Below are 72089 nucleotides of genomic sequence, written 5' to 3' on the forward strand. Positions count from 1 at the left end.
CTCTCGAACCAGTTCTCCAACTTGGGGTAGCCAGCCAACTACCGGGATCTGCAACGCATCATCCGATGTGGAGGGCAAATGTTCCCTTGCAAGAGTGTCTCTCGTCTTTTGTAGATTCTGTAAAACATTGCAATGTTCATCTGCGTCAAAGGAAGTGGCGCGAACCACCGAGTCTAGACCGTCAAGGTCAGGGACGAACATCTTGATGCCAAAGAGCATTTCGTATGGGGTCCGCCCACCCAGAGACCTTCTAGGGAGATTATTAAGAGCACGCTGCACGCCATAGAGGTGAGCCAGCCAGTTTCTGCCAGTGCCTATAACTCGGGCTGTCAAAGATTGCTTTAAATCACGGTTCATTCGTTCAACTACACTATTACCCTCAGGTCTGTAGGGTGACGAAAACTTGACTTGGACCCCCATCGAAGTCATGGCATCCTTATACGCCTTAGAGGCGAAAGCCGGACCCTGATCCGAATGGAAGGTACCACAGGCAAAAATCCCTATAAAGATACGCAAATCTCTGATGACAGTCCGGGAATCAGCGCTGCGATGTGGCCATACCCACACAAAGCGTGTGCATGAGTCAACTGCTACTAAGATGTATTTATACGCAGTATCAGATGAAAATGGACCGCAGTGATCTAAATAAACACAGCCTAGTGGTTTATTAGAAATGTACAACTGAGTCTGAGGCGGACGCGTAGCAGTTGAAGGTTTAATCTGCTGGCATATGTCACAAAGAAGGACATAATCACGCGTCTGTTTGTACAGTCCCCGCCACCAGAAACGTTGTTGTAGTTGCGTTACAGTGGCTGAGACGCCCGCATGCGCAGACGCCACACCTTCATGAGCCGCTGTAATCAAGTCTGTTCTGCGATCCGTGTTGGGAATCAGCCGTTCCCCAACATCAGGAATTGTCACAAAAGGAACCTTTTCGGGACTTAAGTGGTATTTATACTTCGAAGGGAATCCCGAAGGATGTTTACTTCCCTTCTCAGAGGCAGCAACCGCTGCCAAGATGTCGCTATCAATCTTGGTTTTAGACCTAGTAACTGCTGCAACTAAGTATGTAGATACTGCTGATTTCGCCGCTTCATCAGCAAGCGAGTTGCCAACAGCGTGAACTCCCACGCGCTGATGACCGAGAGTATGAATCACATAAACGAGTGGCAACATAGCCTTAAGCTCTGCCACTCGAACCCAGATCATTTTATGTTTTATTGTGCTACCCTTGGAATCATGAAAATCATTTTGAATCCAAAAGAACAAGTTTTCATTGTAAGACTGGACACAGTAGTAAGAATCACTTACAATTAGAGTAGTAACACTTGGATCTGCGTACTCCAAAGCTAGTAAGAGAGCACGAAGCTCTGCCAATTGTGCGGTGCAATCGCCCAGGGGCAACGTGTGTACCTCCCTGGAAATGAACTCATCATTCAACATAGCACCGACCACAATGGCGCATGCGGAAACGTAGGCATGTTTAGAGCCATGCGCAACCTGCGCCGACCCATCAGTGTAAATGATGCAATGGAAGTCCTCCAAAGGTCGCATCGCCAGAGGAGCAGGGTGAACGAATTCATACTGCAAGTACTCCTGCGACCGTAAGGAAGCGTCAAAAATAAACATGACATCCGTGGATGCCAATGACGCAGCCCACTGAATCCACCGAGGGTGCAAAGCCTTTGAATTTGGTACACTTGCTTTCGTGACTGCCTCCAAATGAGGACAGGGTGTTACCACTAGCATGCGTTTCCCCTGTGACAGAGCTCGTTCTTTTAGAATAGCCATCTGTACAGCAGTTAAAACCTTTTCTATGGTGGGAAACCGCATCTCAGCCGAAGTGTACAAGTGTGACTTGTAAGCAATAGGTACCGTGTCACCTTCATTAAAAGTGAGGTACGTGAAACCCACCGTCCCAGGAATTATTCTTATGACCAGGTTGGTGTGGTTATCACGAGTCAGTAAATATTTAGAAGCGAGCAGATCAGCCTGCAAGGATTGCAAAACGGCTGAATGCTCAGGCAGCCAGCATGATTTTGAGAAAGTTGGTTGTATCAAAGCATACAAAGGCTTGATACGCTGGGCATATTCCGGAATGTAAGTTCTGCCGAAATTCAAAAAGCCCAGTAAAGACTGTAATTTTTTCAGTGTCGTTGGTGCGCGCAATTGTGCGCACTTCTCTAAGAAGTGAGGAGCCAAACCTCTACCTTCATTGTTGAGCTCATAGCCCAAAAACAACACTGTGTGTTCAGCAATGTGCGATTTTGCAAAGTTGAATTTGTAACCCATGTCTGCGAAGTTGCAAACAAGAGAATTTACACGACACAGATGCTCCCAAATATCGTCGTCTGTGAGATATATGTCATCCACATACGAAAAAGCATCAGGGTCTAGTGCCTCCAGAATAGAGACAATTCGAGCGGTAAATACACCAGGACTATTCTTGTAGCCCATTGGAAGACGCCGGAATTGCTTTTGGACTCCAGCGCTTGTAAAACTGGTCCATTGGGAGCTAAAGCTGTCCAATCTGTGGGCATAAAAACCATTGGATATGTCAAGCGTTGTCTTGAAACGCTTACGCACGAGACTATCCACTAGGGCAGAGCCGTGGGTATTCTGTACAGCACAGTTACGGCAATGCGAGTTTAAATGCCGGTAATCCAAAACCAAACGATATGATCCGTCAGGTTTATTCACAGTAAAAAGGGGATTATTCATCGGTGACACACACGTTTCAATAACTCCCTGATATTCCAATTGTTCAAGGATTTCCGCGACGGAAGATTTTGCTTCACGCCGAATGGGATATTGAGGTTGAGGCTGCGGCTGAGACCGCAACGGAATTTCGTGGCAAGGCGACAATTTATCCCAACCACATTGGTTACGGTACAGAGCCGGCGCGAGAGCCCGAGCCCACTCTTCTGCAAAATGCTGCGCATGCTCTTTCGAGACAGTGTTCGCGAAACTGGGTAGGATTACCTCCTCCCCTCGCGGCGCCGCGAGCACAAAAGGTGGGGGCCAGTCAGCCTCCGAAAGTAAAATATCATATGTAGAAGACAGATTCTCCCAAAATACACCTTTAACGGTACGCTGTATGTCACCTTCAATTAACAGGACAATTTCATATAGTCTTTCAGGGGGAGCAAGTCTCGTATCCGCTGTTTCTATCACAACGTAGACATCAGTCGCTGTCACCCTCAGTAGTGGACGCAGCGCCTCTCTGACTATGGTTATCTCCGCCGCGCTGTCCAGCAAGGTCAGAGCCCACGTCAGATTCCGAAGCCGCGTTCTCACTATCTGTGGCATATCGATGCGCTGTTAAGGCTGCGACTTTCTTTTTCGCAAACTGCGGACGCCTAGGCGTAGAATCCTCCTGCTTCACTGCGCCGTCCGTCTGGCGGGACTGACCACGTCCTTGTTGGCCACCACGTCCACGTCCACCCCCTCCTCCTCCACCGGTCTTCGGGGCCGATGTGTCCTGAAAGGAACGAGGAGAGCGTTGATCAGAACCCTGAAAACGATCAGGTGATTTAATCATCGCGCGGTCGCGCAAATCATAAACTTTTTCGGATGGCGCAGGAGCTTGTATTGCAGGAAAAGTACCCTGAGTCTGCATTGTCTGCTTCCCCTGTGTCTGTTTTTTAGGCCAATTTTGTTTCTTGGACTTTGGCTGGGCATCTGTCACTGCAGATTGCCCCTGTGGTTGTTTTTTCTCCTTCACTGGAAAATATTTCAGACCTCTACTTGTGCGGCCAATCGTTTTATAAGCGGCCACCACAATCTTTGCTAACTGGCGGGGTTTGTCGGCATCGGGCAGAGCAGCCAAAGCATTCGACACCTGAAAGTTAACTGCATCTCCTTTAACATTGGAGAGAATGAGATCACTTACAATCTCAAAAGAACCACACAGGCGCATACCCAATTCAACCGCTGCCTCTGGACCGTGATCATTCTGAACACGTCTAACGATTTCAGGCAGGGCAGTCATTGACGGGGTGCCGAAGCACCTTGTATAAACTGCCGCAAATGTTTTTCCCCAGCTGTCACAGTCAGCAAGTTCAGGAGTAATATCCTTCGGGAGAGTAATCGTCAACATTCTATGTTTATCAGCAGGAGTAGAATTCGGAAAAACCGCTTCCAGTTGATCAAACTTCTCCGCTAGCCAGAATGGGAAGTCATCGTTGTCAACAGGACGCGCACCAAAAACCGAATTTACCATCACTGGATTGAGACGCATTCCGCCTCGTTCCATGGGAGCGGCCGCACCCCCCTGGGGACCACCAGGAAGATGTCGACCGATGTATTGCACTAAAGCACGAATCACGGAAATGGAAACTACATGTAGCCTGCGAATTTCTGCCAGGGTACAAGCCCCGTGATTCGGGTGCGGGGTAAAGCCACCCAACGCAGGCCAATTAGTACCTGGAATTGATAGTGGACCTAACCTCGCACGGGACAAAGAGTGGGGGAGGGCGCCATCAAACCAAACTCGATGCTGCCAATGATCAATAGGTATTTCCAATGCCCTGTATGGCGTATACTCAGCCGGGACATCCGAGGCGGTGTAGGAGTGGTACAAACCAGAATTAGCGTCCACAGCCGGAAACGTAACCCAAGAGTAAAACAACTCGTAAGGAAACGCCGGATCTGCACTCACCACGAAAATCACAGCCATCCCATCTACTGGGACCTGGTACGTCTGAAGATGGTTGCGTACCGCTACGCGACTATGCTGCGCAATAGCCACCGCTGCCGCCATTACAGAATTGGAAACAAGAAAACACAAAGAACACTTTGTAGCACAACTGGGTAGTAATTCAAAGAAACCGTTTAAGTAAGAATCAAGCTTGAATAAAGACCTATTTCAAAAAATAGGTAGGTTTCACCAACACCCCGTTTTCCGGAAACGGATGTGAAGGGGTTAAGGCATGAACGATAAACTACTCGAGTGTCATGATATAAGACCACCGAAACCGTTGGGCGCCATGTTGCAGGGTTTCTGTACTCACACAGAACTGTGCACAGAGGAGTGGAACCTCGGCAAATTAGGATGTCCCAAAACTTACCTTAGCAACCAACTCACCCCTTACCGAGCTAGCTACAGTGTCTCATTGGACATATCAAACACCCAATGTTTAGACAAACCAGAACATGAACTTACAGTACCTCAGGGTACGTGGGACTCATGAACACTCTTTCGTTATATTATCATTACAAACCAGAACATGGAGTAAAGAAGACACATGTGCATTTGAAATGTTTATTTACTAATGCCGTCTTCTCAGGCGCAGTATCTTTGATAATACAAGTATACTTATTATCAGTAGCAAAATTATCAGCATAGTTACTAAGACATAAAAAGCGAATGGTGACAGCATGTTAACATGCTGTAATGAATAAGAGTTAACAACACTTATATCTCACCCTCCCTAACACATATATTATATTATTAGCTAAGAAGGTCTCTTTGGGTTGTTTTAGGGCGGGCCCATACCTTAGTGTCCTAGCATGAAGGAATCACATCAGCATACACCAGCTCTCTCTGCATGTGCACCGCATCAAGTGTGTTAACAATTCTCGTGCAAAGCAATATCAATCCCGCCTCAAGCCCAAGTTGGCAAAGGCTGCACTTGTGTTATGACTATGAAGGCGTGGAGATCAGACCTCATAACAATTCCATATCGTGTTGCTCCTGAAACTTCAGCACTCTCCGTGCAGACATGGTTTATTAAACAAGACTGATATCAGAGCAATAACATATTATTCTCACATACACCACGGCAAACCACTAGGTTGAAAGCTAAGTCAACAATTAAGGGTCGTGTGCAGAAGTTGCAAGAAAGGAAAAATGGCGTTTAAATCTGAAATGTACCTATGCTAACTTAACACGATATAAGGATATATAGGAGCTATACAACACTACCAATTGCGGAGATGATTGGGCGTCCGGGAACAGGTATAATTTGTTTGTGGACTTTAGGGAGGAAGTACAGAATTGGGGTAATAGGATGTTCGACATTCAGGAATTTGGACTCATCTTTGGAAACTAGCCCCATCCTTTTCCAGCTAGCAATCTTTTTGTGTGTGGATTCATTACTTTGATGCATTGCAAATTGCGTTGATAGGGCATAGCAAGAAAAGTCAGACAAGTGTCTTTCCGCCTCAGCTGTATAGTCCTTCAGTGGCCACAATAGCGTATTACCTCCCTTGTCAGAGTTCTTTATTATCACATTGTGGTTGCTCTGTAATTTTTTCACCAACAGATGGTATTGGCTATTATTGTTATTTGCTTGTTTGGTCTGATATATATATATATATTGATATATACACATATGCATATATGCACGCTCTCTCTTTCTCCCATCCGGGTGTAAAGAAGCACTCACAGGGGTCTTTGACTTCTTTTCGAATATTTAATTCATACTGCCAGCAATTAACATGATTAGTTTCGGCTTCTGCCTTTGTCTAATGTTACAATGTTTAAACGCCAAAGACGACATTTAAAAAGCATCAACATCAAGTCACATGATGCAAAAAAGACCAGAAATCAACGTAGGACCATGCAGCATTATTCACAGGTGCCATATTGAAACATGTCTTGTGAAGCTTAGTCCTAAAGTCTTACTCCTAATGCATAATAAATTCAAATGCATTGTAGTGATTCCAATATCCATATCCAGAAAACGAAATATAGACATTTGATTATATAAATGGGATTATGCTAACATCAAAAATTATTCTGCCATGTATCTGCATTCACATTCAGTTGTTTATATTCCAACTTCGAATCTCAAATATGGTGCATACGTGAATTAAATCTCGTTGTATATTGGCCTACCTCTTCCTACGATTGCTTGATTTATGCATAAGTGACCAATAAAACATTAGAATCTTCAATTGTGTTGCATGTTACAGATTGTACACAGAACTAAATAATTCATAGTACTCTATTTCATTGTAAAGAGCTCCCAACAATACGAATTAATCTCCCAGATGTATTGCTAGTTCTTCTCCTATATTCATTCCCTTCGGGGTCTTAGTCTCGAGATCAATAATATATCTGGATTCAAGTCTGCGTAGCTTCCTGATCAAAAAAGCCCAGAACCATAAAGAAGTTCATCACATGCAATACCACTTATGTAGTTTACTGCCTAGTTTGTCCTTGCGGACTGAAATATATAGGTAGCACCATCAATCCTATCAAGATGCGGGTGGTAGAATATATGAGGTTGATCGCCAAAACAGATGCCACCTACCCGATAGCGTGGCATTATGCAGATAAACATCGGAGTGACAGGGAGCTGTAACAGTATTATGGGCAAGATACGATTCCTTTTTTTTATTTTTACTTTTTCTTTATTTGTTAACACATGTCATGACAAGCACAATATACAGAAATACAGCAAGAAAAGAGAAAAAAAGGAAAAAATAAAATAACCAAAAAAGCAATGATACAAAAACCTGTCCGGAATAAACAAACTATATACTTGTAAATCAGTTGTATGACCTAATAAGCTAGACGAAGACAGCAGAAACAAACAACGTATGACACGTATCTATAGAGCCATGCAACCTGCAGTTAGTCCAAATGAACTATATCCATCAAACCTTAGACCACTCCTTGATAGGGGCCCATATTCTGGTGCCCAACTCCCGCCTCTTTTTCCCCCTTAAAAGATAAACAGAGGACTCCAAATTATACAGTGTGGGCATCCTAGCTCTCAAATAAAAAAATTTAGGAGCTTCCGGGCTGATCCATTGAGACGTGCTGCACAGCCGAATCATTCCCATCGCTACAAACAGGAAGGCAGCAGTGTGTTGAGATCCACTAGCCGTCCCAATGCACTCACATCCCATTATCGCCAGCTCTGGGGAGATTGTAACCGGAATTTTTAGCACTGCATTAATAAAGTACTCAACTTCATGAAGAAATTCCCACAGACTTGGGCACAGATAGAACATGTGTACTGCATCAGCGGCTTGAAGCCCACACCTGCCACATCTATCACCCTTCCACCCCCCACTTTACAATCTTTGCAGGTGTATAGTACAAATCCAGCATGGATATATAGCATTGCGTCTGTAGACTACCGGAAACTAAAATCTGACTTGCCAGTCCTAATGCAAACCTAATATCCACCCGCGCCTTGCCAGGTTTTCCCTCCCACTTAGTATTCAGCACATCAACATCATCCGGAAAGCAGGATAAAAGATACTGATATACTGTTCCTATCCTTGCTTTCCTCTGGGCTAATTCAATTATAGTAACTTTTTCAAACATCGTGGCCATGTCATTTTGATATTTATCAAGAAAACTTCTAATCTGAAGATATTTAAAAAAATCATGAGCATGTAAAATGAAGAAAAGAAAAGGAAGCCATTTACCCCTCTGAGCACAAATCGCCAATAACCTTCAAGCCCAATATCTGCCATCTAAAGATAACCTGGTCCTGGAAAATCGATGGCAAAATTCCAGCAGGCGTAAAAGACGCGTATTTATTTATTTGTTTATTTATTTATTATAAAGTTTTGTATAGCGCGAACAAGACCCGTGGGTATCAGAGCGCTTAACATGAAATAGGAAAAGGAAAAAAGGTTAACATATGTATAAGCAGTTAACAAGCAACCGCAGTGAGGTAGATGACATATATATTCGTAACACATGTGACGTTAGCGTAAGTAAATATGCTATGATTAAATAATAACAAAACATGTATATATAACAAATATGAGGTAGCACGGTATAGGTTCATGAAAGATGCTGTTCTCCTGTTCAATCAAAATCTCCATTACTATTGGCCTTTAGGTTGTTCTCATATCAAAGGATACGTATTCCATTATAGTATTGCCTATGCCTCCCATTTTAATGGCGTACATGATCTGTACTAAGGCAGTAGTAAAGCAGATCCATGATCAGTGTTCTTCACTAAGTAATGAATCTATTCATCAGCAGGCTCTTCACTTCCCGTTTGAATGTTACCAGATTCTGGATCTTCCTGATGTTTGGAGGGAGTGAGTTCCATATTCTGGGGGCCGCTCCTGAGAACGCTCTGTCATAGGTTTTTTTCTTTCGGAAGAAGGCTGGCCGTAGTAGCAGCTCCTCAGCACTCCTAGTTGGTCGGTTGCCACCGGACAACTGAATTTTCTTTGGTAGATATCTTGGGGTGTTGTCGTGTAATGCTTTATGTGTGATACATGCTATCTTCATTTGGATTCTTGCTTCATATGGTAGCCAGTTTAATGCTTTCAGGTGCGGGGATATATGGTCATATTTCCTAGTTCCGGTGATAAGTCTTGCTGCAGCGTTAAGGCAGGCTTTCAATGGTGCTGTGGCCATTTTTGGTAATCCAGCCAAGGTGGTGCAACCATATTCAATCCTCGAGATAACTAAGGATTGGATTGCCAATTTGAGGTCTGACTCTGTGATGAATGGTTTCAATTTTCTTAGGTAGTTCAAGTGAAAGCGGGCACTTTTCGCCATTGAGTTAATGTGGGCTTTCATGTCTAGATTCTCATCTAAGGTGATTCCTAGAGATTTGGCTGAGTTGACAAGGGTTGGGGTGCAGTTTAGCGCAGTCACGACTTTCATCCATTCCTTTATTTCTGTATTGCTCCTTGGTGGAGAGATTAGTAGGAACTCTGTTTTATGTGCATTCAGCTTCAGGTGGTTTGCGGTTAACCATTGAAGTGCCATTTTTAGTGTCTCATTCATTAATTCCAATTCTTTTATGGATCCGATCTTTAAGTAAATTTGCGTGTCGTCAGCATACATGTGATAGGATATTTGAGATTTTTGGAGAATTTCTGTGAGTGGTTCGACGTATAGGTTGAACAGATCTGGGGATAGTGTCGATCCTTGAGGGACTCCAATTGAGATAGGGCAAGGAAGTGAGATTGATTGGTTAACCAGGAAGCGCTGCGTTCTGTTCTGTAAAAAGGATTCGAACCATTTCAGCACTATTCCCGATATTCCCATCCTGTCCCGTAGCCTGGTCAGTAATGCTTCATGATTTACCGTATCAAATGCCGATGACAGGTCTAGGAGAATCAGTAAGCATGCTTGATTTTGGTCAAGGGCCTGTAATGCGTCATCAATAATGTGGAGAATCGCTGTTTCAGTGCTGTGCCCTGCTCTGAATCCTGATTGGCATTCATCTAGCAAGGAGAATTTAGTGATGTGTTGGCTCAGTTGGTTCTGCACACATTTCTCAGTCAACTTGGCCAGTAAAGGGATGTTGGTCACTGGGCGAAAGTTATTTGGATCTGATGTATCTGCTGTGGGTTTTTTGATTATGGGAACGACTTGACCTGTTTTTAGGCAGTCGGGAAGGATCCCTTGTGACAGTGACGCATTTATTATTTCGGTCCATATTGGAATCAGGATGTGATTGATTTCTTTTACGCATTTTGCAGGCAGAGGGTCTTGGTAGTGGTTGTTAGGTTTGATTCCTGAGAGCGTCTTGGCAATCATGTGTTGGTCGTACAGTTCGAATGTTTCCCAGCTCGCCTTGTTTTTTGCCATAGTGCAATCCGTTGTAGAGTCGGCATCGTTAGTAGACCGAGGTTCGTTGGGAAGGTTCAACGCCGAGTTTCTAAGCTCTATTTCGAGAGCTTTGGCCTTTTCCGTGAAAAATGTGGAGAAATCATCACAGCTTAGAGGTGTTTTTGAATTTTCTTGCACTGTTTTGGCTAGTTTGTTTGATTGCTCCTTAAGGATTTCAAATAGTTTTCGTGGTCTGTTTTTGGCATTATCCAGTTCTGCTCTCATAAATTCCTTTTTTGAGTTGATGATCTTTTTATTATATTGTTTCCTTGTTTTTCTGAGGGCTTCCAGTTCAGGAGATGATGGGTGTTGCCTCCATTTTCTTTCGGCCATTCTCAATTTGCGTCTATCTTCATTTAGTGCTTCGTTGAACCACGGGTTTTTAGTCTTCTCTGAGATTCGTTTCAATTTTAATGGCATGGTGTTATTAACGATATTTTCGACAGTTGCTATGTAGTGTTCCGTCAGCTCGTTAACTTTTTCCAGGTTGTTGGGTGGCTTTAAGTCTCTTTCACAGCTTTCGACCAGTAGTTCCATATTTGCTTCTTTTGTGTCTCGAGTCCATTTTTTGGTCTTGAAAGGTTGCCTGGTCCTACCTTTTCTCGTTGTGGGTATCATGAATGTTATGGCGTGATGATCAGACCAGTCACATGGTGTTATGGAGTGGATTGTTGCAACTTTGTTTCTTGAGATTATCCAGTCTAACGTCGCTCCTTTAGAGTGTGTGGGCAGTGTGCACGCTTGAGTGAGGTTTAGTTCAGTGAGGAAACCTTTAAGCATGTTGACCAGTTTGTCATTGCAGTTCTCCCAGTGCAGGTTGAAGTCGCCTAGAAATATGTTATTGGCAGCGTTGTTAGAGTTGGCTGTTATGATCTCCATTAACTCTGTTATAAACTTTGCGTTATCTCCTGGCGGGTGGTAAAAAGTATGCAGGTTGCACCGTTGAGTGTTAGTTGATCTTATGTTAAGACCAAGATACTCACAGGATTCAAGTGGGTCGGCCTGAATTTGTTTAACCTCTATGTCAGATCGATGAATACAGGCTATCCCTCCCCCTAGCTTTCCGTGTCTATCCAGTCTCAAAACGTGGAATTGCGGTGGTATCAACAGATCCATGGTTGGGGATGAGGATTCCGTAAGCCAAGTTTCTGTAAGGATTGCCAGGTCAATGTCCTTGTTGAGGATGAGGTCCGCTATGTCCGATGCATGTTTGGTTGCTGATCGACAGTTGAGTAGTAGACAGGTTAGATGTTTTTCTTTTTTACTAGCGTTCGCATTTTCGGCTTCGTTTGGTGTTAGCTGTATGTGCTGTAAATTTTGGGGGTTGGATGTTCTATCGTTTTTTCTCGCTGTTCTGTTAACGTCTAGTGGGACTGTTTTGATTCTCTCCTCTTCCTTGTGGTCCGATAGGTCATATGTTCGGATTAAGGCCAGCGTTTCCTCTTTAGATAATGATTTAGTCCTGTCTGGTCGGTTGTCTCTCTGTTTTAAACGCATGTCCGCCTCGTTGCTCTTTCTATGTGAGGAATGTACAAGATTTTGGATATCCGTGACTTTGGCGTGAATGTTCGCCGTCATCTCTTCGATTTTTTCTATCGCCTGTACGGTATTCATAGTGGCTTGTGCTAGCTTGCTCACTAGTTTCTGAAGCTTATTAAAGTCCTTCTTGTTCTGGTGAGATTTCTTAGGGGCGGCCGATCTGTACATCCGCTCAACTCTTCTCCTTTTTGGAACGGTTCTTAGTTGCGCTGCCATTTTCTTTATCTTCTCTTTTTGATTGTCTATTCCATCTCTATTAGGTGTGTCGTTGGTGCTGGATATGTTCTGAGTTGCTAGGATCATGTTTGAGGGTGAGGGTCTGTAAGCCGCTGGTGTTGTATTAGCGTGAGGTGTAGGGAGGTTGATGGAGTTAGATAAGTCCTGTGTTGTTGGGAGTTCGTTTGTTGGTGGAGGTGTGTACGATGTTGGTATAGTGCTGGCGAGGGTGTGGGATGTAGGAAGGCTGATATCTTCTGTCTCATCCAATTCCTGGTTGTTAGGTGGTACTACCCTCACTGCCAGTGTATGATCTACTTGAGGGGCCTCATGGTTCGGGAGTAGGGACGATTCTTCTCTTAGGCGCTGATAATGTTCTTTGTTTGTTTGATAGGTAGACCTCTCAGTTCTTCTAGTCGTGTTCTCTGGTATTGGCCTTCCTAGACCAGTTAACTCTACCTGGGTAGCCGCTGGTGTTGACGCTGGCGCATGAAGGCTCCTGGTTCTTATTGCGACTCTGATGGTGACATCGTGAATGACTAGAGTGTCTACTGGTGGGGTTAGGAGAAGTTGATTACTCGGGTCGTCCATTGAGTCTTTTATCGATAGGAAAGTCTTGGCAAATCTCTCTAGATCTCGATTTGCTGCTTGTATCAGCACTATTCCAGATTTATATATCGTGATGCTAAGTTCGGCTCTGCATCTTTGTGACGGTGCGGTTGACATTTTTAAGCCGTGAGGAATGTTTTTCGTAGTTTTTATGGTAAGCATCCTAGTGAAGGCATTGCGCCATTTAGCTGCTCTGTATGTATGGAATATGAGGTCATTCATTTTCGTACCATTAGTTGCATTAAAGTATAGGTCTGCGAATAGTATGTCCGGGTTTTTCCTCAGGTAGTCGTGTTTAAACTTCTTAGCTGCATTTCTAGTTAAATTATTGGGGTATTTTATACTCTGGGCACTCAAGCCAGCAGATTCTGGGTATCTTTCGCTCATTTTAGCTCCGTTCTGCATGTATTATGGTGTTTCTTTTTCCGTTTTATTCCAGGTAGCCCCACTGCTGATGTTATTTATTGCTGCTTTTAATCCCAGATCTAGAATTGTGTATTTATAGTTTCGCTGAGTAGTACTGGATATGGCGTCTCTTTTCCATAATTATTCCTCATTTACCTCTAGTAGTTGTAGTTTCAGAGTGCTTAATAATTATTCGCCGGCTGACATTTGTTCTGCTCTATGTTGGGTGTAAAAACAATCCTTGTAAGATGGCTGCCGTTATGTTTGTTTTTATACAGGCAGGGAGGCCTTTCTCACTTTCCACTTCTTTCTCTGGTCCAGCTTCCCTCGTAGATTGGTCCAATTTCCCAGGCTTTCCTTTAATTAGTTAGATTGCTGTTGCATGTAGACTTGCAGAGATTCCGCTTTTCTGTTAGTTGCACCTAATCTAGCAGAGTTCCGCTTTTCACCCAAGTGTGTGGATACTTGTGTCAGATCCTCTGGGTTATATGTTAATTGTTTATTGTTAATTGTCCGCATTGGCCGCCATTTTAAGGTCAGGCGGGGCGGACTGCAGACTTTTCTCACTTTCCCGGTCTCTCTTGTAGTGTTGCGGCGGGGGGGGGCGAGGATTGGGCGTTGTGGAGCTGCGCTGCAGCAGCGCGAGTGCCTGTACCTCTTCGCTGCTGTGCTCGGTCTTTGATCCCCGTCCTGGGTCCCGGTGAAGCCGCCTCAGCTTTCTCACGGATCTGACCTTGCTCGTATCGCCCTGAGAGTCTTCCGCTCTCTGCCTGCTCCGCCAATAGTCTCCAAGGTGTCAGCCGATGTCGTCCTTGCCCGGGCGCTTCCGAGTCCCCTCTCGGTTCGGATGATGCAAGGCTGCTACTTCTCCTATGGAGGTAATCTCTTATCTTGTTTTCCGTTCGGTTTCCGTGTCCTAGGTCGACAGTCTTGGCGGTCTTGGGCTGCAGAGGGGGGATATTCAGGGATTTATGCCAGGCTTGGCGATCCCAAATCCCGGAGCCCTTGCCTAGGACTCCTGGTCAGCGGCCGTGTTAATATTTGAAATGTCAAACTTGTGGCATATCTTCCACCAAATCGAGAGCACACCCGTTTACTTTGAACCTTGTCTTTTTAAAATAGCTTGGTTCAAGTATCCTCACTAAGATGCCCTTAGCCGCGTCTCCCAGGCCTATTTCATAGATAGTAGGTCTATTGGCTAACGGGACGTCATCCCTGTCTCCTACTAAAAGTATTCCAAGGTGTTGCAACATAGCTGACTAACAATACAATAAAATATAAGAAACCGCCCAACCCCCACAATCTCTAGGGAGACACATCCATTTAGCTGCCCTATGTGACCGATGATACCCCAGAAAAATCTAGAGCAGATTCTCTTGGCCCTATTCAGAGACACTTGAGAAAATTATAGCGGGATGGTTCTAAACAAATATATTAATTTTGGAAGGACCAGCATTTTAAGTATGTTACAGTGGCCATACACTTTCAAGTTAAGTATTAATAGAAAACAAAAATACATAAACAGAGGGCAGAGGCTATTGAAGACAGAACACAACAAATTGAATAGTGTCTTAAGGTAGAACACAACGGTGCACGAAACCAGAGAGTACTTCCCTCTTTACTCCCCACACAGTAGGAACTAGTCCCACTAAACTTCAACTACAAAAAGGTTTCAGCACGCAAATATATCAAGGTAGCTTATTCATAAATAGAGTCCACAAGATGACATCCGAACCATGAAGAATTGTCCGACTCCGTGATGTGTTTTTCAAATGCAGATTTCACTTTATTTTAATCATCAAAAGTTCATTCCATTGTTCCACATAGCATAGCAAACGCGTTTCGTCTAATAAAAGACTTCTTCAGGGCTTGGAGTAATGGCGCGAAATTTATCTCAATCCAAAGTGCAGTGGTTTCATTTCATCATACAATATAGAGCTTCCAATTTCCTTTACAGCCTGATAATTGTCTCACATCAACGTCCGTAAGTTTGGTTAACCAACGGACGTATGATGAAATGAAACCACTGCACTTTGGATTGGATTGGAATGAGTTTCCCCAAGGACTTTCCACAGTCAACGCATTGTGGTCGGATATAGTTTTCGGGGGAACTTCGACCGAGGCCTCCCCTACCAACTGATCAGACATAAGAAGATAATCCAAACGCACCATTTTATTATGGGGGTAGTGTAATATGTAAAACAATTGTTGTCCTTTTTATGCCTATACCATACATCAACCAATCTGTGCTTAGAGACTAAAGTCTGAAGAGCCTTAAAGACCCTTGGCTTCCTCCCCAAATACCTTTGATCACTTAAAAGATTAAAGTTGCCTGCCAGATGAATATTTAATTCCCCAAAATCATTTGGTGTGGCCACATTGCTCATTCAACATTTAAGCATTTCAGAATTTCTGGATCATCTAAGTTTGAGCCGTAGATCGTGCAGATAGAGATAGATCTATTATTAACGATAATTTCAGCTACTGCCCATCTACCTGCTCGGTCCTCTTTCGCTCTTTTACAGATCCCAACTTCGCACCTTGGCAATATGGCCACACCTCTAATGATTGATGACTGACCTAAACAGGGTACTAAATCAAAGCCTACGACTTTCAGACACTCCCGCTTCCTCCATGGTATATGTGTTTCTTGTAAGCACAAGATATGCCCTTGCATAGTTTGTAAACTTTGGATTGAAGCGCCCGCTTTTTGCCATCATTTAGGCCACAGATGTTCCATGTACTTATACAGAGCCTACTCTGCCTTATTTGAGCAAAACATAAATCCTAATCTCAGCTCAGCACAAAATACTGCTATGATAGCACCACTATTTTTATTCATAAGCTCTGTCATACCACCACCACTGATATTGTAATTGTCATGACTGCATTTGAAAAACAAAACCCCACAAACCCCCCACACCCCGCCCCCCTTAGACCCAGACCTAAAATAGTACAAATCAATTAAAATCAGAACAGGAAATCATCCCCACATCTATCACTAAAGAAATAGTGACCCCTATGATGAAGAACCGTGATAAGGCTAGAATTTACCTACATAGAATTCAGGAAATCCTTTGCCTGGATTTCAGATAAGAAAAATCTTGTCTGAATCTGATAAACTATTTTCAGCTTTGAAGGAAAAAGCAAAGAGCCTTGCGCCCCCTTTGCTTGAAATGCAGCTATTAGCTGGCGGAGCTGCCAACTCCGCTCAACTGTTTCCTGACAGAAGTCTGGTCTGACAAAGAACTCCCAGTCTTTCCCTACTCTCTTCCTGTCTGGCCTTGCTAGATCATAAACTCCCTCCCTAGCTAGAAAATTATTTAAACAAATCAAAATCACCGAGGCTTATCCATAGCTGAACCAGACTTCTGCCTTAACTTGAAAGGAAAGCGATGAGCTCGTTGGACCTCCGACTGCCAGTCCCACTGCTTTAAGTCCAGAAATACTTCAGAGAAAAGCTCCATGATGAATTGCCTGACATTAGACCCCTCTCTACCTTCTGGAATTCCTAAAATTCTTCAGTTATTCCTGCTAGCTCTGTTTTCCAGGTCTGTCAGCTTCCGGACCATGGAGTCCCTTTGTGCTTTGATCGTATCCATAAGACCCTTCGGTATTGGCAAGTCATCCTCTAACATAGAAATCCTTTCTTCTGCCTCTATGATTCTAGCAGCTATATCCGAGCATGTTTTGGCCACTCTCCGGATCAAATTCTGCATCTTGCGACACTCCCCCTGTGTTCGGGAGCTCTCCTGACGTGTCTCTTCACGGTAAGCCATAAGGGTCTGATAGATTATTGACAATGTTATTTCTGCAGGAGGTCCCTGAGCAGCATCAATGGCATTAAAGACAGCAGCGGCAGCCCTCCCAATAGATCCGGACTGAGTAGAGAAGGAATAATCCCATGCCATTGATCCCATTGATCCCATTAGCCCAGAGGTCTTATTTGACATAAGCCCCCCCTTAGTTTTTTGGGTTTTGAAGATTTGCAAATCGTGCCCTCCCCCCTGGGCGCAACTTCGTCTTTTTGTGCTTCACCGAACTGCTAATCAGTAAGATCACTATCATCGTCCGTCCCCTCCTTATCTGGACCTTCATCCTCTGATGATCCTGTATGGTCTGACATAGCATAGAATTTATCTACCCCTTCAAGCTCCTTGCCAGATCCACTGCCGTTAGCAAAGTCCCTTGAGCTATACCCGTGAGCTTCTGTTCTTGCCGGATCAGTGTCTTTGCTAAGTATTTCCAGATTTTGTTGATTTTGTTGGTCTCTCATGGGGACTGCTGTAGAGTGCAAAACTACAGTTCTGATAGTTCCACTGCCCGGGAGAGGTGCCATGATTTGGAGTTCACTTTTCCGTTCGAGATCAGCTGCAGAGATACTTCCACTGCCCCCAGCAGGACTCAAATTACTGGTTGGGCAGACCCAAATTACAGATGGTAAGTCACTCTCTAGCTGTTCCAGATGCGGGGATCCATTACATTCGGGGGCAGAAGCACACAGATTTTCAATAGGCACCACCACATTAGAAGGTGTACCTGCCTTTGGGTCTGCCCCTTTTGATTCAGCGCTGCTTGCCGCTTTTCCAGCAGCCGCCTGCTCCTGCTTACCGGTGCCTCCGCTCACAGGAGTTTCAGCTTTCTTTATCCTCCCCGCTTTCACCTTGAAGAGCAAGGGGAGCATCTGCTTCACTTTGCCAGCACCAGCAACGGTCATCTGAGTATGTCCAGCGGTTCCTGCCGCCATCTCTTCTGTTCTGCGGGTGACTTATAGCTCTTTCCTGGGGCTTGCTGTTTGTGCTGTCAGCGTTCGGGTCTTCGAATTCTTTGCCGGAGCTTTCGGGACCATTCCACCATATAAGGGAGGCCAAACCAAAGGGGAAGAAATCCCAGCCAAGGTATGTTACTCGGTACTTCTCCTCCGTAGCTGAATCAAACGCTAGAACATAGCATTAGATAATGCCGCTTTCCTTTTTTTTCACCCCGCCTTCTGCTCACTCCATCACAGCGGGAACCTTAAAAGGGTGGAATTGTCCAGGAGAGCTTGCAACGCCAGCTCACACAGCCAAGTGACCGACCGCCATCTTGCCCCCCGGGCTAGATACGATTCCAACTAGCATAAGAGGTGGAGATAGGATCAGGAAGCTATGCAGACTTGAATCGAGATATATTATTGATCTGGAGACTAAGACCCCGAAGGGGATAAATATAGGAGAAGAGCTAGCAATACATCTGGGAGAATAATTCATATTGTTGGGAGCTCTTTACAATGAAATAGAGTACTATGAATTACTTAGTTCTGTGTACAATCTGTAACATGCAACACAATTGAAGATTCTAATGTTTTATTGGTCACTTATGCATAAATCAAGCAATCGTAGGAAGAGGTAGGCCGATATACAGCGAGATTTAAGTCACGTAAGCACCATATATATATACATATATGTATATATATGTCTGAAAGGGTTTCTCACTCGATGTAGTTAGAGGAAACACAAAAGACTCGCACTCCAGGGTCCGTGTGAAGATTTGTTTATTGGCGATGCGTTTCGACCAGGCGGTCTTCTTCGTTAGCCAGCCACATAAACTCACAACCACCATTTTAAAGTGCACAAAGGAAAAAGTGGAAATAGACATAGGACCACATTTCGAGAAAAACTACAAATGAGGTAGAGAAAAGACTCTGTTTTGCAACTGCTTAGTAAACTTATGCTTGCTAAATAAAAAGACATTTCTTGTTTACGTAGGCAAATGTTAAATTCCTAACACAATGCAAATTAAATTAAATTCGGTCAAACTCTGTTTCTGCCAAGTGGCCTCGTTTAAACACAAAGGAAGCAATAAGTGTCAAGTTCATAAAACAATACACAATAAATTAGCAAAGATCAACATAGATGTAGGCCAGGTGGCCTTGTTCCACCTCTCGGAAAGGATTGCCAAATTATAAGTTTGATTCGGAATATAATTTCTCATGGAGAAATTGTGCGTGTCCTGGCCAAGTGGCCAAATGTCCTCAAATAGTGAAATTTTTACTAAAAAGGCAATAGTGATTTGACAGTTATTGTGTACAAGTTCCTAGCTTTCCAAGAATCATTCTGGTAAGCTATCTATATATATATATATATATATATATATATAAACCACTCCGTCTCTCACACACTGGAACCTGATTCCGACCAGCGTACAGGAACAGCCACAGACCCGGTATTGTAGATGCTGATTATTTATTAAAGTGCTGCGGCCATAAAATTTTGGCTCTGCAGAGCCTTGATCCCATGACAGTGTGACAGAGTGCTTCTACTAAATTTAAAGTGCAAGTGCTACCCATTCTTTAGGTCACGTGTAATGAACATAAAAGACAGATTGTGTTAATACCAGTTTGTGGTTACATTCATAGCTTATTTAAACAGTATGCGTATGCACATAGTTGCAGTTAATGATTGTAAATAAGTAAATACATACACACAAAATTTACAGTTATATAAATATGTGCTAAAATCTATAAAACTCATATTGCACTGAATTGCATAAAATCACAATAATGTTAATATCCGCAACTCACTCCATTTGCCATTGTCTTTTTGTGCAAATAACGCTTTGGATGTATGCAAATAAACACCAATATTCACATTTGTCACTGGTTCCTCTGTCAAATCCATTACCGTAAATGGTGATACAATGACAATTCTGGGTTAAATCCCCTGATGTATCCAACATTATAACCTGTTCATTCGTGGGACCAGTACCTATAGTGCTTTCCCTGAATATAGTGTTGAACGAAAAGTGCCTGTTGGGCAGTTAAAAATGCTGTTATGTGTTTTCAAGTTAAAAGTTTACTTTGAGCCAGACTGGGCCCAGTTCTGTCCCAATGTAGTACTTATTCACTACCAAAAGCCCAATAACAATCATTAATCTAAATCTGTTAAATTGGTCCGAGGAGTTCCTCTGTAGAAACAAACACTGATCACTCTAAAGAAGCTTAATAATATGGACTTGTGCGTCACTCTGTATATTACTTCAGCTTGTTCTACTGCTGATCAGTACTATACTCGTTCACCTTGAACCATATTTGTATCCGCAATCCTAAAAGAGGTGTACCTACAGTGTATCTAAGTAGTTGTTTATACTTTCCATTGTTTGACGCATCATAAATACAGTAATTGATGCCATAAAGTAGATTAGGGATATAAAGTAATATACCTTCTTCATCTAGTTATAAAGGCGCAATTGGACATCAATTATTAGTGTGACTATTGTAAAATAGCTCTCATTAAAATCATAAATAACTATCAAACATGTTAAAAGCTATTTAAAATGATAATGCCCATTGTATTGTTGTATCCAGATATTATTTTTTCTACAATTAGTACAGACAGGTGTATAAGTCTTCCGTGAGGTTAAACCCCTGAGGTTGCTTGGTATCCAATTGTAGAGTATACTTAGTTTCTAGTTTGCGCAGTTTGGACTCCCTGTTACCTCCCCGCCTACTGGCACAAATAGCATCTATGACATCATATTGAAGCCCTTTGTTGTTGCTCTGATGGAAATCTTTAAAGTGCCTGGCTACCGGATAAGTATTATCCTGGGATGTTATTGCCCTCAAATGATGAAGAATACGTTTGTGCACAGGGAGTATATATATATACATATTCATTGCAAAAACTAAAGGTTACAGGGATGCTATAGTTAATTCATGTGTTCTACACATAAAACCCTAGAAATTCAGCAGTTATAGTTAAACTTACAGTTATACTTATGTTAAGAAACTAAAACCTAAAGTTACTTAACGGAACAAGTTATAGTGTCTTCAGAAAAGTAAAACTATAAGTATAACTATAACTGCTTAATTTCAGCCAAATGTAGTTAAGAACCGCCATGCCTCTTTTATTGCAGGGAAATAACCAGTAAGTTAGGCCCTAAGCAGCTCACAGGGCAGGGTGCTGTGTAATTAAAAGGTTAGATATGTACTTTTAAGTTGTACGTATCTTGGTAGCGAAAAACTGCTAAATTTGTTTTTGACGACTGTGAATCCTACCCTGCCCTAAGGATAATTTTGGGAATTCCTCAATACATTAAATAAGCTGCACTTCCAAATGGGAGCTAGTAGCTATGTCATGATTGCTGTCTTTGGGATTGTGATGAAGAGCCCTATTTAATGGTAAAGTCAGGTTTGTTAGCACAATTTTAATAATGCCATTTTTAGAAATGCCCGAAACCGGTCCTAGGAAGCTTGTTTCCGGTCCAGGGAAGGCATGGCTTGGCAGTTCGGGCTGGACTGTTCCCATGAGGCACAGGGTCAGACTGATTTGCATATGGCCATGTCTGAACTGGGGTGGCAGAGTGGGCTAAAGAACGGTGATGGATTAAACCCAGTTCTGTTGACTGGGTGTGAGTGTTTGATTGGTTCAGATGCTCCGTCCATCACCACCCCCTTTTGTACCATTTTAGAAATTTGGCTTATATCTGCTCTTAGCCGTGTTGTGCCTGTCACCTGGCCTGGGTGTAACAGACAGTTAGATTTTGTGAATACCTCCCAGACAATTACACAATAGGGGGATTAGGTGTGCCTCAATGAGACATCTGCTGGCAGGATAGTGGGGCAGAGCTGAGCACAGCCCCACTTGCAACTGAATAAACTGTTATCTGCCTTCACACAAATGGCCGAATGACCTCATAATATAACTGCAGTCAGCTTGGAGCCAAGGCACGAAGTCAGGAAAATCCATGTACTTCAAAACCACTGTCTAAAAGCTTCTCCCATCTTTCATTACCAGGGCACCAGGGTGTAAAAGTGGACCCCAAATACCAACTCTTCATTACACTTCTGGAACTGTGAATACTCTCCCAGGAAGAAGGACTACAATACTTCCGGAAGAACTGCCACTCTGCTGGACTGCTGGTCTTAAAGACTACTGGTCTGCTGGATTGCTGCCCTGTCTGTCCTGCCGCTCTGCTACCTTCTACCTGGGGGCAAGGACTGGATATTCAGCTGTCCCAGGACTACCCGAGTGACTCCAGGGGCTAGTTTGCTGGCCTCCTTTTTAAAGCCACAGGGACATAAAAGGCTCCCACCTTCTTGAACCTGCATCTGGACGCAGTCTGAGTGAGCCCTGAACCCCCAAGATGTGTCCCACCAGTCCTGGACCCTTGGGTGAGGTGCTAAAGGTGTAGATGGATTTAGGCCCAGATCTCTGTACTGGGGTGAATGTAATACATTGTTCTGCATTCTGTCCATCAATAGTTCTTTTTGCATCTTCTTCTCTGCAGCAGCAAATTCTTTTCAGTGGATCTTCGGCAAAGTGGTATCCAACCTCGTGAAACTGTCTTTGGGTACAGCCCTCTGCATCACTTCGCAGTACATTTTTTACTTCTATTTCAGTGACTAAGAGCCTAATTTAGATCTTGGTGGGACCGGTCCTGCTGTCACTTTTTCAGCAGTCCACCCACTCAATTTAGATGTTGGCTGATCACTGAAGGGAAGACCGCCTCAGTCCTGCCGCCTTCACCCGAATCTTTCTCCTACATTGAGGTGTGCCCTCCTGTCTGCATGCACCCCTAGTTCATGCGGGGTATGACATTCCCATTGTGGTGTCTGTTGTAGCTCTCCTTTGATCCTTTAAAAAGGCACTGCCATGGCCAATCTACCACCGCCCAACCTGGATTCCAGTCAGAATCCAGTAGGCAGTCTAATTATGGCTTTGGCCGTGCAGGTGCTGGCATGGTGGCCAAAAGTCATAATAAGGACGTTAGTATGTTTTGTTAATTTAAGATGTTTAATCTGATTCAGATACTCTGTGATATTATGATGGTTCAATGTTAAAATGGAGGATTAATATTTCTTCTAATAGTGATGGAATATGTATAGTATTTTTTATGGGTTATTAAAAAGATTCCCTCCTGTGTCTACCTGAAGCATTATTCTCTGCGTGGAGTGGTATTCCCATTTTACTGCTAATAGCTTACTAATTTTTCCCACAAACTCATAGATGTGATACTTTGAAATCTAGGTTTTTTGGCATTCTAAGAGCTTACATAACATGCTCTGATCTGTGCTCTTAGTAATTTAATACATTCTGCCTACTCATATACCATGGTACTATGCTTACACTATGATCAGCTGTCTTTCATTAATTTATCCATGGCAGAAAATCTCATGTAAGTTTATTTTTTATGTTCCCAACCTTACATTTTGAAGTATTTTCCCTTGGCATACTGAATTCCAGGAACTCCTTTATTTCTATTTCTTGATGTCGGAGGTATTCCAAATTAGTCCTTGCCATGGTTTGTCACAGATGCTTGCCACCCACCTCTGGTCCTGTGCATTATTGGCCATCCTTTCCACAACTTTGTAATTGCATTAGCGCTCAGGATGTCACCTGTGTTGTGTGACAGAATTCCTGCCACTTATGATTGTGGCTCTCACCAGCACAGTCAAACCTTTCCTTATGTGGGCACCGCAAAAGCTGTGACCATACGCCACATCTGAGTAGCAAGCTGCAGCACAATTTGGGGATCTTCGGCATGAATTGAGGATGACTGGATTTGAGGATCTACAGAAGGATTTGAGGATCCCCAGTCTATAAAAGCCACACTCAGAGCTTGGCTAGGTGCTTGCATTTTCTACCTTTAAATGGGATGAGGACTCTGCCTGGTCTCTGCTTTTCAACTGTACTCTTCTGCTTGGGCTCAGATCTTTAACCGAGTCCCTTGCTCTCCAGTCAGAATTATCTTAAAGTGACATGTCAAGATCATGGGCCTAATTACAATGGATGGCAGATCTCCACTGACAGGTAGTCAGTGGTGGTCCGCCTGACATCCAGGCCATCGTCGGACCACGGATTATAATACTGGCAGAGGTCAGGGGGAAGAGTGCCACGTCCGACAAGATCCAGGATCCCGTCTGGGTGGTGGTTGGAAACCTATCCCTACATTGGAGGTGGAGCCTGTGCAGATGGAAATGGACTTTGGGGGCCCCAGCAGGGCCCCCGCCCCTCATCGGCAACTGCTTAGTGGCCTGGGGGCATATGTAGTGTCCCCCAGACACAGCCGTGCACCACATGCTGCCTGGTACATGGTGCATGGATGTGCAAAAAGTGCTTTTTACTATTGCGGCTTGTGCTGTGGCCCTTTTCCTGAGCCACAGCACATGCCAAAGTAGTAAAACGCACTTTCCAACTGCCGGGCAGAACCACTGACTCATTGTCAGACAGCCTTCTGCCTGACATGATGGCGGTCTGACCAACCCCCATCGGAATAAGGCTTCAAATTTACAGATGTTTTCTATATGTGGCCTTTTTGATTAATTCAGCAGATTTATAGTTAGCTGGACAATTCACTTATACAAAACCATTGAAATTCCCCCGTTATAATTAGTTCAGCTAACTGTAACTCGCGCGCCCGCAATGCACTGCTGATGACGTCACATATTACATCACTCATGACATGGTCAGTGACATCACTCATGACATGACTGATGACATCTCAAATGACATCACTGATGACATCATCAAGTGAATGTTTATCTTTCTGAAAAATAAATATTTTTTATATATGTATATCTAAAGGTCGATGGAAGAATAAATGGTTAAATAAGTGTCTAAATGTATGTTTTTTTGTAAAATTGATTGTATAACTGACTTATTAAGTGCATCTTAGTGAATACATGTTTTAGCGAGTAATGTTTAAATATGTAAATATCTGTATCAGTGTCTCACTTTGCGTATAAGTGGCTGCATGGGTTGGTGAGTAGCTACATGAGTGTCTATATAAGTTATTAGTTGGCTTTTTGAGTATCAGTATGAGTGTCTGTATGGTTCGGTGGGGGTATTACTTAGCGCATAGATGCATGAATGACTGACTCACTGTTTGTATGTGTTTTGAAGACAGCATGTGTGCAGGACTGTATGGGTGGATGAGTGTGTGTATGGGAGTGTTAGTGAGTGAATGACTCTCTCAATAGTATCTTTATGAATAACTACATATGTTTTAAACTAGTATATATGAGTATCAATGTATATAAGTGAGTATATGTGAGAGTGAGAAATTGGAAGAGTTCCTGTATAAATAAGTATGTGTTTCTACAATTGATTTTTTAAGAGAGTAAGTATTTGTATGTTTCTGTAGAGGTAAGTGTAGTGGTGTGTGTATAGCTGTATATACAAGTAAATGGATGTTTGATAGTTTATTTGCATGTGTGAGTATGTGTGTGAGTAACTCTATGGATGAGTATCGGTGTGTAACAGGATGTATAGGTGTATGAGTACATATGATGAGTGAGTACATGTATGAATGACTATATAGAGGGCGTGGTCTGGCCACGCAGGAAGATGTCCGCCTGACTGCGAGGCTCCGCCGAGGAACGGACCCCTGACGAGCTTTCTGCTCTCACCTCCTGTTCTGGTTCCTGCTATCAGTGCCCCATTGCAAGCGGGGACTTTACTGAACTCAGCGGTGCTTCTTTGGAGCTCGGCGGCGCGGTGTCCCTCTGCCTTCGGCATGAGCGCGGGGAGCCCGTCTGTTCTGTGGAGCGCACCGTGAGTTGCGCGTGAGTGCTGCCGCGCCTCTCCTCAGGGTAAGCCGCGCCTTCTGCTAATTTAGGGCCGGGCTCTGTCATGTATTAGGCCGCGCCCCCTCAAACGACGAGGTCGTGCTTCTCAGCCTACAGAGCACACAATGAAGCTTACATAACATTGTGTAGCTTCTTAATACATGGCGCCTTCATTTTTTAAAGTGCTTTTCAATGGATTTCTCTGAAGTTTAGTAGGAGAATCCTTTCAGAAATGTTTCCTCATGACGAATTTAAAGTACTTTCTACTGGATTTTTTTGGTCCTGCCTCTTTGCACTTGATACTTTTGGATCCCTTTCAACTGTATTTTGCATGCATTCATGTGTTGATGACACAGATACATGGACTATTGCTACGACTATGCTACTGAAATTTCACAGACAGGTTTATTAAACTGTATTTCCATGCTTGGTTTCTGAGGTACTTTTGGTAAGCGTGATTTGTCACCTCAGCGTTACCTTGGTTTAGTGGCATACTATTTTTATTTTGTGGCAATGCTCTAATGATTTTTTCAACTTTCAAACATTGATTGTATGCTGCTTCTTTTGGACATTCACTTGCTGTTCCAATTTTACTACTTTCCTGTTCTTTGATATATTCCATCATTGCCTCATATTCCAATATTTCCTCTATTCGCTATTGCAGACCACCACTACAACGGTACACGAAAATGTCTAATAATAGGAATGGTGGTCGTGGGCCTAAACAAACACTTTTTACTGATGTGGTTAAACAATCCTCTACTTCGACAGCTAAAGGTAATGGATCTGCGTCGCCTCCTACACCACAAGCTGCATTACCTCAGAGCGACAAATCCTTATCTGATACTATGCAACGCATTTTGCAAGAACTTTCTGGGGTTAACTGACGACTGGAAGGTCTGAATATTGCCATGACTTCATTAACCGCAGAGACTAAGTCTATCAGGGCAGAACTTACTACTTTCCACACAAGGATTGATGTCATTGACTCTAAAATAGTGGATATAGAAAGCCGACTGGATTCTGTTCAGGGTTCAGATCAAAATCTACTTTTTCTAGACAGTAAGATCATTGATTTGGAAGATCGCAGTCGTAGAGACAATATCCGCTTTTTTGGTTTTCCAGAAAGTATCGAAAAACAAGATATGAAGTCCTTCCTTTGTAATGCCCTTCCTACTTTGACTGGAATTTCTTTTGTCCCTCTTCTTGAGCTCCAACGTGCTCATAGACTAGGTCCACCGTGTTCTGGTCCTTCGGCAAGGCCCAGGCCAATTATTGCTTGCTTTCTTCGACATGAGCAGACCAGACAGATTTTATCATTGGCTCGCACTCATGGCTCCTTCCTATTTCAAGGTCATACCATCCATATGGCTGCAGATTTTTCTAAAGAAACGAATGAGCGGCGGAAAGCGTTTCTTTCTATGCGGCCCCAGATACGTCAAATGGACATCAAATATGGCTTATTTGGACCTGCACGTTTCCCTATTACCAGGAATGGAGAATCCAAAGACTTTTATGATCCTACACTGCTACAACAGTTCCTGGACGATATCAAATCCAAAACATGGACACTCAGTCTCCTCCCTCTACCCAACCTCTTCAGTCCAAGTCCTCCTCTATGACTCTACCAGCATCTCAATTATACACCTCTCCTGAATGTAGACAATGTGGCAGGGATCTCACCCATCTGTCTCGTACTCAGGAGGACAGAGATTCAGCTCTACATTCTGTCTCCTCTCTCACTAACACACAGCAGAGAGACAAATCTAGGTCACCTCTTAAGACGCCTTCTGATGCTGACTGAATTTTCTTTTATGTTCTAGGTTTTCTAATTCTATAAGTTTATAAGCAGTATTTGTTGTTCATAATGCTTTTGCTGTTTGTTTAGTCTACTGAGCCTTTCATGCATGGTATAACATGGCTCCTTATACTTAGTGTTCTACATAATTCCTTATGCCTTACTGTTATTCTATATTCACTATTAATTTGTGATTTTCAGTTTTATAGTCATTTAATCATTTTCCAGGTTTTGCTTCTTATATACTATAAGGCTGTTACCTTTCCACAGCTAATTTTCTTTCTTCATATCCATTCTCCCTGTTATAGTGATGTTATTGTTGTTCGGGTAATCACTCAATGTTCTATTTATTGATTATTTCGCTTCTGAATGTTGTCTATTTGTTTCACTGTTCTCTATCTTTAGACTGTTTCTGATCATTTTCTTTCTGTTTCCCTTCCATTGCATGATTTTATGGTGTTCCCTCCTTGTCTGACGCTGTCTTTCTTTTTGCGTATGATAACTTCTGTTCTCTGTTTCATATTGTGTTTTTACCTCCATGTTCTTTTATGGTTTTATACTATGCGTTTGACCTCCTCAGGGAGGCTTGCCTCAAAATTGTTATTTTTATTATGATGGTCCTTTTCCCAATGTATTCCTTCCCTATGATATTATACTCGTTACTTGACGTGACATTATTAATTTCTCTCAGTGCTCATTCCGCTTTGGATACTTTCATATATTTCTTAAAATAGGTTCTGGTATTTTCCTATGCTTTTATTCCCATGCTTTATTATCTATACTTTCTATTCCCTTTTCTCCCTCTCTTTATGATGGTGTTGGATTTCTTTCTTTCTCTCATTTAACCTTCATATTTCTTTCATTCTATCTTTCGTACCTCCTTTATTATATAATATGTCTCATTTTCTTCCATTAGATAGATATGGACTGACCCGGATGGTCGGTATGTATTTGTTAGGTTGAAACTTGGAAATTCTTTCATTTGTCTTGGTTCTGTCTACGCTCCATTAGGTTCCAAAAAACATTTTTTTCTTCAACTCAATCACCTCCTCACAGAAATAAATGCTACCCAACTTCTCATTGGAGGTGATTGGAGCTTGGCTCCAGGTCCTGCTCTTGACAGAACAGGTTGCCTTGATACCGTTAATGCATCTGATAGGGCCATATTGCGTGACATTCTTACCGATACTGGTCTGGTTGATCACTGTAGACTCAGTCACCCTCAGGATAAAGAATACACATTCTTTTCTTCTACTCACGGTACATTCTCCCGTCTCAACTACTTTCTTCTTTCGCAACATACAGTCCGGCTAGTTACAGAATCGACAATTCTAGAAGCAGCCATTTCTGACCATTCCCCTGTTTTCTTGTCTCTTGATCTGGGTCTTTCCAGTCCGGGGCGCAAATCCTGGTGTTTAACCATTAATAAATATAAGACACCATCAGGTAAACTTCTCCTACAGTCGCACCTACGGGACTACCTTTTGAATAATGAGGACTCAATCCCCTCTAAAAGAACGGTATGGGCAGCTGCTAAGGCAACTATCAGGGGCCAACTTATACGGGACGCTGCTCTATATAACAAGAAAAATGCTGCCAAACAGGCTGATTTGGAAAAAGACATTGGCCGACTTTCCCAATTATATGTTTCGAAACCAACCCTTCAAAATCGTAAATTGTTGGAACAGGCACGCATGTCTCTCAACAGTCTTTTTACTTCTAAGGCCGAATATGCCTTATAAAAGATGAAAGGGCGTCACTACGAGGAAGGTGAAAAAGCTGACCGACTACTGGCTGCACAATTGCGTCAGAGGGAGGCTACTATGGCAATTCCCGCCATTACATCAAGTTCTGGTGATATGCTTATTTGACCGCAAGAAATCGTTGATGAATTTGCTTCATTTTATAGATCTCTCTATTCACCAAGTACTCACATAGACACGTCAGAGATGTCCAATTTTTTGGATACGGTACATCTTCCACTACTCTCTGATGATGGTAGAGCTCTACTTGACGGACCTATTACGAAGGAGGAAATTTCCTCAGCTATTGCTACCTTACCGTATCATAAAGCACCAGGTGAAGATGGTTTCCCCCCTGAATTTTTCAAGTGGACTGGCCAGAGTATGGTTGATACTCTGCATGCCGCATTTGCAGAAGCCGCAGAGGACTCCTCTCTTGGTTCTATTTCCAACAAGGCCATCATAGCTGTTTTACCAAAACCCGGTAAGGATCCTCTGCTATGTGGTAGCTACCGCCCTATCTCTCTTTTAAACTCTAATGTTAAGATTCTTGCACGTATCCTCGCATCACGGCTTCGTAAGGTTTTACCTTCTTTAATCCACAATTCACAGGTAGGCTTTGTTCCTGGTCGCTCATCTCGAAATCATTTACGTACTCTCTCTCATGCCTTATGGTCAGCTAAAAAAATCTTGCTAGTGATGCCATACCCCTTTCTTTGGATGCCGAAAAAGCATTCGATCGTATTGAGTGGGAGTATCTTTTTACCATAATGCAACAATTTGGTTTAGGCGACCAATTTATAGCTAAAGTGCGTCTGCTATATGATAGTCCTTCAGCTCAAGAGAACTGTGGCGGTTTCCTTTCTACTCCATTTCCAATCAGGCGGGGTACTCGTCAAGGTTGTCCTCATTCCCCTCTTCTTTTCCTTCTGGCAATGGAACCTTTGGCTGCTGCAATACGTCAATCACCTGCAGTGGTTGGAGTTCCTCTTCCAATTGGTCATTCAAAAATGTATTTATACGCGGATGATATTCTTCTCACACTTACCGATCTTCCCCGTTCTCTCCCTGCTCTTTTTCGTATCATAAATAATTTCTCTTCTTCTCTTCTTTTTCCGGTTATAAGATTAACTGGGATAAGAGCGAAGCATTGCCCTTGTCCATTGGTACTACAAAAGCTGCAATTTTCAGTTTTCCATTTCACTGGCAATCTTCCTGCCTTAAATATCTAGGAGTATTCATTAACAGAGGATTGGATAATATAGTTATGGACAATTTAACACCGTTGATTGCACAAATGCAACGAGATTTCGATAAATGGAAAGTCCTCGGCTTATCTCTTGGGGGGCGGGTTCAGGCGGTTAAGATGGTCACCCTACCGCGATTTCTTTATGTTTTAGGTATGCTTCCTTTATACATTCCCCTGACTAGTTTAAGGTCCATTGACTCCAAAATAAAATCTTTTATCTGGGGTACGGCTAAGCCGCGTCTTACCTTGGCCAAACTAAAATCCCACCAATTACATGGTGGCTTGGGTCTCCCCTCTATTGAGCATTACTCACTCGCCCTCCATCTTTCACAACTTTCTTTCTTTTTGCCCAAGTCTAAAGAAATACCTCAATGGGTCCTACTTGAACGTCACTTATTATGTTCTAGTCTTGGCTTGTCCCTTTTATATGGTAAAGGTTCCAGTTCTTCCGACCCTAAAAATCCTATCTTATCTGCTATGCATAAATCTTGGCAAAGAAGTCATCGCTTACTTAAATCCAACCCGCGGCTTCATGTCAAAGCCCCTTTATGATCCAATTCGACTATTCGTGTTCGTGGTCGCATGATATCATGGCCTTTGTGGCAGGAGGCTGGTGTTCATTCTTTGGAACAACTGTTCCATGACAATAACTTTAAATCTTTCTCTCAAATCAGTGAGGAATTCAATTTACCATCCACACAATCCCGTCAATATACTCAACTTCAACAAGCCATCACAACACATTTTGGTTCTCCACCCGATTTGTTGGCCGTATCTCCTATTTTATCTTATTTACATCTGTGGGGGAATCTTAAAGGTGTAACTTCTGGTCTTTACAAAACCTTCCTGCATCCTCTCTTTTCGCAACCCCTCTCGAAAGCTCTTCAAATAAAGTGGCAATCTCGCTTATCAGTTACATATTCCATTACTCAATGGGACCAAATTCTGGAAGGTTTACATAAAGGTGTCCGAGAGGCTCGTCTCAAATTTTGCATTTTCAAAATCATACATGAATGGCACTGGTCTCCATCTAAACTACATCATGCTAAATTGATGACACACTCTTTGTGCTGGAGATGTTCTGCTTCTGGCTGTGATATTACACACATTATTTGTGAATGCCCCCATACTAGATCATTTTGGCTTTTTATTAGAAAGACTCTGGCATCTATCATGTCATTACCATTACCCTTTACTTCTGCAAATATCATTTTACATGATTTTTGAGGTCTTCCGACATTGTCTAAACCGCAAACTCGTCTTCTTCATACTACCTTGGCTACGGCCAAAATCTGTATATTACGCCATTGGAAGTCTTCCTTATCTCCTTCTCAGGAAGAGTGGCTGGTGGCCATGGTACAAACAGCCTCTTATGAACGTGTAATGTATAACTTGCAAGATCAGGCTTCTGTTTTCCTTCAAACATGGTCCCCATTCATAGAAGCCACGGTGGATAGTGATTCTGTTTCCATCCCTCCCTCCCCAACGTCTGCTATCCCTTCTTAATAATTTTTTATTTATATTTCTGCGTTTGTGTACTCTTCCTGGATTTATCCTGCTCCTCAATCCTTTTCATTTGTCTTGGTCTCCTCTTCTTCTCTCCTTTCTCTAGGATTCTTTGTTCTTCCTTCTTTTCTTTTCTTTTCTCTTTTCCTTTCATTCTTTCGTTTTCTTCTTTTCTGCTATTTTTCGCTTCATGGCTTATTGAATATTTGCTATTTTGCTTTTTCACATTTAATATATCCTATGTATAATTATATCATTTTCATATCTTATTTTATTATCTATTTACTTGTATACATATTTCTGTATTTTCAACTAAAAATCTTTTAATAAAAAATTTCAACACAGAATGACTATATAGAACTGTTGGTGAATGAGTGGATGTGTATGTAGATGTTGGAATTACTGAACAGGTTGTTGTAACTGGTATTGGTATCTCCATTTTTTTGAAAATGTTTGTTTCTATTTTTGAATGTGTGTATCAAAGGTTATATTAGGGTGAGAGGAGGTCTGACACTCTTTCACAAGGATGATGTCATCAGTGATGTCATTTGAGATGTCATGAGTGATGTCATGCGTGATGTCACTGACCATGTCATGAGTGATGTAATATGTGAAGTCATCAGCAGTGCATTGCGGGCGCGCGAGTTATAGTTAGATGTACTAACCATAATGGGGGAATTTCAATGGTTTTGTATGAGTGAAATGTCCAGCTAACTATAACATGTGTGAAACCTGTGGTTTTTTTTCAGTGAATTATTAAGGTTTTTCAAATGCTAATTCCTAACTATAACGTGGCTGAAACCTATGTTTTTTTTCAGTGAATTTCTAAGGTTTTTTTTAAATATTAATTCCTAACTATATTGTGGCTGAAACCTATCATTTTTCAGTGAATTTCAAAGGTTTTGTAAATGATCATTTTTAATGTATTCATTTTAATATTTTTTAATACTGATTTATTACATTTTTTAAAGTACTTATTTTTAGATATTATTTTTTTTAATTTACATTACATATTTTTTATATAAATTGAAAAAAAATGTTTTTAAAAATATTGACATTGTAATATATATTTTTTTATTTGATATATTTTTTAATTTATATATATTTTATATAGCACGCAATGATATCCTATGGAAGGAAATTCAAGTTACTGGTAAGTACAGTTAAAATTACTTTTCAGGATCAGTAGAGGGCTGAAAGATGCAGCTCTGAGGTCTCTCCTGATAACAGGTGAGTAAATCGGAATTCATAGTTCGGCCGATTTTAGAGGCATTTTTTTAAAGTTCCAAAACTCCACACTTAGAGGAATTTCAAGTGAAAACAGTTTGGCTGATTTCAGAGGAATATTTGTATGTTTCAAAAATAGACACTTAGAAACTTTTCTGGTGAAAACCACACAATAGATTCGTATGGAAGAAAAAACAAGTTACTGGTAAGTACACTTTTCAGGATCCGTACTGGGCTCAAAGATGCATCACTGATGTCTCTTGTGATAACAGGTGAGTAAATCGGACTTCGTAGTTCGGCTGTTTTTAGAGGAATATTTTGCTCAATATTGAAGGAAAGGGGAGGGGCCTGAGGTGACATGTGTGCAAACACGCCCTGTGGAGTGTTTTAAGTTGGGGAATTAATTCCTCTTCAATCCTGAGGTCCCCTGTGGGCCAACTAGCTCACCAGGTACCTCCAGTATGCGCCAGGGAGCAGCATTTCAGAGAGGTGTTCAGAGGGCACACTCCCTTTTTACAACACTCTGCAACGCCTGCAAGCCAAACCCTCTGACTTCTGGGAACATCTTACTCCCTCTTTACGTGAAACTCCGACCTCCTTACAACTGCTACTTAACTACTGTGTAAGTTAATGTTATGTGACATTGCTGGGATGTATCAGTGCTGTGCTAAATATTACCAAGTGTTATATTACGGGTATTCATTATCTGAATGATGTACAGTGCAAGATAGACTTGATGTTATGTGTAAATGTGATTTGTTTCATGTACAGAAAATCTTATAAATAAAAAACAAAACTATAACTCGCGCCCACGCAATGCACTGCTGTTGACGTCACATATTACACCATTTATCACATGGCCAGTGACATCACTGATGACATCTCAAATGACATCATCCATGTGAAAATCTGATGCATCTCCTCACACTCTAATATAACCTTTAATACACCCACTCTAAAATACAGACTAGCATTTTCAAAACCATCGACACACAAATGCCAGTTACTACATACGCACTTACTGATTCCTAGGTCTACACACATATCCACTCATTCACCCATACAATCACTCATACATGCAGTCACTGATCAATACAACACTATCATATGCACTCATACACCTATACAGACACTCACACACTGCCACTCATCCATGGAGTTACTCACACACCTAGTTAGTCATTCAAAGAATCAATCACATTCCCATTTACTCACCTATACAGTTATACACACACCACCTCACTTATTCATACAAATCCCAACACGTACTTACTCTCTTATACAATCACTGATACAAGTATACACTCATCCATACAGCCAGTCTCACAAATACGGACTCACATATAGTCATTTATATACTTCAACTCTCACATGCACTGCCTTTTACATATGTAGTTACTTGGACATGTACCACTGAGACATCCATTCACTCACCAACACACCCATACATACACTCATCCACCCATATAGATGTTTCCACATGCACTCTTGAATCCATACACCCAGTGAATCAACCACTCAGCATCTATGCACAGAGTGGCACACCTCCCACCCACCCACTCCCACACACTCAATCTCCCATACAAATACTCAGGCAACCAAACAATGACCAATGTAGACACTCTTGTATCTACTGACCAACCCATGTAGCAGCTTATACAACAGACAGACTGATACAGACATTCACACAGTTTAGTCACTAACCCATGCATTCAGCCAGACACACTTAATCACTCACTTATACAGTCAGTCACACACCAACTAAATCCTTCATCCAGACACTTATACACCCACTCATTCTTCAATACACCTTGGCATATATATATAAAACATATATAAACTTTACAGAAACACACAGTCACTGGTTGATATCATCAGTGATGTCATCAGGGATGTCATTTAAGATGTAATCAGTGATATCATCAGTGATGTTGACCATGTAATGAATGATGTAATATGTGATGTCATCAACAGTGCAATGCGGGGTGTGAGTTATAGTTAGCTGAACTAAGCATAACTGCGGAATTTCTATACTTTTGTACGAGTGAAATGTCCAACTAACTATAACGTCCCTGAAACGTGTTTTTTTTGTGTGAAAAAAGTAAATATATATATATATATATAAATATATATATATATATATATATGACTACACAGTATCAGTATTCATTTCATGCTTAAGGGATTTAACCCGTCATTTATGAGTTTCACGTTGTTCACATGTGACGTGAAAAGTTGCATATAATGAAACATATCAGGGGACTAAAACCAATAAGTGACAGACAGAGAGGAACACAAATGCAATACTAAACAACTTAGGCACAATGAGGATTTAACCTGGGATCTCTGTACAATTAGAGGCGCCATACTCTTCAAATATATATATATTCTCCACAGTCCTCTACACGGCAAAAAGAGGACCATGAAAGAAAGGTACTCTTTTTGATTATTTATTTACCACACCATAGTGCACACTACTGTATCATAGAAGAGTCCCTTCATCTAGATCCTCTTTAAAGTGCTCATGTGCATTAACCCCTCATTACTTTTCAGTGCAATACATCACTAGACTGCTGATCCCCATATTCTGTCAGTGGCAAATTTTCTCAGCCATTCTGAAGTGTGCTTGTAAAGTACATACACAATTAATTTCAATATATTCCCTCTTATGGCATGAAGTGCAGGTGAATGCTTTCCAAAAAGTGATGGGAATTTGATACATTAATTCCACAATAAGATGAAATAGTCCCAAGGAATTCATGTTTAAAAACTTGGATTGCATTAGAATTATAAGATTTATATACACGTATCAACTATTGATGAAGTTCAGTATTAAAGTGATTCGTGCAATTGAAGGGATATAGGTGAGAAAAGTTTTTATTCTATTTCATTAAATATCAACGTTCTCTTTCTCAATTAAAAGTAAAGTACATTATAATTGATTCCTATATCATTCCATTATTATAACTTTAAAAGAGTGTTAAAAACTTCTTATTTCCAAATTTCATGCGGGTTTCTGTCTTTCTAGTTCTAACGATTAATTCCCATATATATGTTATAATAAAGTGCTAGTGAATTTAAATCAACATGATTTAAAGAAAGCATCATTCTACATCATCTTGTTATTATGTTTCCTACAGTTCTCAGTTTTCTTGTTTATGAAGCTTTTTTGTTTTGAAACAGTTGTGAGAGAGTGCTGACAGAACATTTTTATTTTCTTGGATTGATTTGATTTCTACAGGTGTACGTGCAGTTCTGCATCCAAGTTATGTCTAAAAGGGTTTTCTGTTGCAATGGCTAAGATGAAACTAGATTCTGTCTGTCTCAGGTTTAAAGTTCTGTAACCTCCCCGTTCTTTTTGTCTCAAAAGTTTTATACTAAAGGTCTTCAGCTGTTGGCTATCCCTTGCATGAAGGTAAAAAAAATGTTTAGCGATTAAGTAGAAGTAGTCTTTATTTTTGATAGCACGCAGATGTTTTGTAGATGAATTCGTAATTTCAATTTGTTTATCGTGCTTCCTACGTATTGTTTCCCACAAGGGCATTCTAATATCTATACCACATATTTTGATTCACAAGTGATATGCTCTCCAATTCGCTCAGTTCTTCTATCGCGAAGTGTGTATGATAATGAGTTTTGACCATGCTTGCATGCTCGACACTTTAAACTTTTCCAGAAGCCTGGGGTATTTAACCAAGATGATGTTGTTGGTTGTTTTATATCCAAATGGCTTTGTGTAAGGATTTCTCCCAGGGAGGCTGTCTCCCTGTATGTCATACTTGGATTTAGGGACAATGTCTTTTTTAAGGTTTCATCTAGAACCAGAGTTTCTTTGTATGATTTATTTTAACTCTCTATTTTCATTATTGAAATCTATGATCAGTAGTATTTTTTCATCGCCTCCATTGACTTTCTCCTGAGTTTTAATTTGTGGTGTTAAAAGTTAATTTCTTGGGTTTTACCTAACTTTGGTTTTTGCAGTTTCAATTACTTCTAATTGGTAGCCTCTTTCGAGAAAGCAATTATACGAGATTTCAGAGCGGCAGCAGTGGTTGAGCCTGATGCTCCACTGCTGCTAAGACGCAACACTCCTCCCCTTCTTCTTTTATGCGAAACTGCTTCCGGATTATGCATGCCATGTGAGTGATGAGCTGCAAGCCGCGCCCTCTAAGTCACCCAGCAAGTAGGCTGTAATGCAGTAGCGGCGGGGGAGGACAATAGTGGAAACCGGCAATCAATACCGAACCTCACAAGGAAATACAGTACTGCGTTGTCTCTGCAGTATCAGACTCCATGAGGACTGGGAAAGGCTCCTGCAGGGACAAGGGGCTGGCTGATAAGATGTAACCAGGAGCTGGGTGGGAGTTCTGTCTGGACATGGTGGTTGTCTGCGTTAAAAGATATACTCTTTTATGGGACATCCTGAGCAGATGCCCCTGGGCCCGGCGTTTTTTTCCCTGAACGAAGTATTGAGGAGTGGGTCTCGAGGACCACTCTCTGGCATGCGACTCTGCTATTGTCATTCTCCAGAAAAAGCTACAGGCTTCTCAGTTAAAGATGGATGACATAGAAAACTGCACAAGTCAATCACATTTGTGTTTCACGGGGGTTCCGGAGGATAGTGAATGTCTCAATGGTCAGCCCAACCCTCTGGTTTATAGAGTCACTGATTAGAGACCATATAATAGAGAAAGCACCGGAGAATATCACTATGCTCTTCGGAGAGGCACCCCTTCTATGGACTCCTGAATGGTGGCCGACAGACATAGGCCCCCTTCCTATCCCTAAGATGTCAGTAAAAAATCTAGGGATTAGGCTGGACCAGGCACTTACACTGAAAGAGCATGCCACTCAAACAGCTGGGGTCTGTTTCCATACAATAGGCCTACTCCGTCAAGTTTTTCCCCTACTTCCGGACTCTTCCCGAAAAACACTTGTCCACGCACTTGTTTTAAGCCGCCTGGACTACTGTAACGGCCTGTTAGTCTACGACAATGTTGCTTCATTGGCAAGACTACAGGTGGTTCAGAATACAGCGGCATGATTGGTCCTTAATGTCCCCCCTAGGACTTCCTCCCGCCCTCTTCTGACAAAATTGCACTGGTTCCCTATCCGTCAAAGAGTAAAGTTGAAAATCTGTTGTACCATTCATAAGGCATTGCTTAACTCAGGACCTTTATATCTCTCTGAGAAATTTATGTTGTATGCCCCTTCAAGAGCATTTCCCTCAAGTACGAAATCTCTGTTTGTGGTGTCACAAGTAAGAAGAGCAAGATTGGGAGGAAAGGGCCTATCCCATCTTGGCCCTCATTACTGGAACGAACTGCCGCAACCCTTGAGGCAGTGTTTGGACCATCTTCAATTCCGAAAGAAGTTGAAGACTATCCTTTTCCTCTCTTGCTAACTCATTAGAGCTATTCCGCCACCCATATCCCGCTGAAGCGCAGAGATATCCCTTTGGGGGTCGATTCTAGCGCTATACAAACAAACAAATAAATAAATAAATAAATATAATGAGGGTCCATAGAGTGCCCTTCCAGAATCCTTCGGGGGCTAAGTATCCCAGGATGATGATTGTCAATTTCTCCGATTATCGTATTGGAGAGGCTATTCTAACTAGTGCGATTCAAAAGAGGGACATTGTTCTCCCTGATGGAGTAAAAGTCAGAGTGTTCTCTGATACATCAGCATTGGCAGCACATAGGCGGAGGGATTTAGTGGGCATGATGGGCCAATTCAAAAATGCAGGAGCACAGGTCTCTATCACCCAGCAGTCCAAATTAAAAGTGCGATGGAAAGGAAATTTTCATCTCTGCTCCTTTCTTGCGGAAGCTCAAGAACTGTTACAAAATATTACCCAAGTGGATGGAAAATAGTGAAAAGGGGCGGTTCTTTAGTAGACTTCAATACCTTAGGAATATATATAATAATGGGAGTTTGAAACATATGTAAGCCAGGGTTTCTTGCACTTGAGTCACTGTACGCACCATGTTCACTTTAACTGTGCACACTTTTACTATTTCACTTTGTTCTCCTTTATGGGAGTTATGTATTGGGTAAAAGTGCTATAACTCTTTTTCTGTGATAAGCTTTATCTTTTTGGTATAAGTGTTAGTATTGAACAACTTGATTGCATTTTGCATCTTATGCACAGTGTTCCCTATTACTATGGTTTCTTATTTCCTCTTCACTCGAGGGAGGAAGGATAGTTTTTATGCTGGATTGGGGAAAGCTTGCAATAATTTCTTTCTGAATAATTACTGAATAACGCAGAGTTGATTTCGACTTTTTTCTTTTTTGACAAGAAATGCTTTTTGTTGATATATTTATAGTTGGCTATGGCCAATAGAACCAGTTTAAGCTGTTTTGGATGCGCATCCATAGCACTTTTTAGTAGGAAATAGTCTGCAGGAGATCCGCCCCCCCGGAAAAATACATTTTTATTTTATATGTTACTGAGGAAGGGAGGGAGGGTAGACGTGCGACCAGGCACCAAGTCAAGGCGCCCTTGAGTTATGGGGGACTGAGGAGGCGAAGCGAGGGCTACCTCCCTCCTCAGGTAGCTTGGGTGAAGCAATAGTGACGGGTGGGGGATGGAAGCGGCAAACAAATGGGCAGGGTTTTAGCAGGCACGCAATGGGCAAGAAATTACTATGGTCCCATAGATGACGACCCCACAGCACTTGAGCAAATCTATCAAATAGCAGTGAATATGGAAGGTATATTCATTATGGTTTGCGATTTTAATTTTATTCAGAATTTGACACTGGATACCTTGAATAAAACAAAATTACCTTTAAAGCCTAAGACTGCAAAGTTCATTAAAAGTATGACAATAGATTTTGCCTTAACAGATCCTTGGAGGCAAGGGCATCCAGGCTTCACTCAATTTACCTGTTACTCTTCGAGACACAGAACAGCATCCCAATTAGATTTATTTCTGGCAGAGAAACTGTTAGCCAAAGGTAAAATCTTTTTCTGATCACTCGGTAGTTTCTTTTACATTAATGTTAGGGATCCTCCTGGGGGCGTGGCTTACCCGGATGCGAGATGAGCACACTCTGAGTGGGCTCTGCCTGCCAAGCCTCCAATCCGACATCATCCTGCTGGCATCCGCTCTCCTCCCGCACCAAAAAGGGATTTTCGGACTGTGTGGGGGGCACTGTGAGCTGCCGCTCTCCTACCTGCTTTCCTGGTGGAGCTGTAGATCTCGTTTCGGCCTCCGGAGGGCCGCTCCTGCCAATTTCGGAGCTGCGTGGGCCCACGACTGTGGATTTGCCTGCGACCGGTGCAGCTGGAGTGAAGTGAGTGGTGCTTCCTTTGGGGGGGCCGCTGGCAGGGTTGGGGGCCGTTTGCTGTGTGGCCCGGTGGTGTCGCGGCCCTGCTCCAGGCTCACGCCTCATCTCCTCCTCGTGTGAGTGCCGCGACGCCTGGGCCTGGTTGAGGGAGTGGCAGACCCCCTGCGCACCCCCGTTGGCGTTCCCCCTCGATGGCACCCTCTCCATTTGTTCTGCTCCTCACCTGATGTCGGCACTGAGTTGACCAACCTCCTCTGCAGCCTCGCTGACGTGCGGCCTGCCACGCCTGCCCTACATTGAAGCCGGCCCGGGTGCCTCTGCCACCAGTTTTGTGGCCTGCTCCTGGAGGCGCAGCGGGGGAACTTCCTCGGATCTCCGGCCTTCAGGCATCCACGGGCCGGGGCTGGTGCTGCCCCTGTTATATGGGAATATAGGACCCTAGTGACATTTTCCCGATTCATACCCATATATAGGTATAATTCACCCAATCCTTATATAGGCATAAGGAATCATTACCTTATTCAGTATTAGCCTGTGCAGCCCAAATACGGCATGGCTACTTCCTCTAAACTCCGAGAATCCACAACGATTTCTTGGAAAAACTAGCCTTCAGCAGTCAGGGACTTCCCCCTGCTTGAATACTAATTTATCCAAGAACTCCTGGAGTTTTCATGGAACAGAGGCACTAGTGACGATATTATGTCAAATCTTACGTCAAACTCGGCACCTTCAAAGTATAAATATGCCTACATTTGCCCAGTCAAACACACAGTGGTTTAGGAGCAGATCGACTAACTACTTGCCCGACGCCCTGCTGCTGCAGGTGCCGAAGGAAGCCGACCCGACAACTGATGCACTAAGAAGACGCTGTCATTTCTCTTGCCGAGAAATCCAGCTCCGGTGTTTCCAGGCTATCCTTGCGGGTGGCTGGAAGATCGAGTCCTGAGAGAGAAATACAAGACATCTATCATTCTAAAACCAGGTACAGAGCTCATTAGACCCTTAGAGAATTCTTGGAACAGATTCTTGGCAGAAAATTACTAGACTTAAGCTACACCACACTTACTCCTCCCTTGTACTAGACTTAGGTTAGGTATACCAGGGTAGGCGTATTTTAGAAGCACCAGTTGAGTACTTGTAGCCACTATTTCATCACTGTATGTATTTTATGCATTTTATGTATTCTATGTTTATGGCTTAGAAACCATATCATGCTCTTACACTACTATTTATAATACTATTCGTATTATATGCATTGTACTTCTTAACTAGCATTTCAATTGTAGCAGTGCATTTCTTATGCTTAAGAAATAAGACTGTTCAATAAATACTTTTATTGAAAACGCCCGTCTCTCTATTTCTAAGCAACTCTGGTGAAACGAAGCATGCACATCTGACTGAGTGAAATAGCCGTCTATTGTTTCCGCGACTCTAGAGATACGTTTCATTCTGGGGAAACAAAGTTGTCATGTTAAATGGTTGTCAGAGACTAATCCCTTCTAGTACTTTCGAGAAAGTTTCTAGTGACCTCTGAGCTAGCTGGCACTCACAATTAAGTCTAATATATTCGGCAGAGACCTAGTCAACTTAAGTCCTACGTCTAAGCTGCAGGATATATTATTCCAATGCGCAGAGCCTATTGGGAATATAGGAACCACACTACACCCGACCGCCCATGGGCACTTCTGGTGCATTTTGCTGAGCCCTGGCGCGTGGCTCCGGACCTATGGAGGCCCCCTCCCTGAACCTGCTGTTCCCGCTACGTCAGTCTGCCTCGGCATGTACCGAGGGCTTCTGGGCCTGGTACGGTGATGTCTGATCTCCCTGCCTTTGCCCGCACCACCTCTATAGTCTTGACTGCGGGTGTGCTGCTTCACTGACTCTCCTCAGGCCTCCTGCTGTAGCTGTTCACTGCCAGACTGGTGCCTCACACCCGCTTCAATTTTCAGCGCATCTACCACCGGAGTGGGCCCCTCTCTTCTCCTCCACTGCCGGCCGGATTGCAGCGCCACTCGCCCATGCACCACGCAGTTTTTTGGGACTGGCCCCTCCTGTATCCCCGTCGCCATCTGGATGCCGTCTGCGTCTGGGGTTCGGCACACAAACTCCTCCATCTCCTGCCGGAGGCGGCTGGGCTAAAGACTCTGTAGCCTGCTCCCATCCTCCATCTCTGGCCGCTGGTTGCCTCCTGCGCTGGTCGTGGGGGGTGTGAATCCTGGCTTGCTGCGACTGCCCAGATTCTGGACCCCGGCCTGGTTCCCCTTTTGGCTCCACGTCACTGGCAGCTGGTTGATAGTGGACTCCACTCCTTGTCTGCTTCTCTCCTACCCAACGCGGTCTGGCGCCCAGCTGGAGTGCTCATCGCTATGGGGAAATCTGATCCCAAGCAGCCCAAGATTGCTTTCAAGCTTAGAAGATCCTCATGTCAGGATGGTGCGAGCTCGGACGGCGTTGACTCCGCTGTCACGATGGACGACCCCCTCCAAGCTGGAATGACAATCTCAAGGCGATCATGCTGGACGTAAAGTCGACCGTTACCGGAATTGCGTCCCAGCTCGATCAACTCTCAGCGCGCCTCGACTCGATGAAGGCCCGTGTTGACTCTCATGACAACAGACTGCTCCTTGTTGAATCCAGGGTGTCAGACGTCGAGGATGCGGCCACCCAGGACAGGCAGAAATTACTCTAGATGGACAAGATCCTAGCCATAATTTTGGAGAAAAACGAGGATTAAGAAGCCCGCTCCCGTCAGAGCAATCTTTGTATCACGGGCCTTCTGGAGTCAACCAAAATCTCCAAAATGGAAGACTTCATTGAGCAACTCATCAAGGAGCTCTTCGGGGATGTCCTGTCCCAATTCTTTGCCGTGGAAAGAGCCCATCGCTCCCTGGGCCCGCATCTTGGTCCAGGTCTGCCACCCCGTCCCATAGTGGCGAAAATCCTGAATTTCCAGGACCCTGATGCCATCCTCCGAGCTGCACGGGACAGGGGCACCATTAAGCACCGGGGAAATACTATTTCCTACTACCTGGACTATACCCTCACTGTACAGGCAGCCAGGGGAGAGTTTCTGCCGGCCAAACACATCCTCCAGAAACATGATGTCTCATACTCTCTGGCCTACCCGGCGAAGTTGAGGATCCGACAGGGCTCCAAGACACTTGTATTTCCTGACCCGAGGGAGGCCCTGGCATTCGCTAAGAGACTGGAAAAAGAGGCCCGATCCCCCCCACCCCCAAGTCTCCACTTGAGTGCGCTGACCGGTTGAGTGACAACGATTGACTGTGTGGACAATTGTTCTTTTATTAATATGCTGTCTGTTTTGGATGCCGCCTGCTAACCCAACCTTGGCCACCCTGCTTCTTCGCAGGGGTGTTCGCTGAGTCCTGCCATGCCCCCACCGGGATGATTCTCACTGTTATTGCTGTGTTATCTCTTCCCAGTTGCGGGTTCCTGGGGTGGGGTGGGTGGGCCTCTCAGCCTGATTGGGGGGTTGGTGTTGGTGTGGGTGTGGGGTTGGTGGGATTTCTTCTGTTTGGGTCGGTGGGATTGTTTTGGGGTTGTAGGTGGTCTGGGTTGGGGGCTCCTCCTTTGCTAGTGGGGGTGCTTTTGTTATTCTTTGCTGTTTTTCTGTTTGCTATGATTCCTTCATGTCATGCTCATGACACTGCACTGTGCTCTGCTTTTATGTTGACTTTCGCCTAACTGTGACATTTCTTGAAGTTGGTGCTGGTCCTCGAGCTTTACAGCAGGTACACTTGCTTCCCCTGCGGGCTGTAGCTGTGCAGTGCACCTGGTTCCCCCCTCAATGGGCCTTGGTTTTAAGCCCTTATTCCACCTCCATAGGGGATACACGATACTCCCTTGGTTGCCTTCTTATTCATACAGAGGTCTCCTACTTGCAGTGCTCCCTACCTGCGCTGCGCCTTGCCACACATACCACCTCCTCCTCATGTCTGACACAGCCTGCTGAACCTGGAATGTTCGTGGCCTAAATGACCATCGTAAGGCATGGCTAATACATTCACATTTGCAGAGGCACCGGGTCGACATTTGTTTGCTGCAGGAGACGCACCTACTACCCCCCTCCCTTTCCCGTCTCCAGGCGAGCCATTGGGGCGAAATTCACTCTTCCACTTACTCCTCCTTTGCTAGGGGAGTCTCCATTTTAATACGCAGAGGTCTTCCCTGGCATACCGCTCACACACTCCCCGAGGGCAGGTATGTAATAATACACGGTTCACTGCTGGCCCAACTTATGACACTCGCTGCGGTTTATGGTCCCAACACTGATGACCTGGCCTTCTTCAATCATGTCTGGCACTCCATCTCCTCCTGTGGTCCTGCGGCGGTCATTTGGGGCGGGGATTTCAATGTTACTTTATCTGCTGCGCTTGATAGGTCTGGTCTCCAGGCGTTCCACCCTCGTGCCACTACGGCCCTCTACTCTATCTTACTCGAGAACTCCCTACATGAAGCATGGCGCCACCTCCAGCCAGATGGCCGGGAGGGCACCTGTGTCTTCGGCACGAGAGGGTGCTGGTCGTGCATCGATTACTGGCTGACCTCCCCTGACATCCTGCTCTGGTTACTGATGCAAAACATATGGCGTGCACCATCTCAGACCACTCGCTGGTCCAAATCCGCCTCCGCCTTCCCCAATCTCCTAAGCGTGCTTTCTCCTGGCGTCTCCCACCAAACGCCTTACGGGACTCAGTATTCTGCGCAGACATTCAAACTGCTATAGTTAGTTATTTTGAATGTAATAAGGGCTCCGTAGACTCGGCGTCCATCCTTTGGGAAGGTGTAAAGATGGTAATTCAGGGTGAATTTATATCCAAACAATCTGCTGTGCTTTGTTCTCTTCATTCCACTCTGGCTTTGCTTGAAAAGGGTATCCAGGAGCTGGATGCCTCCCAGGCTGCGTCCCCCTAGTCCTGACAACCTAGCTTGCATACGCCAAAAACATACCGAGTTCTATGAAGCAGCAAATCGGGAACTCTCCTTTTTAGGCCGCGAGAGGCGAGCACTACGTTTTGGTGAGGGTGATCGCCTGGGTCGTACTCTTGCTAAACTCCTCCGCCTACCACGCACAACCTCCTACGTCATGGCCCTGGAGGATGGGGGCCAATCTAGAACTACCGCTCCGGAGGTGATTAGATCCCGCTTTCTGGACTTCTACTTGCAGCTATATTTGGTGGGTGCTCCCCCGTCGCGTGAGGCCTTCGATCAATACTTAGACCCCCTTGCGCTGGTCTGGCTGGAGGGCTACCGCCGGGAATTTTTGGATACACCCTTTACTAGGGAAGAAATACTCGCAGTCATTAGTAGTTTACCTGGGCAAAAAGCTCCGGGTCTCGATGGCCTCCCGGCCTCTTTTTATAAAATGTATGCTGACCTCTTAGAGCCACATTTGGTGGCTATGTATAATGAGTCTTTTGACAATGCTCTCTTCCCTCAGTCTCTGGGGGAGGCCTTGATAACCTTGCTCCTTAAACACGACAAACCCGCTGATCGTCATGATTCCTATCGCCCCCTCTCCCTCATAAATATTGATAACAAGATATTTGCCAAACTTATCGCTTCACGCCTTCTGCTCCTCATGCCAGTTATCGCTCTCCCGGATCAGTCCGGCTTCATTCCTGGGAGGGCAACTTCACATATCCTTCGCACAATCTTTTCTGCCCTGCACCAAATTAATCCTAATCTTCCTGCAGTAGCTGCCCTGCAGGACACAACAAAAGCATTCATGACTCTCAAGTGGCCTTTTCTGTTTTATCTTCTGCCCCGTATGGGCTTCATTGAAACTTTTTTGCATAAAATCAGGCTTCTCTACGCCACCCCTTTGGCCCGTTTACGTATTAATGGTCAGGTCCTTTATCACCTATGCTTTTTGCCATCACAATGGAGCCCCTTGCTGCCAGGCTCAGGCAGCATCATACGCATAGGGGAATGGGCTTTTCTGCTCGCTCCCTTCTTGTCTCCATGTATGCGGAAGATGTGACTCTGTACGTACGCCACCCTCAGGACAACCTTAGCCCCTTGGTCAGGGAAATCATACGATTTGGCGGTCTTTCTGGTGTACAAAAAAATTGGAGTAAGTCTGTCTTGTTTCCTCTGACGGACGCCACCATCTCGCTCAACCCCGATTTCCCATTCGTGGGGGCAGTTGGCCCAACACGATATTTTTGGTATCTGGCTGAGTAGAGACCTGGATGAATTGTGGAGATCGAACTTTGTCTGCGCGGTACATTGGTTTGAATCTAAGATTACAGTGTGGGGCAGGCTTCCACTGTCCTTGGCTGGCCGGATCACCATCGCCAAGATGGTGGTGTTGCCAAAATTTCTCTACCTGTTCCTGAATGTCTCGATCCTCCTCACCGCCCATTTCTTTCGTAAGTTAGGTTCTTTGATTATTTCACTTATTCGGGTGGTTAGACAACCGAGGGTGACGTATGATATTCTCACTCTCCCCATGTCGGCTGGTGGCCTGGGTGCTCTGGACTTCAAGATACATGCTCTCTGTGCACAAGCCAGTTTTTTGCATTTCTGGATCCATCCCACTGCCTACCAACCCCATGTGGCTGTCCAGGCGGATTTAGCCTCTCACTGGCCCTTGACTACTGCACTTTTTGCACCTGCAGTCTGCCCTGGGCGGAGGTGGATACTGTTGAGACGCTGCGCTGGGCTTGGTCTTGACTCTGCCGGCTCTCAAATTTCCCCTTACTCTTCACAAACGCTGTGCCAATAGTGGATCACCCTGCTTTCCCTCCGCTTCAGGCTTCTGGTATATCTAAGCATGCAACGCAACTGGGATTGCTGACGATTGCGGACCTTTATCCCGGGGACACTTTTTACTCCCTCCCGGAGTCATCCGGTCAATTGGACACGCTACTATTCTACCAGCTGTGCTCCATTTGCCGGACTTTGCACTCCACATTCCCTCTGCCCCCTCCGTCCATGCCGGCCCTTGACCTAGTTACACATCCCCATCCCTGCACAAATTGGTCACCAAATTATACGCTCTTACACTAATGGCAACCTCTATCTCCACTGACCGTGTGCGTGAGGCGTGGGGAGCTGACCTCAGCATCGACATAGCACAGGCAGACTGGCTCTATTGCCGTAACCAGATGAAGAAGCTGTCACCTAACTATCGGCTTTGTCTGATACACTTTAAGTTCCTGCATAGGATATACCATACCCCTGTACAGCTCCATAAGCTAACGATACCTGCATGTGTTGAAGAGCCCCTGCTGCAGATTATGCACATTTGGCATAGCTGTGCCCTAGGGTTTTCAAGTTTTGGTGGGGAGTGTGCTCCACAATCACGGTAATTACTGGTGCCCACTGACCCCACCTTGTTCCTACTTGGCTTTGTAAAACTCTGCCCAGATGCTTCCCGCCGTCTAATCGCTATGCTGCTTGTCCTTACCCAACGCAGGGTGGCCATGTGCTGGGGTCGTAGGCCTGCCCCTAAGGTTGATAGTTGGCTGGAGGATGCCTCGCGGTGCCTGACTCTGCTATTGGAGTTTTGGGATTTCATGCCCTCCAACTCCTGGCCAGTTGATATTTGGGGTCCCCTGGTGACTTACCTTCTTTCCCGTTCACCCCCCAGCGGTGCCGCCTCTCCCGCGCTCCCCGCCGGCTCTTCGTCCGTGGCAGCCGCCGGTGCTGTTCGGTCTCTGCCCTCCCCCCTCCTCATTAGCCTCTATTACATGTTTCTCATCTTCTATTGAGGAGCGGTGAAGGTGCCCTCCGCGTGGTGGGCTTCTCTTGCACTCTATGATGTCTTTGTAAAATATTTTTGCGCCTCAGACTCCTGTGAATGGGATTCCTGTTTTTTGTTATTTACTCTGTTTGAAATGGCTGCCAATGTGTCGATTTATGTTTATCTGCTGCACAGTGTACTGTACCTGAAATTGTAGTGCTTAGTAAAGGTTTTTTGAAAAAATCCCCCCAAAAATATTTTACGGATCATCCTGAAAAAAAGATCAAGGTGGCAGTTTGATAAATCTCTATTAGAAGATTCTACTTGGTTGACAGAAATGAGAATTGTTATTATGGAGTTCTTCCTGCTCAATGCAAATACTGCCCCAATCTTTATGGTTTGGGAGACATTTAAAGCTATGTTTAGGGGACAGATGATATCCTATAAGTCTAGGCTAAGTAAACAACGAAAGCTAAAGATTGCATGGTTACAGACCGATGTTAAGAAAGCCAGACAAGATGCAAATTTAGCAGAGACAGCGGAGCATAATATTAAAGCACAACAGCAAGAATTAGTAAAAGCTAAAAAGCATCTGAAGGATTTTATTTTGCTAGAGGAGATCTCAGGTGTAAGGCATACCAACAAAAGCTCTACAAAGAGAGTCAGAACTTTGGCAGATTTCTGGCCTGGACTACGAAAAGTCAGAAAGTGTTGCAAATAATTAGCCATGTTAAAAATCCTTCTACTGGCCAAAAAGAAGATGATAAACAGGCAATTCCTGAGGTTTTTCTTTCACATTAAAAAAAAAAATGTATACGGAAGTACAGGCTGTAGAAGAGTCAAAAGTGATAACGTACTATAAATCGCTGAAGGTACCACAGATGTCGCATCAGCTTAGTGAGACGCTGAATAGCCCCATAGAAATCTCAGAAATTCTGACAGTATTAAAGAGTATGTCCCACGCCAAGGCTAGTGGGTTTGATGGGATCCCGGTAGAAGTATATAGTACATTTAAAAAAATAACTACTTCCATTTTTAACTAAGAGGTTTAATCAAATGAAGGATGGGATAGATATTCCTAAAAAGGGTAAAGATTCCAGTGATCCTAATTCCTATCGCCCTCTTAGTTTGTTAAATACAGATTATAAATTGTTTATGAAGATTTGGGCATGGAGAATTGCGCCATGTGTCCAACAGGTGGTTCATACTGATCAAAATGGCTTCCTCCCAGGATGGCTGATGGCCACTAACACATACTTCCTAATGCAAGCTATTGATTATTTTTCTGCTAATAAGATCACTACCATAATCAATCAAGCCAACATCACCTACCACCTATATGCAGATGACATCCAGCTCTACCTGGAAGTCTCCTCCTTAGAAGACATACGCCGTACCAAAGGTACCCAAAAAAAAAAATCAAAACTGGCTATCATACAACCACCTAAAACCTAACCAAGAGAAGATGGAAATCCTTTTTCTCTCCAACGATGGACAAACCCACTAGGTCCAAGTATGGATTAAGCTTATGGACACCCTAAACTTCGATCGTTTTGCCTGAATGGCTTCGCCAAATCGCTGAGCATCTAACCGGACCCTAAGCTGAACATGAGCTCACACATAAAGGCTACTGCAAGGAGTGCCCATTACAAATTAAAACTACTCAACACAATCAAATCCTTCCTAGCGCATAATGATCTCAAGACCGCAACGCAAGCCCTGCTTCTATCCAGACTAGACTACAGAAACGCTACACTCGCAGGAACAGCAAAATCTTACCTAGTCCCCATAAGAACAGCTCTAAACGCAGCAGCAAGAATGGTCAATGGAGCAAAAAATCACAGACATATCTGACCCTCCCAGAAAAACCTCAAATGGCTCCCCATTGAAGCTCGCTGCCAGTTCAAAACTGCTTGTCTCACCCACAATGTTCTTCACACTGGCAAACCAGTCTACCTTGCAGCCTAGCTCACCAAGGCAGGCCAGCTAAGAAACCTGAGGAGAACCAACAACCTACATCTCATTCCCCCCAAGAGAAACAAGCAAAAAACCCTGAAGTTCTTCTTTTCGGGAAATGCCTCCAAAATCTGGAAATCCCTGCCAACAGATCTGAGAACTAACCCCTCCTTCGTGACCTTAAAAAAAACGTAAGGATCTCTTCCTCAGTCGACACATTTAACCTTTGGACCAATACACCGTTAGTGTCTTCCCAAAGACTCTCCATTTTGATCTGTCTGTCTGCTCTTTCTTATTTACCTAACTACATGTTGTAAAGCACTCTGATACTCTCTAAATAAATAAAATAACTAAAAATAAAAGATCAATGCGGCAATCCTGATGATGGATGCTGAAAAGGCTTTTGATTTAGTAGATTGGCGTGCCTTATTTTTTATTCTCGATAAGTTTGGTTTTGCCATCACAGCTGATGCATATGCTAAAATAATTATATAGTCAGGCCCAAGCCAAAATTATTATCAATGGGACAGTAGCCGGGAGGGTAAATATGAATCGCGGAACGCAACAGGGATGCCCGTTATCCCATCTTTTGTTTTCTCTTTTTATAGAATCCCTAGCAGATGATATAATTTGATATCTTAAGCTGCAGGATCTAATATACAGAATGCATTAGATGAAATTCAACAATTTACGCAGGTAGGGGGATATAAAGTGAACTAAGCAAAAACAGAAATTCTCAGATTTAATTCAGAGCTTTCGGATATCCCGGTTTGTTTACAACACCAATCACCACACCCAGTTAGATACCTTGGTAGATTTTGGTCAACTATTTCCACTGAATTGTAGTAGGACGCTTGCGAAAGTGAACAATTACTAGATAAATGGACATTGCTGACATGACTTATCTCCATGGATGAAATGTCAGTGTTCCCATTGTTTTTGTTTCTTTTTTGTACTCTCCCCTTAAAAATACCTTGCTCCTATTTCAAATATTTGGAAGAAATGATAAGGAAATCTGTCTGGGGTAATAAGCAGCCCTGGGTTAAGCTAGCCACACTACAATTAGATGTTGCATTGGGGGGATCAACACTCCCATATTTTGCAAAATACTACCATGCCTCTCTGATCAACCTGTTATAACAATTAGGAGAGGAAAATTCAGTTTTTGATAACTTTTTTCTAATACATATGCTGAAGGAAAGTGCCATAATACTCCCCACTTTTTTACGATTAGCCAAACTGCCAAAAAAGACCAGATATATGGTGATATTGGCATTAGCAGCAATAACTCAGCTCTTTTATAAATCAGGAGATATTCCAGCATATCATGCATATACACTGATTCAAGATTGTTCAGTAGGAGGTTTATTACTATCCAGAGGACTCCAATTATGGCAAGAATTAGGTTTTGGTCATCTTGGGGATTTTTGTAATTATGATGCATTCATTACATAGGAAACGGTATGTTTACAATCTGGCAATCTATACACCGCTTTCTTTATGAGTTTTCTTCAGTTGGTCAACTTTCTGCTAAAACAATTATACCATGTTGAGCGAGGCTGCACGTCAAATCAAGAGGAAGATGTTGAATAAAACAGTGGATGTGGAATTATGGTATTGGCTATTACATCAGAAGGCTCCTAGTGAAGAGAATATTATGAAAGAGATTCCCAAAATTACACATTAAAAAGCTGTTTTTCTCTAGTGTTGTGCCACTTTATGTTTAATGGTAAAACATTATATTTAACACCCCTATGGCTGCCCTCCCTGAAATTTTCCCTTCTCACCAACCTCTCTATATTTTAGGCTATATCAGCCTCCTCCCCTCTTCTGCCCAATGAGCAGATAGAGGAATCAATCAAAGTTGAATGCACTCTTGGACATTCTCCTAGAAAGCTGTGTTGCAACTCACTGAAGGGAGTTTGAAGATGGGAGATTAGAGATATGTGAAGTATTATTCAAAATATTACAGTCCTGAACTGAGAGCAGCAACTAAGCATCAACTGGCCAAGTTCAAAGAGAAATGCTCCTCTCGCCCCTTTCAGAGAATGCCATGTAAAATACAAATGTGATCCTACCTCATGATAACTTTTGGCTGTAGCATAAAGCAACAGTAATATGTAAACTATCATGCAATAACGGAACTTCTCAGAAACAAGATCCCCGCCCCACTTTCAACCTAATCCTAGCACACTACACAATGTGAACTATCGCCTGGTACCCCCGCCAAGTTAAGTAAGTAAGGAAGTAACCCAGTATTTGTAAAGTCTCAGTCTTAATCATCCAGGCTACCTCCGACAGCTCCTTCAAAGTCTTCCCTCTCCGGACTAGCATGTTTCTCCATTGCCCATTCCTCCAAAGCTTTTTGCAATGTCTTAGGCTCTGGAAATATCTTTGAGTGGCCGTTCCTGTTAACATGCAGTCTGGCAGGGTAGAGCATGGCATAGTCTATGTTCTGGTCCCTCATCTGGTGCTTTAACAGGGCAAACTGTCTGCGTGCTTCCTGGACACGAGCCGTGAAGTCCGGTTATATGGAGATGTTGGACCCCTCATATTGTAGTGACTGCTTAGTCATAGCCGTCTGTTGTAGTTTGGCAGCGACTAGGTTGAGCGTTGACAAAAGACATCCGAGTTCTAACTGTTATCTTGGCATTTGGAGCATCCATTTTGGATTTGTGGCAGCCATTTTTTCTGCCACATGCTGCCTCGTGCCGACCATGTGCGTTGTCCTATCTTTATGCTCATGGCCTTTGAATCTGCCCATCAACAGGCTAATAATAGCATCTCTGTGTTTTGCTGCTGACCGTTAAGGTCCACATCTGCTAATGATTAGCCCTAGATTGGAATGTGTTAGCCGAGACCCCAAGACTGTTAACTCCTCCCACTGATCGATTGTGCCTCTCGATATTGCCTTGTATGGACATAAAATGTGCTCTTGTGCTTTGTACCGCCTTCCTTTGAGCCCCTGTGTGGGTATAAATAAACCATGTGTCCGGTAGCCCTTTGTGCTACTTCTCGCAGTGCCGAAGGGTACTGGTTGAACTTTAGCACCACTTCATGAAGTATAATAAATTGTAGGTTTTGCAATTCCAGTTTCTGTGCCAACTTTTTCCTTTGGGTCTGAGGACTTCGTGCGCAGAAGGGCGAACCCCTTGCACTAGCGGGTCTGGCTGAGGCACGTGGGGCTCATCGGCGACTCGGATGCCCGAAGGATGGGTCGTGACGAAGGTTCGGAACTTCGCTGAGTACGCGATCGCTGCCAGATGAGACCCGTGTCTTGGCATCCATGGTGTTCCTTCCCTACTTTCCGATCCGACCATCCAGGCGGCGCCGGTCCTCGACTGAGATCTCTTCTGCTGGTCTGCCGTGCAGTGACCGTTTGGTCGAATTTAGAACTTGGCAGTTGGAATCTGGACGGCCTATGATTGGTAAGAGCCGTTTTGCGGCGCCTGTTGTAGGCCTTGGCCTTTGGAGTGCCACGTATGATAAGGACGCTTATCGTGGCACGTTTGACTTTGGGATAGACTTGTCTACTTTGATTGTTTGATATGATTTGATTGTGTATATATGCGTTGCAACCCATATAGGCAGACATAGCATGGAGTTTCTTTTCTCCGCTTTGATTTGTATAGCGCAACGTACTAAGAAAGTACCTTAGGCGCTCTTTCCCTATTGTAGTGTATATCTTGCACTATTTTCGAGCATGTCTGTTTGTCCCGCACTTCGAAAGATGTGCTGCTTGTTTGGTGGTACCAGTTTACGACTTGAAGAATCGCAGCCGGCTCCCCCTGAGGGACTCCTAATAGAGATATGTATGTGAAGTATGGTCTTTCTGCCATAATGTACAGCACGTTGTGGCATAAATACACTAAGTGGGATCCTGAGTTACGTTGGCCATTGCATGGGTCGTTTGATGCGCGAAAGGTTGAATATGTGGAGCAATGTTTGTTTGAGTGAAAGTCTAGGCGTGATATGCTTGAGAGTTTGTGAATGTGGGAGAAAGAAGTACGGCAGCAAGAGAAGCGTGAGCAAGCGTTGATTGAAAAAGAACAGCGAAAGACTGTGTATGAGAAAGCGCTGGAATTAAGAAAGAAAGAAGCGAAAGAACTACAGGAACGAGAGGAGAAAGAACGTAGGTTACAGATATCTGGCCAATATCCTGTCCGTCAGCCTCTTTATCCTGTCCTTAATAAACCACAAGATGATTTTTTGTTATTAGATCGACCTCCACCTCCGTATATCATTCCGTCTGCTCCGTCCGGGGACGATGAGGATTCCGATTCGGGACAGCAGAAAGCGCGGGACACCCAATCGATGTTGTCAACTGAACGGTCGGCCCAGATCAGACAAGCTACTCGTAAAGCATTACGTAGCATTGATCCTGCTTCCGATCTTTTTGCTGTTATAAAAGATTGGTCAGAAAAGGAACAGATATATTTCACTGCGATGTTTGCTGATGAAGTTGTAGAAATGTATCGTAAATGTTCCCCAACATTAGAACCTGCTGATATTGCAACTGATCATAAACGGTCTCTTTGTTTTTTCCCAGGTAGAAGATGTGATTAGATGGCTGGTTAAAATACGGAATGAGGCAAGATATCTGAAGGAGCAGAAAAAGCCTGCGGATACCGCTCCACAGACTAATCCGCCTGGAGAGGCGATGCGTCCTATCTTCGTGACAGATAAGAGACTACCAGTTGTCATGAAACCTATGCGGGAAGCCGCGCCATTGTATGTTCCTCCTAAAGGTACGGGTGATAATGATGATAAAAACTCTGTCGATGCTAAAGGATATTTTATTTATAATTGGGTATACACTCCCTGGAATAGAGCAGATGTAATGGCGCTTAAAAATGCGTTACCTGACCCACGTAAAAACCCAGCCGCCTTTTATGAAGAAGTTGAGGGTGCTTTAAATTCTTGTGTCATGACCCTATGTGATATAGATTTGTTTTTCGGTCTTATTTTGCCACCAGATATGTGGAGGACCATTCGTAAAATTGATGATCGTGCTGTTCTTGGTGCCGAATGGAAGGAGATAGAGCGCACGGATGCGGACAGAGAGCCCGCCCAAAAACCGCATCAGCTAATATTAGATCTTCCTGCCGCTATTTTGACTAAGCTTAAAACGATTATCCCCCCTAAAAAGATTGATTGGACTGTTTTAGTGTCCTGTAAACAAAAGACAGATGAATCGGTTTCTGATTTCTTTACTCGTTTTGAGGAAGCCTTTCATGATTTTAGCGGTCAGTCCCTTACCGATGATACCGGCAGACATCTGTTTGTCGATAAATATGTTTCGAATCTGTTACCTGGCATAGCAAGCCGCCTAAAAGCTAGTGAAAGTTCTTGGACTACGTCCTCTCCGGCCTCTGTTTTGACGATGGCTCAGTATTATGAGCGCCAAGAGGCGGAGGCGAAGGGGACCGAGGACAAGAAATCAAAAGAGTTAAAAACTAAAGTTATGTTGGCCCAAGTGTATGGTCCGCCTTCTAGAGGTTATGATAGGGGCCCTGATAGAAACTATGATAGAGGTGGACGACCGCCTCCCAATACTCCCTATGGTCGTTTGGATGTGTCTTCAAATCAATGCGCGTATTGTAAGCAGATTGGCCATTGGGCGCGAAATTGCCCTGTGTTACGTTCTCAACAGGATGTTAGGTGGCGGGGTCAAGGGAGAACTGGTTCATGTTTCTCGGCGCCTCGAGGTAATATGAGCGATCGTGCTCGATCCGACATGAATGCACGCCCACAGCAGAGACAGAACACATTTGATAGGCGAAATCAATGTCAAATGTCTGATTATGTCCAGCCTGATTTGTACGATTCTGCTCATGCATAGGATTGCGTAGGATGGGGTAAGGAATCAGTTGAAGTTCCAGTAGATCAGACGGGTCCCTATGTTACAGCACATGTTTTGGGCTCTACTGATCGCTTTCTGGTCGATACAGGAGCTACCCGTAGCGCTTTGTCTAAACAATTGGTTCCGAGGGCTCCCCTGTCTGGCACAACTATTACTTCGATAGGTTTCGATGGAACACCTTCCCTTAGCCCATTGTCCCAGCCACTCCCATTTTATGTTGATAAATTCAATGCTCCATGCCCATTTTTGCTCTCCCCTAATACTCCAGACAACATTTTGGGCCTTGATATGTTAAAGTATTTTAGAGCTACTATACGATGTTTTCCTGAAGGGGTGCGAGTTATTTTGAACTATAATTACACTGAATTTGATCGAATTTGCTTGGTTAAGGAAGACATTGCATTAGCCTCACTTCCTGAATATTTATGGGCTACCTCAGACACTGATGTGGGTCAGATGACTTCCTCCGATCCAGATTAGTGTCAAGGAGGGAGCTGTGTTGCCTCGTTTGCCACAGTATCGCATTTCACAGGAGGGTGAAGAGGCACTCGTTCGAATTGTGCATGATCTGATACGAGTTGGGGTTGTTGAGGAAGTCCCATACAATGTTTGCAATAGCCCGATTCTTCCGATTTTGAAGAGAGACACTGACACACGAGTTTACAGATTTATGATTGATTTCAGAGAAGTTAATAAGATAGTTGTACCACAATACCCTGTGGTTTCTGACATTACGACACTTCTTACTTTAGTTCCCCCAACTGCTACTACATTGACTGTAATTGACTTGAAGAATGCGTTCTTATCGATCCCTATTCATCCTGATAGCCGATATTTGTTCGGTTTCACTTTGAATAATCGATCGTATAGATTTTGTAGAGTTCCTCAGGGCTATACTGAAAGTCCGAGCATTTACAGCCAAGCATTGAAGAGGGAACTTGATTCTTTTGTACTGCTCGAAGGTGTGGCTCTCATCCAATATGTCGATGACATCTTGTTGGCGTCCGACACTCCAGAGCAGTGTGAAAAATGTACTTTATCTTTGCTTTCTTTTCTTGCTGCACATCATCACAAAGTCTCTCGAAAGAAGCTGCAATACTGTAGACCAAAGGTAACCTACTTAGGTCACCTTTTGTCTAAGGAGGGACGTGCATTGACATCAGATCGCATACAAGCAATTTTAGACACGCCAGTCCCTACCACACAGAAAGCAGTACGTGCATTTTTGGGTCTTACTTCGTTTTGTAGACAGTGGATTTTGGGATTTTCACACATTGTTAAGCCCCTGTTAGCACTTCTGACGAAAGATACCCCAGTACCTCTTCCATGGACAGATGAATGTGAAAGTGCTTTTCGACAATTACGACAAGCCCTTTGTTCAGCACCAGTGTTGGGTACACCAGATTACACAAAGATTTTCACACTTTACGTGCACGAAAAAGATGGTTGTGCATTATCAGTGTTGGTCCAGTTACACGGCGACAAGCAACGTCCGTGTGCATACTTTTCTGCAGTTCTTGACCCTGTTGCTAGAGCATTACCTGGATGCTTTTGTTCAGTTGCAGCAACAGCAGTGTCCATTTGACAGAGTGAAGGGATAGTTTTGTCACATAAACTGTTGGTGCTAGTGCCGCATGCTGTCGATGCCCTCCTGAATCAGACAAAGACACAGCACTTGACTAGTGCTCGTCTTACAGGATATGAACTGACATTGCTAGCCCCCCACATTACATTGAAGAGATGTGCAACTCTGAACCCAGCCACATTGTTGCCATATCCGGTGACTCAGTCCCAGCCACAAGAAACGCACGATTGTATTTTTCTGACTGAAGAACAGACAAAGGGTCGTATTGATTTACAGGATACGCCCCTTCCAGATGTAGATGGTGAATTGTGGGTTGATGGGTCTTGTTTGAAATTGCCAGATGGTGCGACCTCAGCCGCATATGTAATTACCACGCTTGAGACAGTAGTGGAGACAGCTCGCATACCACAGAAATTGGCTCAAGCAGCTGAATTGATAGCGTTGATGCGAGCATGTGTGCTCAGTGCTGGTTTGTGCGTAAATATTTATACAGATAGCCGCTATACTTTTAGAGTAGCGCACAATTTTGGCCTACTCTGGAAGGAAAGAGGCTTTCTTACATCTCATGGAATGCAGATAATGCATGGAGATTTAGTGCAAAATCTCTTGACTGCATTAACGCTACCGAAGAAAATTGCCATAGTGAAGTGCAGTGCACACAAGAAAGTCACAGACAAAATTGGACAAGGAAATGCTTTTGTAGACCGTGTAGCACGTGAGACTGCAATGCAGAGGAATACCACTTCTATGTATGTAGTGAAGTCGCAAGCTGAAAGATGGCATTATGCTAGGCAGGAAGTGCGAGAGATACAGAAGACAGCTACTGACAAGGAACATGAACAATGGACTAGAGAAGGAGAGTTAGACGATGAAGGTTGTTGGAGAAACAAGCAGATGGATTGATGGAAGCTGCCTATAGCTTTCGTGCAACCTAGGGTTCAGATGGCACATGGGGTAGCGCATGTTGGAGCTCTTGCAATAACGAAAATGCTTACGCAAGTTTGGGAGCATCCTGAGATTGCCAACACAGCTAAGAGAATAGTACAGTCCTGCTTGGAAAGGGGACACGAGTTCCGTCTGGAGGGTTTGTCACACCAACCGCACCTTTTGAAGTCCTGCAAATGGACTACATTCAGCTTGAGCGGTGTAATAATTTGAAGTATGTTCTAGTGGTGGTTTGTGCCTTCAGAAAATGGATTAAGGCACACCCTACGAAGGATAATACTGCTATTACTACTGCTAAGGTGCTACTGAGGGAGTTCTTCCCGAGGTTTGGTGTTTGCAGACTTTTATGGAATGATAACGGACCTCATTTTGTCGGGGAAGTTATCAAGTATGTCCTGAAAGGATTAGGAATTAAGCAAAAGTTCCATGCTGTGTTCCATCCGCAATCTGCAGTATTGGTGGAGAGGTATAATGGTACTCTCAAGCTTAAACTCGCGAAAATTCAAGCCTCCACGAATCTGACTTGGCCAGATGCGCTGCCATTGGCATTGTTGTCCATTAGATCAGTACCATATTCTAGGACGGGTCTTACCCCGTACAAGGTGGTATTCGGACGTCCTATGAATATCTGGGGAGTTCCGAAACCAAGTTCTGTGTATGATGTACCTTGTGTTTTAATGAATGACTATTTGGCACAATTAACTGACAGCTTGGTTTCTATTCATCAACAGGTTCGAGAAGCGCTCCCTGATAAATCCCAAGGTGAAGGCCATGAACTCTGTCCCAGAGACTTTGTCATCCTGAAAGTCTTCGAGAGTTCAAGCAGTTTGGAACCAAGGTGGCGTGGACCAGAGCAAGTACTCCTCGCCACGAGAACGGGCAGTCAGAGTAACCAACAAAAAGAATTGGGTCCATAGTACCCACTGCCGAAAAGTTCTGCCGACCTTGGTGGAACCTACTGTGCTGACTGATCATCGAGAGATCATGACTACGGAGAAAGGCCCTGCTGTATCACCTGACGGATCTGCGGAGTTCTTCCCGGACCAGACGATTCCTGGAGCAGTGCGATATAATCTGAGATCAAGAAAGTGATTTGCAGTTTTTTTTTTGTTGCGAGACTGGTTGAGCAACCGCTCTGGGTAGTGGAAACGGAGAGCCGATATGACAAGGGAGGGGGATCAGCCCTGCGTAGTGAAGTGACACCTGTATTGGTCTGTGGTGAAGAAACCAACGTCTGCCCAGAGTAAAGAGCTCATGGACTATTTTTGTTTTTTCTGTTTTTTAGTTTTGAAGATTTAGCTTTGTGACTATGAATGCTACTAAGAAGAAGATTTTAGGAGTATTAAGTGTTTTTGTTGTTTTAACTATTATAGCAGTAATCACCTGGTGTGTTGAGAGGGTGAGTCCTGCCCGAACATTCTTTGTGGTTCCTACTACTCCGATTCCGGAAGAGCATCAGCATTTTTCTCTTCCCTATCATGAGCATAAGCATCGAGAATCTTATTTGAATAACACTTTTGTCCAAATGCTCCACCATACAAACAACGCCACCAATACTACAAACTGCTGGATTTGCGGCATGCTTCCAGCTCACCAGACGAAAGGTGGAACGCCGTTTATTCCGCTTCCTTTTTCGCACAATGGTTCTTGTCGAGCCTGGTACACTCTTCTCTTTTCAAACAGAAAACCTGCAGTAGGTGGACTTCTCTTCCGTTTGAATAAAGAGTGTTATCAAGATGAACATGGTTATCCTCAAGCGAATGGAACTATATGGGAATGGGAAGAATATCGGTCGGACAACGCTTCACCGTCTTATGTTTTCACCCATACAAGAGACTCTACTACGAGTAATGAATCTGTAATTACTGTAACACGAACCAGAGCTACCCTCTGTGTACAAAGTACTGGCCGAATTCCAGTAGGAAATAGTGATTGTGTTGTTGTGTTAAATATGGATGGAATAAATGATAGTACCTTTTTGGCCTCACATAACACATATCTAGTATGTTGGAGTCATGGATATCATAGATTACCTATAAGGTGGTCTGGTATTTGTTATGTATCTTTTCTGTTGCCCCCTGTTTTTCTTGCACCTGCTTCTTACCACCGAGATTTTAAACTGTTTCAAAATATTTCTATGAACCGTTATAAACTAACAATCCGAGGTGATGATGTTGATCAGAAAGATACTAGTCTACAGCAATACGTTGACTTTGATTTAGGCTTGTTCTCGTTTGTAGGAGCTGCATTAAACAGCAGGAAAATACGACGATTAACTCGAGTTGTAGAAGCTGTCACCAATGAAACAGCAGTAGCGCTTGGCAATATTACCGAGGAACTGCAAGTTGCTAGAATTGTAACTCTTCAGAACCGAATGGTTCTGGATGTTATGTTAGCAGATAGAGGAGGAGCATGTAAAGTCATCGGAAGTAGTTGTTGCGTGTACATTCCAGATAATTCACCTTCTGTATATGAAGCAATTCTTAAACTACATAAGATAGCCTCTGATATTCATGAGAAAAACGGTACCTGGACATTTGCTGGATGGTTTTGGGCTTTGATTTCTGCTTGGGGTTGGAAATTACTGACTATTCTGTGTATTGCAGCTGCATTAATTTTCACCTGTTGTATGTGTATACATTGTGGTCCAATACTATGTTCTATGTGCATAACTACCTGCATACCATCTAAACGAAATGCCGTAAAAGCGCAACAATTATCAGATAAGGAGGTGACAAGTATAATGTGCATAGATATACGAGATGAATGCACAGATTACCCGAAAAGAGCATATGTCTTTAGCCAACGCTAAAAGGGTCGTCTGTTGTAGTTTGGCCGCGACTAGGTTGAGCGTTGACAAAAGACATCCGAGTTCTAACTGTTATCTTGACATTTGGAGCATCCATTTTGGATTTGTGGCAGCCATTTTTTCTGCCACATGCTGCCTCGTGCCGACCATGTGCGTTGTCCTATCTTTCTGCTCATGGCCTTTGAATCTGCCCGGCAACAGGCTAATAATAGCATCTCTGTGTTTTGCTGCTGACCGTTAGGGTCCACATCTGCTAATGATTAGCCCTAGATTGGAATGTGTTAGCCGAGACCCCAAGACTGTTAACTACTCCCACTGATCGATTGTGCCTCTCGATATTGCCTTGTATGGACATAAAATGTGCTCTTGTGCTTTGTACTGCCTTCCTTTGAGCCCCTGTGTGGGTATAAATAAACCATGTGTCCGGTAGCCCTTTGTGCTACTTCTCGCAGTGCCGAAGGGTACTGGTTGAACTTTAGCACCACTTCATGAAGTATAATAAATTCTATGTTTTGCAATTCCAGTTTCCGTGCCAACTTTTCCTTTGGGTCTGAGGACTTCGTGCGCAGAAGGGCGAACCCCTTGCACTAGCGGGTCTGGCTGAGGCCTGCACGACACGCCGTCGACACCGAGTCTCTGTCCCTATAGTTCAGCAGCCTCGCAATTATGGGTCTTGGAGGTGCCCCAGGGGGAGGGCGAGGCCCAAACGAGCAGTGTGCCCTCTCCCCCAGGAACATATTAGAGAACGTCTCATTGCCCAGAAGTGTGATCAGAAGCTTCTCAACAAACTTCTCCATGTTGCCTGTTGGTGTCATGTCAGGGGCCTCCGTGATTCGTATGTTGTTGCGGCGTGACCGCGCCTCAAAATCTTCACCTTTGTCCTGCAGTATTTGGAGGACTTTGCCCATTTGTTTGTGGTCAGAGTCCATCGACGTCTGGGCCTCCTCCACCTCTGTAACCCTACGCTCAGCCATGTCCAGTTGATCTGCATGCTTGTCTAATCTCTCAGACATCCTATCCATGAGATACGAGACCACATTGATTTCAGTGCCCAACCCTGCCAGGCTGCCTTGTAAGTTTTTCTCCATCGCAACCAACATAGAGCGGATATCACCATCTAGTTTTTCAGACAGCTGGTCCATCGCAGGATCCCCCTCTTTGGCAGAATTGTCCCGTACTTTCACCTTTATGTGGTCAAACGTGATCTAGGGTTGATTTTTGTCCACTCTACCCATTCTGTGCTGGTCTGTACGCAATACGCGCCCTGAGTCCACCTAGTCAGCAGAGTGGTAGCTGGGCCTCCAGATTTCTGCCGCAGCACCCCTATACTGTAACCTACAGAGGCTCACAACTCTGCTCCAACTTAATCACAACACAACACTTTAAGGGGACATTCTAGCTTGCAGGCATTCAAGCCCGCCAGAACCAGCTCTTCAGACAGTCAACCAGAGCTCCACCAGGCCTGCAGTGTCACAGTTATTCTACAGGTGAGGTGCCCAGCAGCTGCCAGATCGTGCAAGCCAGTCAGTGATCTGCGCCTCAATATTCCCTAGGTAATCAGAAGCGCAATTCTAAGCTCGCAGCCAGCTCATACATAGGTGTCGCCTCCAGGCGGGTATGAATTCTGCAGTTCGGTGTCCAACTCCTCAATTCTTCTCTGTCCTCCCCGCCTGCAGGCACAAAATGGACGTCGCCCAGCACCAGACTCCTCCGAGTCGCAGCGCTAGTCCGGCACTCCCCAGCAGATCTTAGGAAGTGCCAATCCAGCGCAGGGTTAGTGAGCCGTAGCGCGCCACATTGCCTCCACTGGAATCTTCAATGCAGGCGCGTAGTGGTGCTCGGTTCAACTGTGATGCAAATCCCGCTAGCTCCATGGTTACTGCAGAGCAGTCAGCAATCTCTGTACACCCAAGATAGTTTGGGGAGGGTCCTCTTCATCCCCGGTAGCCTCCGGACTGCGCTCGCTCTTGTCCCGCTGATCCCAGCTCCTGGGGCAGTGGGGGGCACTCAGCAGACCCAACATGGGCACACCTCTGCCTCACGCCCACCTCTTCGCACCACAGGTCAGTGCTTCAGCTCAGGCACAGGCCGCAGTGCCTCGCTGCTCACCAGCGATCGTAGAGGAGGAGTTGAGGCCTCAGGAACAGCGCTATTCACAGCCAGGAGTTTTCTGATCCCTGTACAGCAGGAACGTGGGTCTGCCAGCCACTGCATGCACAGGAGCAGAGAGCAAAAGCGGCCATCTTGCAGCTCGCAAGCTCCGCTACCCACACGAAAACCCATTTAGCAAGTCTATTCATGAGTTGCAACAGTATATTAACGATTTGTCATAATAGTATTTTTCATGAACCAATGATCCGTTATGGACACGAGAGATGGGGTAGTAACACAAATCATGTCAATAGGCCTTTGGTGTGAAGGCACTGGTCCGGAGGATCACTGCCTTCTTCCCCTATATGTTCCCAAAAGTGAAATATTTTATTTTAATGTCCCTTTAATAAACACCAGCGTTTTTTTTATAAATGTTTCCTTTTTGGGGGGATTGCAAATACAGGGACAGCGATCTACTGTCCCCTTCAGGAATCCACCCCTGCATTCCCAGCCAATCAGAAGGCAAGTTGTTTTAAGACCCCTCACCAAATGGACTATTTACACTTGACTTATTAGAGCATAGGTCTTAGGCACCCTTCCAAACCATTTTCTGTCCAAATGGAAAACTCTGGTTTGCGAATGGGTATTAGGTATTAGGATACTAAGGCCCTCATTAGGTTTTCGGTTGGTAAGGCTCCAACAGCTCTTCGGAGGCTTACAGACCGACATCCTTTGTTCGAATTCCGATCGCCATATTACCATTCGAACTAGGCGGTCACTCAAGCTGGCTTCGGACAGGCTCAAGGAGACCATCAGCCTGTTGAAACCACCAGCATAATCCCAAACGGATGGCATTTCCATCATCGAGATCATGATGTCGGTTTCCAACATGCTTTCCATGTCGGGCTTCACAACGTGGAGAGCCTGTAGGTAAGCAAATTTAGGGGACCCTGGCAGGGTGCCCCTTATTTAGTGGCCTCCCTCTGGTTGGGGGCTATTGTGCTCCCCTATAAATCCCTCACTGTGTGGCATGCACTGGAAGGCACCTGCCACACGTTGCAGGGATTTACAGAGGCTCTCATTTCTCTATAGGAGCTTATGCTGCGGCCTGTTTCCGACCTCTGCACAAGCTCGTATAGGGAAATGGGAGTCTGCAAACGCACTATGTGTGGTTGCATCATGATTGCGGTTTTGGACTGCTGACCCAAGTTCGGTCGGTTTCGAAACCGCAGGGATGTCGGTTGGAGGTACTCTGACCAACATCCTAATTAGGGCCTAAATTTCTACATTATGAGGAAGAGATGCCTAACTCTGAAAATTAGGATTGTGTGCAAATATTTCGTTAAGTTAAACACATTTTCATGAAAATGACACAAAGGTATGCAGAACAAAATTCATCAGTATTGTGTGGGAAAATTGAGCACAAGGGCATAGCTTTGCATTCAAATGTCACACAGATACCAGCAAAAGAAGTGGCTCAAGGATAAAATGTCTCTTGCAATGTATTTCCTGCACATTTTCTTCTCTTTGGGGCAGATTATTGTGAACACATGAGGCAATAAAATTCACAGAATTTCACAATTTTGGTGTAATTGTGCTAACTTTTCATTAAAATTTGGGGCATATTTTTGAAATAATCATGCAGCACAGGAAGTCACCTTGCTGCACTGCACTGCATGATAGATAAAGGACAGGAATGTGCAGTATTTAAAATAATATATTGATTCCTGCCTTTTCTCATAAGCTGGTGCACAATGTGCTGCTTAGTACAAAGGCAGGTACCCTTGCACCATGGATCAAGGGTACCTGTGTTATAAGAAATATTGTTTTTGTGCAGGAAGGGACCCCTTCCTGCATAAAAACAATCCTCTGAGGCATGTTCCTCTTTCTATGGGTGCTGCAGAATTTAACAGACATAGAAAGAGGAATTTATAAGTAGAAATAAAGATATTTCTCCTCACTACACCTCACTTGGGGAGGAGTAGCATTTTAACACATTCCTATGTCTAACCGTATATGATAAAGCTGGGAATGCACCAAAATCCATGGGTGAATGTGTGGGAACACCTCTCTGGGGCATAGAAACACAGAAACAAATAAGTTAGCATGGCATCCTCCTCCAAGATATATGGGGGCCAGCAGAGAGCATAATCACTTTTAAAATCAATGTTCAAGCTTTAATTCACCATTTCATTTCCAAATATCCTGCAGTTTTCGGAAGATTCAGTAATTTCAAAGAGTCGGCAGTGTAACACTGCCGTTCTTAAAACGTTGAATATCATCTAAGTAGGCCACCCATGCTGCAAAAAATGAGACCATTGATATTGCTCTCTGCTGGCCCCCGCATATCTTGGAAGAGGATGCCATGCTAACTTACTCAGAACCTAACGAGCTGGATTATTCTGGACATTGTACATCTTATCTGGGAATATTAAAGGACTTGGTCCTTTGCTGTGCGACAAGTTAGAGTCTAAAGAGAACAGATTATTCTACTAGGTCCCCTGTTAAATGAAAGTGGTTTATCTGAAGTGGTCCTGAGGAAGGTGGTTCCAACAGCCTTCAGTCCACCGAAACAAGCGTCGACCCAGTGCCGAGTCTCCCATAACTTTTTGAGACCCGATCTGTTGGCAGAGAAATAACCTTTTTTCTGTCACATATAAACTCTACCATGGACAGATATTGTTTGCTTGTAGCTGTGTAAGATTGGATGAAAGTGTATGATTGTAGTGTTGTTTGTTGTATTTAACCAGGAGGACTTTTTTCCATATATGTGTTTTATATTTGTATGTCGCACTTACTTTTTGCAATAATCCTGGTTGTAAAAGAAATGTACTAATGATTAGATGCATTTAGGTTTATGTATGATTAGGTTTTTTATGACATTTTGAAAGAAATTATATGATGAAAATGTATAAAATATTTTTTGATAAGAATAAGATATTTAAAGAAAATAGACGTTCTTCCACTTATGCGGATGGAATTGCAGAAAACGGTGATGGCAGCTTTGGTTCTATCGAAACTGATTATTGTAACAGGCTTTTGGTTGGAGTAAATAAGACAGTAGTGGCAAAATTGCAGGTATTCCAAAACTCTACAGCTCGGTTGCTCTTTGGCCTAGCCAAATAATTCTTCAGACAAACATGCCCTCAACGCTCTGCATTGGCAACCTGTAGAGAAACGGATCAAATTTAAGGCACTCTGCATCGCCTTTAAGGCACTGCACACCTTCGGTCCTGCCTACTTGACAGGCTGCTTCCAATGGTATATTCCAGTACATACACTTCGGTCAGACTATCTGAAGATGGTGAAAGAGCCAAAGTTCTGACTTCACAGATGGGGTGGAAAAAGTTTCACAAGTTTTACAACCAGGTGGTGGAATAAACTACCAATAAAGCTAAAAAACTCCCCCAATCTACTCTTCTTTAGGAAAGGACTTAAAACCTGGCCATACACATTATAACCTTCCCACAAGTAATAGAGATGCAACATCTCTCTAATGCAATGTGTGCTGAGCTGCAAGCGCCTAGTCACCCTCAGGTAGTAGTGCGAGAAAGAGAGAAAGAAAGAAAGAAAGAAAGAAAGAAAGAAAGAAAGAAAGAAAGAAAGAAAGAAAGAAAGAAAGAAAGAAAGAAATTCACTTCAAGACCAGGAGTCAGTGAAGTTGAGTTCTCAGTTCGACACATGGTCATAATTCTTTCAGTTTAAAAAGACTTCTGATTAACGCATTATACAAGTGCTGGAGCCTATCAGTCAATTAATTAATCAATCAAGTATATTTATAAACCCCAACGTCCACCTAAATTGGTTTCTGGGTACTAAATAGGACACCAGTTGAACAGATTATTTGAATAAGAAATATTTTAAATCATTTCTAAATTGTGAAAATGAAGGGTTGGTAGCAAAGCTAACATTTTATTCATCTCAACAGACTGCAACAACAGAAAACTGTGTCACAAACAACACCAAACAGAACTGCAAAGCAAAACTCTAAAACTCAAAATGTTAAAATATGCACCTGCAATGCAAAAATGTTAAAATAATACTTTACCTATTGTTTTAAATAAAATGAATGTATATTTTCTATATTCTAAAACTCACAGATAAATGTTGAAAACAGCAAAATACATCAGTTCCCAAAAGAGAGTATACTTAGAATAGGGAGAGCATCAGCTGTGAGAAAATACACTGAAAATGCACCAAATATTATTAAAATGCATGCTATGGCAGGGCTACTACTAAAAATGAAACAGTTGAAAGAATTAGGGACCATAACCATCCCCCTAATATTACTGAAGTAGAAGACACAAATATTTAGCAGGGCCTAAAACAGGCTAGTATGTTCTCACAAGAGACAACAGGAACAATTGTTATACCAAAAGTCTCTAACACACCTGCTCCCTGGCATATCAACCCTAAAACGACTGATTGCCAGAACCCTTAGAACAACCACAGAAACACCAGTAGGTCCTAAAAATATGTAGATATAGACATACTACAAAACCTGCTAATCACACATAAAAACACCTTTTTGCTACATGACAACATTTATGATCTCAAGAATAATTTACTAATTTACTATCCTTAACTCAATGTAACACATGGATTTTGGATACACCTTTATAAATCGTGCCCTCCACAGTACAGTCGAATATATACAAAATACATGGTCAATATCAAATTACAAAAAATCAATGAAAATATTCACTTTTTTTTAACATAGTGCAACCTACAATAAAATGCTACCACATATAAAACAACAGCTAGTACTACTACTTCAACTAGAGCATACAGTGACCAACAAAAATCCATCCTGCACAGAGAATATGTAACTGGCATAGAATTTGTAAATAAAAGCTAATAACTTTAAAATATGTTCTTGTAATAATGGAAGTCAATTAATATGATGCCATGCTATTTGAATCCCTCTGCCACCAACATAATAAAAGCAAACTAGCTCCACCAATAGATTATTTTGATACTTGAGTTTGTCGCTGGCACCAATAAGGCCAGGGACGCCAACCCACGTACCACATTCATGGTGAATGTCTATGACAGCACCATGTACCAAGAAGCAAAGACAACGCAGTGGAAGGGGTGTACAATTCCTTCCCAGGAATACATTGAACAAGATGCTCTATCAATTCCTACAGATACCTAAAAATAACTACCGTGAGTTACGAATCGAATACCTAAACTAACTCACATCAAAAGTCTCCAAACAAACTAAGAAAAATGTAAGTTCCTAGCAAGGTATAACACCCTCGGCCTACCATATCTTGTCTCAATAGCAAGAAGCCTACTTGAAAAGAGCTACACTATGCAACACAATTGAACCTGCAAACAACACAAACCATCATACCTTTCTAATCATTATTATTATGTTTGTATTATTATTATTAGTACTAGTACTATTAAAGCAACATTAAAATAGCCATCTGAAAAATCAAGAAAAAGCTGAAATAATTGTAGTTACAAATAACCACATCCTAGTAGAAAATAAAGTCTGGCATTCTCAAATAAAACCCTGTAAAGGAAGAAACGGATGAAGCCATTCAAAACACTATTACAGCCATAGGTCAAACCAAAGCACAGTAAACAAAATCATAAAATCAAGGTTAACTAGATAGAACATACATATAAATGCAATTAAGTATTGTATTTCAAATAAGGCCTAGCAATAAACTAACGAACATACTACACTAAAAGTAAATACACTAAAGCAATAGCCTATGCAAAGACTAGCCTGACTAACACTGTCTACAGAGTTAAAAGAGCTCACCAACTACAAAGGGCAATCATCAACCCTGAACGGTGGGCGACAACTTGCCATTCTCACTGCTTTCTTTATGTGATGCTGTCCTAAATGATTTCTGGTGTTATCCCTTATGTGCTAGAAGAATATATTTTAAGAACCATCTGCACGTACATCACAATACATTCTATCTTCATGAACACTTCAAACCGGATACGAATATTCTGCAGTTCATTTCCTTTCATCCACATAATTCACCTCAGCTGCCCATATATATTACCTTTTTGTCCACATTAGCTCGCTTAAAGGAAAGCAATATCCTGACATTCACTCAGCGAAACATTTTATATTTCAGATTGTCATGGAAACGTATGACTTTCTATTAATAGCGCGAGAAAGAAGCAACTTCTTATTTTAAACTATGCCACAAACAATATTTTGTTACATCCGCACACAAACAAATAAATATATGACAGGCTTATTGAAAGAAGAGTTTAACCTGCCTCTCAAGATTAAAAGGCTGGTCAATGCATCATCCTTGTTGTCGTTCTTGTTGAAAAGGTAATTAAATAGTCTAGTGACCACCGATATTCAAGGTATTTTCTGGCGATATAGTCTATGAAGCTGCGATGACCACCCATTTACAAATATGAAAGTGAGCAAATGAAAACTGAAGCCCAGCTTAAAGTTGATCTGAGAAGAAAAGAGATCGCTAAAAAATTGCAACTATGGAAGAGAAAAGTGGGGCTAGTCTCAAAATTGAATTTGTCTATATTCATACATTTTTGCCAACGTTTTGACTTAATTTACATCCATTAATTACACTTGATATGAATCCTGAAAGGAATTCTTAGCAGGCATTAATCTTTATAATGGTGTGCAGATCTCAACCATGAGTGTGAAGATATCCCACCCATAAATCCAACTGAATGGGTGGGATTTAGGGAATGTTTGCACATTCCAAAGTGTGGTTGGCCTTGGAAGCTTTGAATGACCACAAACAACTGTATTTCTGGAGAGTCACAAATTACTATCCTTCCCGTTTCTGTCTTAGAAAAGTTTGAACATTTATTTCAGCCAAGTCTTACATCTCTTTAAATACCGTTTCCATTGTGTGGAGAGAAATGGAGTACCTCCAGATTTGGGTGGGCTGTAGTGGAAGGGATTTCTCCATGGAGAATAAAGAAACAGAGAAATGCACCTCAAGAAATGTCATAAAACAAAAAGCACAGGCACAACAGAAAGGGCCTCCTGTCTCCTGGATTCACATGTCATAAAGTTGCCTCGATCCCAGGTACCGAGGTGACCTCCTTCCGCACAGCCCCAAGTCACGAGGTGTGACTGCCCTAGCGGAGACAGAACGGATTCCCCCTCAACGGATGCCTCCTGTCGCTCCCACTTTTTGACGATGAGCGGTTGTCGATGCCGATATGCCCTCACTTAGCAGACATATAAACCTCATCGGTAGCGACCTCCAGGCGGGTCTAAACTGATCCCCCAGTGGCTGAGGTCCGCTGCCTTTCCGACTCTCACTGATTATCCATGGAAAAGACAACAGATGCCGATCGGCCCTCTCTACATACATCCCTAGCCACAATTATAAATAGGCCCACAGCATGGACCCACCGCCTGGAGCATGGGGCCAGTGACAACAGCGGCAGGCCCTAGGGTCGCCATCTTACATCGTGAAGATCCTCCCGATACCCTTGCCCACTTTGCCACTGGATTCAAGCTAGCCTGGCTGATGAGGGCTGTCAGCCCCAAACCAGTCCCAGGATGCTTGTTTCTGTTCCAGGGAATACATGGCCTTGCAATTTGGTCTAGACCATTCCCATGAGGCACAGGGTCAAGACTGAGTTGCATATCGCTGTGTCTGAACTGGGGTGGCAAAGTGAGCTAAAGAACGATGATGAATTCAACCAAGATCTGTGACTGGGGGTGAGGGTCTGAAAAGATTCAGCGATCCATCCATCATATCCTTGTGTTTGCTTTGTTCGCCCTAATTTGGCAGGGTATGCTCAGATGTGGGTCCCTTGCTCACTTTGCCAATGGATTCAAGCTAGCCTTGCTGATGAGGGCTGCTTGCCCAAAACCAGTCCCAGTATGCTTGTTTCCGGTCCAGGTAAGACATGGCTTGGCAGTTCGGTCTGGAATGTTCCCATGAGGCACAGGGTCAAGACTGATTTGCATATAGCTGTGTCTGAACTGGGTTGGCGAAGTGAGCTAAAGAACGATGATGGATTCAACCCAGGCCTGTGACTGGGGGTGAGTGTTAGCCCTCCGTCTATTATCTCCTTGTATTTGCTTAGATCCACTCGATACGACCACAGTATAGCAGCCATCCCGCCGACTCATACATCCTTGAGCTGAGCTCACTGGTGAGCGCTGCAGAACTCTTCGCTCGTTATTTGCTCTCTGCTCTCCTCAACACTTCCCTTGATGCATTGGCTAGACTGCTATTTGGGCTCCTAAGGAGACATTGGCTCTCCTGCTTGATCTTTGAGCCACCCTGCCGATAGCCATGACCCGGCTGCCATCGATTGTCATGGGACTAATGTGAACCGCAGTTTTATCCTTCTACGTCGCATCGGCTCTCATGTTCGATGCCAATAGAGAAATTCGCTGAAAGGACCTCCGGCAATGCAACGCAACGTCTTGTTCTTGCTCACTTTTTTTGTATTATTGTGCTGATCCC

This window comes from Lissotriton helveticus, chromosome 2_1 (assembly GCF_964261635.1).
Source record: "Lissotriton helveticus chromosome 2_1, aLisHel1.1, whole genome shotgun sequence".
NCBI classification, from domain to species: Eukaryota; Metazoa; Chordata; class Amphibia; order Caudata; family Salamandridae; genus Lissotriton; species Lissotriton helveticus.